The sequence below is a fragment of the Camellia sinensis genome, chromosome 12 (genome assembly GCF_055761805.1).
Source record: "Camellia sinensis isolate YWXY chromosome 12, ASM5576180v1, whole genome shotgun sequence".
Classification (NCBI taxonomy): domain Eukaryota; kingdom Viridiplantae; phylum Streptophyta; class Magnoliopsida; order Ericales; family Theaceae; genus Camellia; species Camellia sinensis.
Genome location: NC_138972.1, coordinates 82,536,728 through 82,588,933, shown reverse-complemented (window position 1 = coordinate 82,588,933; position 52,206 = coordinate 82,536,728). Strand labels below are relative to the sequence as shown.

Genomic DNA, 52,206 nt, shown 5'->3' with positions numbered 1-52,206 from the left:
TTTTTTAGATTTTTTGACTATTTTATTAGGTTATTTTAATTTTTGTGTTTAAAAATATGAGATGAATTTTTATTTAAGTTGTTATATTGAAAAATGTATTTAAAATTATAGTATTATGTAAAATGACTATAGTGCCCATACCAAAAACTATAAAAAAGCCAATGATGTGGCAAATGAGGACACTGCCGCCTCCAACCCTTGTTGACTAGTGATACATATATATTACACAATTTTTTGTATGTAATAAATGGAAAAAGTACATGCTAGTTAAGTGGGTGAGACAGATGAGGGCCTCTACATCAAGGATTACTCTGGTTTTTTATATAAGCTAAACAAAGGGTAAAATAGTATTTTCAAAAGTGAAATCCAATTCTTTCCTACCTCAGCTACAATGAGGCTATTTAGCTTTTTTTTTTTTTTTTTTTTGGTGAAATAAACTAGCCTCGGTTTGGGAAGTGGGTTGGCTTTTTGGCTTTTTGGTTTTTTGGCTATTTTAGCCTGGGCTATTTTAGCCTAGTTTGGGAAGGGCTTTTTGACTTTTTGACTTTTTTGACTTTTTTTGTGAGAGAGGATTGTAATGATTATGGGTTGGATTTGATGTTTTGTTTTTTGTAGCTAAAATAGCCTATTTTGTTTTTTGTGGCTATTTTAGCCAAAAAAGCCTGGGCTTTTTCTTCCCAAACAGAGGCTAAAATAGCCTCACACACAGGTTGCCAAAGATAACAATAAATTCTTATAATATTCTCTCACTAATGATTCGTGAAATAAGCTAAAATAACCCCACTCACATGTTGCCAAAGATAACAATAAATTCACATAATATAAATAATTACTCTCACTAATGATTTGTTAGTTCAGTGGTAAGGTCCACCTTGTTCAACGTCTAAGTTCAAATCTCCTCCTTAGTAGATTATTGGGGTTACATCTACTTCTTAATGCCTAAAGTACTCTGAAACCTTAGTTTCAGTCCTGACGTAGGTGTGGTGTTGGTTTCGGCAAATGTATATGGGTATTAAGGGACAATATCCCCTAGCAGATGTATGGAGCAACTAATCTGCACATACATTTTGGAATACCAAAAAAATAATAGTTAGCTTATCTGCACATCCATTTTGGAATACTAATAAAATAATAATTACTCTCACCAATTATCTATTTTAATGACCCATAAGGACGACAACGAAGCGAATTTACAATGTTACACTCTCATCCCATATCATATTAAGGGTGAGATTGATTGGAAAAGTAGTAGAACCAGACAATGACAAGTTGTTCATGTGAAAATATAAGGTATTATGTTAAAGCATCCCCATTGGATCCCCTAAATCGACCCCTTATCTATTTTAGGAAATCTTTCTTTATAAAATCAACCACATCAACTCCCTTAAAACAACTCTCTATTATAAGAAATGTTACAGTTGCTCCCCAAATGTAGAGAGCAACTGTTTATTTCACGACTCAAACCCGTCCCTATAGATTTAGCGTCATAATCGGCCAGCAATTATGGGATTACCAAAGGCCTCTAAACAAAATAATATATAATTAGGGGTTGTGGAAGCAATCATATAAAACACATTGTCCATAGAACTATGCTGACGTATATGGGACAAATTTAAAACTTTAATAACACACATGTGACATCATATATATTAGTCGTGCCTCAATCTCATATACAGATAAAACAAAAGTCGAACTTAGCCCAGTGTACAGATGAACAGAATTTGTTCTATACCAAACAGAAGACAAAGTTTTAAACATAAGCCATTTAGACTTGACCCGCTCGCAAAAAGGAACCTCCTCAGAAGCACAACGGCTGGCTGACAAAACCGAGATGTCAGTTCATCAACCCCGAGCCTAATCATCTACATACATAATATAAATAGTGAGCAGAAGCCCAGTAAATAGTAACAGAGTAAAGAGGTTCAATGAATGATGTCCGTCATAAATATAACTTTAAAATCTCTTATTGAACAGAAACATAAACATAAACATATTCATATCAGAAACAGAGTCATAAACATATCTCTTTGGTCAAGCATAGTAAGCTCCACATTGGAACCACCGGTACTTGGTAATCTATCTCATACGTGGGCCACGGTATTGTTTCCCTCGGGCGAGGGCCTGTGATACGGTATTATTTTTCCGAGAGAGGGCTTGGGCCACGGGATTATCTCCCTTGGGCGAGGGCCTCATGACCATAAGTCACAGTATTATTTCCCCTGGACGAGGGCCTCCGCTAAGGATACCACAACGACATTTCAAAGAATTGGATCATCATTCATATAATCACAAAATAGCCGTTTGTATCATTCAAAAACAGTTCATATCATATCATAATATTTAGAAAGTATTTCATATCAAACGTAGTTTTACTAAATTATTACTCACAGATAGCTTCACAGATAGCTTGATAGTAAACTAATAGACCAACAACTCACGGCTTGTGACCTACACAAACATAACAGATACATATACTGAAACACATGCTTGGATTGTAAATAACTCATTTCATTTTGTTCTTAGTGTGTTTCTAGCCTTTATCCTCATTATTATGTCTTAATCTTAGCTTAGGAATGCCTAGGATGCAATGAGGATGCTAAAATGCACTTGGAAACACTTAATGAAATTTGTTAAAAATAGGGGTCTCGCTTGAGCGTAACTTCTTTTGCTCGAGCGGACATGCAAAATATGAGTAGTCGCTCGAGCTCAACTTCTGTCGCTCGAGCAGCCTGTAAACTTTGCAAAAGTACTGGTTGTGTGGATTCTCCACTCGCCGATCACTCGAGCGTGAAACTGAGGTCCTCGCTCAAGCGCAACTCTTGTCGCTCAAGCCGTCTGCAAAAACATAAAACTTCTGGGAGCTTGTATTTCACGTTTGAGCAAAATTCTGGTCGCTCGAATGGAAGTGCAAGATCAAAGAGTGGTCGCTCAAGCACAGGATCTGCCGCTCAAGCGGATGGGTCAAATTCTGGAATTTCCATATTCATTTCAAGCTGCAAAACTCAAATTCAATGCATCAAAACTCATCTTTTTGGGCTAAAAACTTAAAGATACATGTGTAAACTTGGAAAACATCTTGAATTCAAAACCATTTCGTAAAATCAAGCCGAATAACATGCCCATTGTTCAAAAGTCAACTTAAAACTTATAAATATGCCATGAACGTGACTTGCATGAATTACTATGAACTTAGACTTTCCAAAACATGATCTATTAAGGTCAAATGGTAAGAAATGTGATGAATTCTCAAAACCCAGTCATGATAGACACATACATGTGAAATATGTTTGAAATTCAAACTAAAAAATGTGATGGAAGTGCGTGCATGCATGCATGGTATGGCTCAATTTTTACACTTCTAGTTCAATTCTTAATTGACGTAACTTAATTCTCTTTGATTCTTCAAGAAAATGAATTTAAGGTTACATACCTGAGTTGAATTCTTACCTAAGACTCAAATTATTCAAGAAAATGAGTTCAATCTCTTTTATTTCTCTTCAATCTTCTCTCAACTCAAGCTTGAGCACAACCTCTTCTCACTAGGGCTGAGCAAAGAAGCCGTGAAATCCGTAATCCGATCCAGTCCAGTCTAATCCGATAGGTTTGCATTGGTTTTTTCAATCCGTGGTTTGGTTCCGGATTGAAGAATTAAAAATCCGTAGTCCACGGATTGGTTCCGGATTGAACTCTACGGTTCCGAATTGGAACCGATCCGGACCGTATACAAATAATCTATATTTTTATTATACATCATCCCCCATAATATCTCCTTTTATTCTATATAAACCTAAACTCAAACTTAAACCCGCATCATATATTCTTTTATTACTTTTGTTTGTTAGTTTTTAGTTTTAATTTGTAATGGTCTAAATACTTATGGTGAAACCAATTTTCTTATGGTTGTTTAAATTCTAGAACAGTATGTCGCTGTTATAGAAAGACATGTTGCTATTGTGAAACTAATATAGCACTATGTTTATGCTTTTATGAAATTAAAGTGTTATATATATATATATATATATATATTTTGTTCTTTAATTATGTGAATCCGTGGTCCTAAACCGATCCAATCCATATTTAAATGGATTGGTTCGGATTGGTTCCATGATTTAAACGGATTGGATTGGTTTCAATTTTTCAGGAACCGTAAATAACGGATTGGTTCTGGTTTTACTCCAATCTGGTCCAATTCGGACCATGCTTACCCCTACTTCTCACTCTCCCTCTCTCACACGTTTGGTGTGTATATAAGTTCAAAGATATGTTAAAATGAGGGAAATAAATGAGTGGGGGCACATAAGGAGCCTTATATAGGCTTCATTAGTGGTGGCTAATTATAGCTAAGCAAGAGAACATTAATTAATCCAATTTAATCGCTCCGAATCAAATTTTAATTAAACCTACCATAAAAATCTAAAAATTCCAAATAACATATAACCGAAGTCAATTTTATAATCGGATGTCGATAAGGCCTTCAATTCGCAGAACAAAACATAAATATGAATAGATCTTTCTACGATAAACATATATGAATACAAATAATGCAATATACAGGCAATTCATGCAAAATTTCACGTTAATTATTTATTAAGCCTTCTTAATCATGGATTATATGTTAATCATGGGTCGGGATTGTTACAGTTCATCCCCCATAAATATAAAGGGGGAAGTAGATAAAAAAGTGATTTCTAAAATAGGAAATGAATTTTTTAATAATATTTTATGATAAAATATAAGTAGGGTGGTAAGGATGCTCTTAAATTAATTCTGGTTGGTTACAAAGGTAAAGGACATATGGATAAAAATGTAATAGTTTATTACAAGGATAAATTTATAAAGAGTTGTGCTATTAGCATCCCATGAATTATTTTGGATCTCCTATTTTTTTGAGCCCCCACTTATAAATTTTGATACCCTCAAAATTTCTTTTCCCTCCCAAATAATACCAAAATTATAATTGTGAAAACATTCCATCTTTTGGAATAGTTTGAAGAATCTCACATTCTTTTCCCTCCTAAACGTAACACTCACAGTTTGAAATTATACATTTGTCCGAAGTTTACTAAGAAATTTTTGTACTTCTTTTGGAATAGTTTGAAGAATCTCACATCCTTTTGGAATGGTTTGAAGAATACATTAGAGTGTTACGTTTGAAAAAAATACATTAATGAGTTTTTTATGTTACATTGGAGTATTACGTTTGGAAAAAGTACACTATGAAGTTTTTTTGGAGTATTACATTAGAGTGTGTTACGTTTGAGTATTACATTGAAGTGTTACAGTTTGAAATTATACATTTATTCAAAGTTTACTAAGAAATTTTTTTAAAATGTTTGAAGAATCTCACATTTCAAGTCATTCAAAATAAAAAATATTCTCATATAAAAATTCATCCTAAATTTGATTCCCATAGCTTGTGTATCTTACCTTTCTAGCACAAAAGAAAAGAAGAAGAAGAAGAAAAAAAAAAGAAACATAATAGAAATAAGGGTATATAACCGTAAACTCAATTTTTAAATAATATATTAAATTTACCTTTCCAAAATAAAAGGGACCATTGGTCTATAAAAAAAATTTGAGACTAAACGGATCATCATTTCTCAAAATGAGATTTATACATAAAAATTCCTAAAAAAATTGTATTTAAAATGTATATAATCAAAATAAAAAAATAATTTTTAAATTAAAATATAATGAAAATCTAACTAATTTGATTAGAATAGTCGTAATGCCATAGAAGGGAATTTGATCAATTAATTAAATCCTGCATTATATTTTTATTTAATTAATAAGAGACGTCACTTAATATGAGGTTAGGGGTATTAAAAAGTTTCATCCTATAACCAGCTTTCAAATAAAATAATTGTTTTGATTTTGAGAAAAAATTAATGCTGAACCTGTTTTGTGTCAGCGACTCTCATTTTTGTCTATGCTAATCACGAATTGATTATGATATCTTATATATTTTTAGAATATGGGAAACTACAGATCAGTGTAATTGTAAAAATTTAATTATAAATTAATGATAAATTGTATCAATTTTAATAATTAAAAACATAATTTTTTCATATGTTTGTAAATACTTTTTAATATTACACTGAATAATAATTTTTCCTTTAGAATGCTTGATGGCAAGTGAAAAATAACTCCAAGCAAATAATTTATTTTCCTTTCTTTACTCCCTTGTTCCCCCAATTCTCTCCTCTTTTTCTTCTTCTTTTTCTCTTTATTTGAAAAAAAAAAAATTTGTGCCTGTTTGTGAGGCTTTTCCCAAACTAAGCCTCTTTTGCCTCCTATTTCCCAAACTAGGCCTAGTTTTGACGGATTTCCCAAACTAAGCTAAAACGCTATTACAAATCGCGTTTTAACTGTTTGGAGGCCAAAATTTGATGAATAGTGAAGGTGCTATTGTGAATCGCGATTTTAATTAAAAAAACGCCGTTCCGAATAGCGATTTTAACCTCAATTTTTTCCCCCGTATAAAACGCTATACCAAATAGCGCTTTATTTGCGGATTGGTTTTGTAAATAAAACGCTATTACAAATAGCGAGTTTACGAAGAAAACGCTATTGCAAATAGCGAGTTTACTTGAATAAAACGCTATTTAGAATAGCGTTTACACTGTTAAACTGCAATTGAGAACGCTTTCAGTGTTCATTTCTTTCTTGGTAAGCAGATTATTGTTTAATATTTTGTTTTTTTTCCTGTTGTCATTGTTTTGGTGATAATGTGATTTATAAAATTTTATTGGCTTTAAAGCCATTCATGTTAAAATTTGTTTTTTTTTTTTTTTTTTGTTTTGGTTTAGAAGGTGTAATTCAGAAATTTTACATAATATGAGAAAAACCTATTTTCATATATTTATTTTACATAATATTTTTCATATATATAATTTTAAAATCATATTCATTTAGATATTATTAAGCCAATCATGTTCATTGACAAAAGTCATGGTTTCACTGTTCACTATTGTAAGCATGGATTGAAACCACACATTCACTGTTCATTTAAATTAGATTTAATTTTTTTTGTAAATATTTTTTTTCTGTTGTCATTGTTTCGGTGATAATGTAATTCATAAATTTTGTTTGGCTTTACTGAAGCCGTTCTCATGTTAAATTTTTTATTTTTTCTTTTGTCTTTGTTTTGGTTTAGAAAATGTAATTCAAAATTTTTTTTGATCTTTACTAAAGCCGTTTTCATGTAAATTTTTTTTGTTTATTGTTTTGTGTTTGTTTTGGGTTAGAAGGTGATAATGTAATTAATAAATTTTTTTTTTGCTTTACTAAAGTCGTTTTTCATGTAAATTTTTTTTTTTCTTTTGTCTTTGTTTTGAGTTAGAAGGTGTTATTCAGAAAATTATTTTGGCTTTACGAAAGCCGTTTTCATTTAAATATACATATATATTTATCATTTTGTCTTTGTTTTGGGTTAGAAGGTGAGAACGTAATTCAGAAAACTAGTTTAGTAAAACCGCTTTGTACCCGTTTTCATTAAAAAAATTTATTTTTTTGTTTCGTCTTTGTTATGGGTTAGAAGGTGATACGCATGCTCTACAGTCCGAAGCACACCTACACACTGTGCAGCTCGACGAGCAACGACGAAGGGTGAGACGCGAAGACCACCGCGGAGTAGGCCAAGAAGACGAAGGCCACAGCGAGAGCTCCTAAAATAAATTTTGTCAACATTTTTGTAATAAATCTTAATACATATTATACGAAGTCACTAATTTACTAAATACTCATACAAGCATGAAAACAACATAACTGAAGTTGCAAATGTAATAGTTTTCAGTTACATAGGTAGTACAGACATAATTCTCCCACAAAAATATATTCTGGACACCATGAACTGAACACACATTACATACATCCTGGACATCCTGAACTGAACACACAATACATAAACATAACAGTTAGACAGACAAACACCTAATTCATGACCTAATATTGCATATTAATAGCCGCAACATTTGACAGATACAATACATAAACATAAACATAAACATAACATAATAGTTATACTTACTCTAACACAGACATTACATATTAATGCATGACCTAATATTGCCGAAGTGTAGACATTAACACCTAATTCGCGCTTAAATCGGCAGGTGGCTCAGAGTCTAAATAATCCGAAAGCTCAGCGTCAGAGACAAGCTCAGGATCCTTCATGATACCGTTGATAGCCGCAACATTTGGTTCTGTTCTGTTCTTCTAGGCATCCTTCTTAACTATGTATAGCTGCATATCGCGGGCTAACCTACGGCGCATTTGAGAAATCTCACGTTGTAGTCTTTCACATAGTCGATCAACATTATCAGGATCTTCCTTTTGGATCTCAACAGAATGTGCTTTTGGCACCTTCAGTCAATTTTCCCGACATAATCTTTCCATTTACACTCGCTCTATAAATAGTGCGGGCCACTTCAGAAGTCTAGCGTTTGCTAAACCATATCCTGTTTGATTATCTGATGGATCCTCCACCAAACCACATGGATCTCGATAGTATTTGGGCAAGACAAAATGTCGCTTCCCAAACCTATCATGATAAGCACAAGAGGCATTTAACAAAGGAAATGGTGTTTCATCTTCAGCATTGCCACTTCCCCTTCCCCCTCCTCGTCGTGAACTGTCACCCCTTTGCAAGTTCCTACCACCTCTGCGATTCCCACTCCCTCCCATGAACCATGTAGCCATGCTAATTTTTTAAAACAAATAAATGATAATTTTGTAGAGTGAAATGAGTTGTAGGTTGTGTCTTCACCTTTATTCGTTCATATAGTTGGTTATGAACGGCTTTAGAAAGATGCCTCTGCATCACAATCCCACATATATGAACAAGGTATGAGTGTCACTAGACTGAAAAAACAGAGAAAAGCAAATACTGTGTACGAAGTCACGTGACTTGACAATCTATCTGCATATACGGACAAAATAAAGGCATGCTGACTTTAAGGTAAATCAGTGAATTCACTGTTGCCATGTGACTTTCTGAATTGAGAATCCCACATATATCAATAACAGATGAGTTGTCACTGTAATAAAAAATTCGAGCAGAAAATCAAGAAAACCAAAGCATGTGCACCAAGGCACATGACTTCACAATCCATCTACATATACGGACAAAATAAGGGCATGCTGACTATAAGGTAAATCAGTGAATTCACTGTTGCCATGTGAGTTTCTGAATTGAGAATCCCACATATATCAATAAGAGATGAGTTGTTACTGTAATTAAAAAATCGAGCAAAAAATCAACTTGACCAAAGCCTGTGCACCAAGTCACATGACTTGACAATCCATCTGCATATACGGACAAAATAAGGGCATGCTCACTGTAAGATAAAGCAGTGAATTCACTGTTGCCATGTGACTTTCTGAATTGAGAATCCCACATATATCAATAAGAGATGAGTTGTCACTGTAATTAAAAAATCGAGCAAAAAATCAACTTGACCAAAGCCTGTGCACCAAGTCACATGACTTGAAAATCCATCTGCATATACGGACAAAATAAGGACATGCTCACTGTAAGGTAAATCAGTGAATTCACTGTTGCCATGTGACTTTCTAAATTGAGAATCCCACATATATCAATAAGAGATGAGTTGTCACTGTAATTAAAAAATCGAGCAAAAAATCAACTTGACCAAAGCCTGTGCACCAAGTCACATGACTTGACAATCCATCTGCATATACGGACAAAATAAAGGCATGCTCACTGTAAGGTAAAGCAGTGAATTCACTGTTGCCATGTGACTTTCTGAATTGAGAATCCCATATATATCAATAAGAGATGCGTTGTCACTGTAATTAAAAAATCGAGCAAAAAATCAACTTTACCAAAGCTTGTGCACTAAGTCACATGACTTGACAATCCATCTGCATATACAGACAAAATAAGGGCATGCTCACTGTAAGGTAAATCAGTGAATTCACTGTTGCCATGTGACTTTCTGAATTGAGAATCCCACATATATCAATAAGAGATGAGTTGTCACTGTGTATCAAATAATCGAGCAAAATATCGAGAAAACCAAAGCCTGTGCACTAGGTCACATGACTTCGCAATGACAAGTCTCTCCACGATTTGACTACTCAATGTTTGAAAAAATGAAGCTTATGTAGGCAATGTTGTGTTTCACTTAGCTATGCATCATTCGTTGTTACGACCTACTATTTCTATCAACGGGAAAAGTATGACTATTTGAATTTCTGTTGTCATTTGGAATTATTTTAAAATCAACTTTTGAATATTCGATTTGTAATATTTTGGGAAACATTTACAATCTCAACTTTTGAAATCAACTTTAAAATAATGGTGGATTTTGTGAGTGAAACGTGGGTTACGTAGGAGTACTTGGCCACCAATGTTTATGAATATCATGGTGCATTCAAATCTGTCCAGAAAACTGGTGCATTCAAATCTGTCTGGAAAATTGGTGTTACACAGTAATTTCGGAAGTGTTGTTCTCTTTGGGTATAAATACGAAAATTAACAAATCAGCGTCATTAGAACTGATAACAATTCTAGTTTCTATACTAAGAGAATCGTCAATTTCTTCAAAAATGTGCAGAAAATAATCTGTTTGGGTATAATTAATTCTAAATAGTGATTCATCCCAACCAAATCAAATAAAACCAATTGGGTTTTAACTGGACCAACCACTTGGGTTTGAGCTTGTTTGTCCAGCCCCCGAAGTTTAGTTTTCTGTCAACCCCCCATTCCTTACCAGAGTCATTATTTGTACTGGACTTACAAGAATTGGAAGGTGACTCTTTCTTCTTCCCTGATGGAGATTGGAATTCTTTACGTAGAGGATCCCTATTTAACGAGGCGCAGTTAAGGTAAGCATTTCACCGAGCTACCTGTTCTGTTTTATGTGTTATTGAAGGCGGTAGTTCGTTTGTCTGAACTTTATTAGTCCCCCAACTGAACCAACCACTTGGTTTTGAGCCTGTTTGTCCAGCCCCCGAAGTTTAGTTTTATGTCAACCCCCCATTCCTTACCAGAGTCATCATTTTTACTGGACTTCAGGAATTAGAATGTGACTCTTTCTTCTTTCCTAATGGATATTGAAATTCTTTACGTAGAGGATCCGTATTTGACGAGGCCCAGTTACGGGAAGCTTTTCACCGACCTACCTCTTATGTTTTATGTGTTATTGAAGGCGATAGTTCGTTTCACCGAGTTTAGTTTTCTGTCAACCCCCCATTCCTTACCAGAGTCATCATTTGTACTGGACTTACAAGAATTGGAAGGTGACTCTTTCTTCTTTCCTGATGGAGATTGAAATTCTTTACGTAGAGGATCCCTATTTAACGAGGCGCAGTTAAGGGAAGCTTTTCACTGAGCTACCTGTTCTGTTTTATGTGTTTTAATTATTCACATAATTGAACATACATTAATCCATTCATTAATCCAGAACATTCATTAACTCATTACAATTCAATAAAGAAAGTCATGAACTAATAACTGTAAATTACTATAAATATAGTTATTTCATAAACTTCAGGTTCATAAAACAAATACTTGAAATACATCTGTACGTTAGATGAACAACAACATTGTCTTACACTCCAGTAACGAACATACGACATAACGTACATACAAACATATATAAAAGATAACGGTGTTTGATTTCTTATTCCTCATCTGACATGTAGTAGTCAGAGAGATATTTTTCATTGTTTAAGACATTATTTCGCTCAATCACTATCAAATCTCTGTTGCTTGCTTCTGCCATTTCGGTGGCTAGCTGAAGCATGAAATGTCGACATCTCCGCATCAACATTCTGTTGTTCTCTTTCTTAATTCTGCTAACTGCTTTTTCATAGTCACTCACATTTCGTCTAGCCATGGTCAATGAACGACGATGAGGTACCGGTGCCCCAAAGTTACGTAGATCATTATACAATTCTTCTTGCTCCGTTACCCTGAACGCCCATTTTGCTCGGATACCAACATAATAATCCTTCAGACTCGAGTACTTTTCGCTCTTGTAGTCATAGGTAAATGGAGGTAGCAGCCACACTTTCGGATTTCTTTGCCGGCGTGAACTTCCTGCATCTCTTGAAGACATTGTTGATAAAATAAAAAATTTAATAATAATACTAATTGTAGATATATTACTATTGTTATGACTTCAACAAACATCATATTGGGATATTTATAGACATCATAGTGGGGGTTAACTAGAAATGATCTGGTGACGATAATGCGTGCTAGGGCACTATAGATATCATAGTGGGGGTTAATTTTCGTGTTTTTCTTTTATTGAATTTTTTTAATATATTAAGCAATTTTTTTACTTTTTAGACACACCTAACATAAGTACACTTAAAAAGTAAAAAAATTCTAAACAAAATCTTTTAAAAATTCACTAAATACCAAAAATATTAAAAAAAAATACAAGCATTCAGTACATTTTTTGTATTTTCATGTATTTATTAATTTCTTGAAATATTTTTTCTCAAATTTGTTACTTTTTGTTTTCAAATAACAATAAATTATGCAATTCATAAAAGTCGAAGTGACAACTCCTATCAAGTTGATGCATAGTTGTTCAGGTCGTCAAAGTTGACGTGACAACTCTGATGCATAGTTGTCATAGTTGTTTGCAATAATTTCATACATACAGCTACCATGTGTATATATGGTATAAATATCGCATCATACCACAACAAAAGTTTTACAGCTACTTCGAGCGATATCATCATGAGATATACGGTGGTTGATCTATATTCAGCAATGGGTCGCTATTGGGTTGCGGATGGAGATGAATTTCAATACCCATTAAATCCAAATTTGCGTTACTCACGTGGCACCGTCAATACCATGAGAGTTGAGTGGGAATTTCGCATAACTCGAGCAAACATTCTCGTTGAGTTATGTCATGAAGTTAATATTAAATTTCCTCGTCGGTTAGCCATGCGTATGCCAACTGACACTCCACAGTTGTTGCAAAGGGCATTGCATCGTATCCGCGATGAAGTTAATTGCATGACCCAACGTTTGCAAAGGTCCTCACTAATGAAGACCACAAATGAGCGTGCCGAAGATGGGTTAATGGATGATGCACACCAGTACTACGCGTGGAGCATGGATGTTATGTATGAATCTGATATTGAGATGTCAGATGATGATGATAATGAATAAAATTGTTTGGATAAATGACCAAACCATTTATGTTGTAATGAATTTGTAATGCTTATCCACGACTTATCAATGAAGGGAGATATTTCAATTATTTTTAGGCTTGAACAAACACATTTTTTAGGCATGAACAAACATATTTTTTATTTTATGTTTTTATGGGTTGTTTAAACATTTTGTTCAAACCAAACGCATTTGTAATTTATGTTTTTCTAAAAATAAACAAAAATCAGTTTTTAATTTTTTTGTAAACATAAACCAAAAACATAAACGTTACCAAGCGCTACCTTATTTATTTTTATTTTAGGGTTTAGGATTTATAATTTAATTCTTCAAATTTATTTAAACTTCAATTTTATAAATGATTGTCTCAATTTGTAAAATTGAGGAAAAATCATAAATTACTATAAATAATGCACAGACTACGGATAATGAGAGAGAGGTAGAGATGTGAAAGAGATTTGTGTGATTCATCAATATAAGTAAGAATAAAAAATTGTGAAATTATAATTGCGAATAAATAAGTATGACACATTTACATCAGCTGTATAAGTTTGATTTACAAAAACTATAACAATTACAAAAAAAAAAAGCTCTGTACAGTCCATATCACAACCGCTAATGCCCTAACCTGCCCCCAGTCCCACAACCCCGACCGTGGACCTCCCTCCTCGGTCTCCTGCGGTAGACTCTCTGAATATCTGGCACTCCCTCCCCTGCATGTGGCCCTCCACTGACTGCCTGTGGCGCCTGTGAGTGTGACCCCCTCTCTCCTGCATCTGCTGCCCCTGATCTTGTCTGTGCCTGCAGATCGGATACTGCTGTGAGCTGTGAAACTCCCTCATCTGGTGCAACTATGTCACGATCTGCAGCTGGACCTCGACCTCTGTCTCTGCCCGCACCCCGACCTCGGCCGCGACGTCCTCCACGACCATAACCTCGGCCTCTCCCTCGCGCTCTAGGGGGGGCTCAATATCGGCCTCATCGTCAACGTGGGAGATGTCAGTGAGAACTGCATCATGTGTACTCATGGGCGCGGTCGAAGTAGTCCCCAGAAAAGCAGGTGGTAACTGGGTGGGAGGGGTAACAACATCATGCATGAACCGGGGCGCGATCGAAGTACTCCCTAGAAAAGCAGGTGGTAACTAGGTGGGTGGGGTAACAACATCATGCATGAACCGGGGCGGTGTCCAATCAGGGTCAGGGTCAGCATACTGGGTAAGATGTACATGTGGGGAATCTGAAGAAATGTATGGGGTATCATGCGGTGGGGTGACTGAAGTCCAATGACCTGCTGTGGCTGGCGCTGTAGTGGGAGGCACTGACGTGGACGGGACTGATGTGTCTGGAGCAGCTGCTGCACTGTGTACATCGTAGTCCCCAAAATGCAGACGATCTACCCGATGGGCATGCTGGATCCCCTCGTACAATAACTCTCGGATCTCTGTAAGGGCCTGCAGACCAAGCTGTCCATTACGTCTGAAAATGGCGTCCTCAGCCAAGTGATATGACCTCCCAACTCGAACCACCTGAACAAAAAATCAGATATATTAGGCTATAGTTGACTGAAAATAATCAATTATGATTTTAACAATTACCTGACACATACTATGATACTCACCAATGCCTCGAGAGAAGGCCCAACTCCCTGATATCTGGCCTCAGACAGGTGGCTCGGATTACCGACAAGTAGGTGTGTATGTCGCCGATACCACAACATATAAGGGTTGGGAGAGGGGAGGACCCCATCGCTCCACTCAGCCTGTACAATAGTGTCGCGACGGGCATCCCACAACTGTATGTATCGCATATGATACACACTCCAGTCAGTGCTGGCTCGGCCACGTCTATCAGTCGCATGCAACCGCCACTCGGTGTCACACCTTAATTAAACAAAATTACTTTTAAAACCCTAATTTCAAACCCTAATTTCCTTTTAATTCCTCTTAACAAGAAAAAAAAAAAAAAAAACTCACAAGCATAATTTCAAAATTCCAATTTCTGATTTCAAATTTCAAAAGATAGACATTTCATAATTTCAATTCAACAATTCTCAATTACATGAATATCATAATATGACATTAACAATTATCAATTATATGAATTTCGGATTTTTTAATCACGATTCTTAATTAAAAAAAATTCCTTTTAAAACCCTAATGTCAAACCCTAATTTCCTTTTAATTCCTCTTAACAAGCGAAAAAAAACAATTTCTAATTCAACAAATATAAGTTGGTTTATTCAAAATTCAAAATATAGACATTTTGATTCACAAGCATAATTTAAAAATTCCAATTTCTGATTTCAAATTTCAAAATATAAACATTTCATAATTTCAATTCTCAATTCTCAATTATATGAATTTCATAATATGACATTAACATATTTATGATTTATGAATTTATGAATTTCATAATTCCAATTTTCAATTCTCAATTCTCATATTTATGATTTATTTAAAAAATTCAAAAAATTTCAAACCTGATTTATGATTCAAAAGCATAAAAATTCACAAGCATTAGAACCCTTAATAATGTGAACCCTAAAATGTCATCCTAAAAGGATGTGTGAACAATCTGATATCGAGCAACAATTATCATTAGAACCCTAATTTCATAACCACACTGATAAAGCGTAAAAAATCCAAACCCAAATATTCAATTCACAAGCAACATCCAAAAATTCAAAAGCATAAAAAATTCCACAAATTCAAAAGCATTCACATTTCTGATTTCTGATTTCCAAACCCTAATTTTTGATTTCAAAAAATTCTAAATCCTAATTTCATAACCACATTGATAAAACCCTAACACGTTTAATAATTCACATATAAAACCCTAACATTCACAGCAAATTAAAACACATTCACATTTTCACAAACACAAAAAATAAATACATAAAATTATGGTTAACTGTCATACCACGGAGAGAGAGAGAGCAGAGACAGAGAGTGAGAGCAGAGAGCAGAGGGAGAGCGAGAGCGACAGTGAGCCGAAGCAGAGCGAGATCGAGTGAGTCTGAGAGCAGAGGGAGATGGAGAGTGAGAGATGGAGAGTCTGTTTGAGACAGATAGATCGAGCAAGAGACGAAAAACCTAAGTGTCAAAAACGTGAATGCAAATGAGGGGGGCTTCGTCTTTTATAGGAGTGTTAAAAACGCTTTTTCAATTAGCGTTTTCATTTAGCTACAGTGAAGTCGCCATTTGAAATAGCGTTTTATTCACAAGGTGATGCACAGTGAAGTCGCTATTCGGAATAGCGTTTTCTTCAGGAATGAAGCGCTATTTGGAATAGCGTTTTATACGGGGAAAAAAATTGAGGTTAAAATCGCTATTCGGAACAATGTTTTCTTAATTAAAATCGCGATTCACAATAGCACCTTCACTATTCATCAAATTTTGGTCTCCAAACAGTTAAAGCGCGATTTGTAATAGCGCTTTAGCTTAGTTTGGGAAATCCGTCAAAACTAGGCCTAGTTTGGGAAATAGGAGGCAAAAGAGGCTTAGTTTGGGAAAAGCCTCCCTATTTGTTGGTAATTTTGTTAGAAAGCAAATGAACAAGGGGGAATGGAGTCGAAATTTTAAATGGATGTTGAGTTGAAGAAACGACAATGATATGTGATATAACATTTGTAATATATAATTGAATCCAATTCATACGTATAATTTAATCATGACTTGTCATATAAGTTATATATTCGGCTTAAAATTCAGACCAAGAATCAATAATCTACCTAAAACAATATATCGGTTTTTGATTGTTTTTGTCTATTTGTTTATGTTTTCATATTTGTTTTTTATTTTTGTGTGTGTGTGTGTGTGGAGAAAGAGCATGCTTATTTGTTGTATAGTTCAGGAAAGGAATTTTTTTTGGCAAGTAGTAGAAGGTTTTGTTGAGAAATTGAAGGCCAACCGATCACAATCATGCTGCACCAGCTCTACAAACGCCATGGACCAAAATTGCCATAAGGAAATAGAGGATGATAACCGTATACAATCACTGGCAACAACTGCAAAATCAATTGGAAAACCGCCTGTTCCTCTCTGTTTAATGCCTGAATTATCACTTTCTTTTTTTCTTTTTTTTGAACGAACTGAATCATCACTTGATGCATGGCATTATTGGCACTACCAATGACAGTAGGGTGGCCGTGCAGGGCAATGGTGGTGATGGTAGTAGTATAGCTCTAGCAGTGGTGGTAGTGATGGTAGTAATAGTATAGCAATAATGGGGTAGCGACAATAGGAGCAATAGTAATGATTATATAACAGCATTGGTACACTAGTTCGAAAAATATTTTTTGCCCAAATCAACTCATTTAACATTAACCACAACAGGAACATTTTTCGTTCATTTTCATTTCCCATTATACCAAATACCAAAATATGGAATAACACTTTTTTCCCCTAAACAAACGAAGTTTTAGTAGAAACAAGCTTTTCCTTTATTAAAATATAAATTTCAGTTGAACCAGTGCTCAACATATCCTAGAAAATTCCCGGACAAAATTCTCTTTTAACCTCGAATTACAATAATAATAGTAGTACAAAATAAGTTCTAAGTTTTGTATATATATCTAAACAACCGAAGTGCTCCTATTTCTAAGTGTTCAGTTCTAAGAAAGGTAGAGAATCTCAATACTGTACACTCTGACTATGCAGTAACTCAACCACAGCAGCAACCACTCCCTTTCCCTCGACAGAGACATCCAGCCCGGGTTCCTCAATCTTCCTATTCAGAAGCTTGTCAAGCTCCCCTCGCAATTTCTGCAAAAAAACCATCCCCCCATTTAACAACTCAAATTTTCACCATTTTCAAAATTCAAACAGGGAAAAGAGAAGAAAAGAAAAGAAACAAAGGAATGGTAAGAGTAGGACCGCAAATGAACCACGCTGCTTGCGAGCTTGGCTCAGTAAGGGTTCGGCTAAGCTTGGTTCGTTACGTATATAAAAAAGCTCAAGCAGGTTTTTAAGCTCGTTTAATAAACGAATGCTCGAGCTAGAATAAGTTCATATTGTTTATTATTTACTTAAATAATAAGATGTTAAATAATATTAATGTGTTATATATGTATATTTAATATATAATAATATTTAACAAGCCAACCAAACTTGATTATCAAGCTGACTTCTTTTTTTTTTTCCCCCCCATTATTGAGGTTTGACCTGAGCTCGAGCATGACTAGTATAAATGAGTCAAGCCGAGCTTGAGCTTGATAAACAAACGGGCCAAAGCTCCAGCCCTGCAAAGTTTAGCTCAACTCAGCTCGTTTGCAGCCCTTGGTAGGAAAAGGGCAGAAGAGAGAAGAGGGGCAAATAGAGAGAGACTCCCAAAAGGAGACATTACCCGTATCAACTCCAACACGCTCTTTGAAGCGGAGAAATGAAGGTACCCTCCAAGCATTTCAATACCTTCACCAGTTTTGCTAGGAATGAGATTACCACCGAACATAAGTAGAGCATAGTCTGATATATTTGTGGAATCTCTTATATATATGCTGGTTGTCTTCACCTTTTCGCTATAAACCATGTAAGGAAGAGGGAAAAGATGAACACCAGCATTTACAGATGCAGGATGGATGTCAACTTTCCCGACTTCTTTAGTGTAGAACGCGGTCCGCTTTCCTCTTCTTTTACACTGCACAACATTCGGGTAGAGCCCAGCACAAAGGATTGCAGATACCATCTCCAAATCATTACTATATTGGTTATAAGCCTGCAAAAAATGGATACGAGTCTATTAACCATGTGTCTCAACTGGTTTAGGTAGTTTTGAACAATCATTCCATATCCATGTTTATCCTAAATGTTTCAGAATCAATAACATTATTTGGTTGAGTTTTCAAAACTAGTTTTCTGAATTTTTTTTGAAAAATTATAAACTAGCTGGACAAAAATAACCACAAAAAATGATTTTTTAAATTTTTTAAAAATTATTTCCTCCTCAAAAAAGAGAATCATATGAAAATAATGTGTTTTTTATTTTTCATTTTTTTCATGAATTTATTATTTATTTATTTTTCAGAAAATGGATTCTGAAAACTCAACCAAACAAATTCATCTCCTAAGCAATCAGAAGGGCAACTATTAGTTAACCATGAGTAGGCATAGGCAAACGATTAATGGCAGACATTTATGGAATTTTACTTTAGAGCTTACATTAGGACCTCTGGATTTATCTACAAAGCCAATTCCTGACAATAGATCCAGAAACTGGCTTCTCATATCCTCCATCATCTGTAATGTTACAGGAGATAGAAAATTTTCCCAACAGAAGGCTTTTTCCTTTCCATAATGTTTTGCATCCTTCCATTCGTCAAATGCTTTGAGAAGCGCAATGTGATCGCTGCATTAGAAAGGGGTGAAATATTTTATAAAAAAAATAAAAAGAAAACAGTATGGCTTTAGTAAATAACCAAACCTGCAAGAATCACCAGCAAAGGATCTCTTTGCATCATCAGCTTCCTCTTTCCTATTTATTGGGAGGACAAATGGATCACGGTGTGCCAGAGCAGAAGCAATTGTTAATGCAGGATTAAGGCATTGAAAGATTGAACCCATGAGAAGCATCTTTCCAATATTTGGGTCCAAAGGCAGAGTGCACAGGTGGCGCCCTGTCAAGTAAAATTAATCAGAGGATTTTCTAAATCTATAAATTGATAGGGACTCCACAGGCATATGAGATTACATACCAAGTGGAGTGAGCTCTTCATTATCATCTAGAGCCCCAATTGTCTTAAGAAGTTCAATCGCATTTTGAACAGAGAGGGCATCTGGAGGCTGAAGTGCCTTCGCTAAAAATGATCCAATGACTCCAAGCTGCAAACTTTTAATATGCAGGCATAGCTCTTGCAAAGGTGTTCGAAGAATTTCAGGCAGTTGATACTGGGGCATCGCATCGTGGATCAATTTTGGATACAATCTATAACAAACTCCAGGTTGCACACGACCCGCACGACCACGTCTCTGCAATTGTCTCAAACATAAAACATGAAGTAAAAATGCGAGTAAGCACTCAAGAAATTTAGTTGCAATAATTTTAAGAGTAGGCTGGATAATTTTTTTTTCGATATCCGAGTGACCGGGCCAACTTTCGAGCACCTCGACTAATCTCAGGGCCCTGAAGTTAACGACCAGGCAATCCTCCAGTGGCCCTAAGGTGTGACTTTGGATAATTTATACAGACTTACATTTAGAATAGAGATACAATTTGTAGGTAGTAGTGAACCTGATGTGCTGAGGCCTTTGAGATCCATGATGGCAACAGACAAGCCAGCTTGTTTAGAGCATCATAACTAGTCTCCTTTGCCTTTCCACAATCTATGACATATATAACATCATCTATGGTTATACTACTCTCAGCAATGTTTGTCGCTAGCACAATTTTTCTGCAAAGCACATAAAATACACCTAAGATTTTGGAAATAAACAAGAATTTTGAAAGATTACAGATTAGCAAAACTATCTATTGCAACACTACCATAAAAATATAAACATACAAATCAATATATTCAGAAAATTCATATCATCATATATTGAATGCTAGGGTGATGTGAACCATTCAATCAGTACAAACCTTGAAGACCGGCTCCACCAAACAGTTTCCCAAGGGAGTCTAGATTTTCTCAAATAGAGAACAAAGTGAGAGTACAGCAACACAAAATATTGTTATATCAGTGAATAAGATTCAAGTTAGCTGAGACGGGCAAGCAAATTGATACCATCAGCCATTCAATCTACACAGTAAAAGGGAACAAGGGATGAAGGAGCACAACACCTTTAAAAACCAAGATGCTCACTAGGACAAATATAATTCATTACTACAGTCTACAGACCATGGAACAGCTCAATACAATTAGATTTCTGTCACCAGACAGTATCCAAGTTTATGCCCACTAGAACAGATTCAAAATGAATGACACAGATGGTTCAAATAGCGAACTAAGAGAATATGTAATGCTGTCACTCGACAAAGTTTAAGTAATTCTGAATAGTAACCATGACCATGATTTAACTTATGTTGTCTTCTGTATATTTGCACATCAATACCAATCAGTGAAAAGAAGAAGAAAACGAAAAAGAATAAACAAAAAACTATCCTTGATGACTAATGAAATGGCCTTTGATAGGGGGCCTTTGATGGGGGCCTTTGATAGGGCCGTGTGAAGAAGAAGGATTCATCTAACCGACCCCATTTGATGGGACTTAAGGCTTGGTTTGGTAAAAAACCATCCTTGATGATGAATCACCTTAAGTTTGAGTACACAACTAAGCAATTGAAGAGACAAGAAAAAATACATGACTTTGGAAAAAATCCAAATGCTCAAAATAAATTTAATTCATTCGCTAAGGATAAAAAAAAAAAAAAGTATCATAAATCTTTACCAAAAGATAGAACCTCAACAAGAAAGATGGATACCTCACATTGGCAGGTGGGCGATCAAATATTTCACGTTGATTGATGGTAGGCATTGAACCATGAAGAGGAAGAACAAGAAACTTGCTGGGATCTCTAAGTAAACTGTTTGCTTTAATTTTTTCAAGCAGCTTAGAAATGTCATCCCAACCAGTGAGGAATACAAGAATGGCTCCATCACCTTCACGACGACAGATGTGTTCTATTGTTGATTCCACCTAAAAGAGATTAATGTATCTTTTAGGCAAAGAAGCAATTTCGAGGTAAGAATTAACACCAATATGACTTGTGAGAACCTTCTAATATGTTCCAAGAGCTTTACAAGTATGTTCAACAAATAAATGAAAATGCTACTAGCATAAAATTGTTCAATGATGCAGTTCAAACCTTATACCTTCTTTTTTTCAAACAAATAAATTTGTACTTAAAACTCATCTGAAGAATTTTAAACGCAACATATAGAATTTGTAAAAATATATGTATTATTGATTGATGAATGATTGTTATATTGTATTACAAATCAGAGTGGCATTATATAGGAGAGGGTTTGGGTAGTAGGTGAGGAGTAGGTGAGGGTGAATTGGTGGTAGGTGGAGTGTAGTAGGTGAGTGTGAATGGTAAATTCTAACAGCCCCCCGCAAACTCAAGGAGGATAGAAACTAACCAACTTGAGTTTGAAGAGAGGAACAAAACAAGAAAATACAATAAAATAAAAAAAAAAAGATAGGAGACACTGTATGGTCGTGTCAGACCGTTGGTGAAGACACTGTATGGGGTGTCATAACGTTGTAGAGGACACTGTATGGTGGTGTCAGACCGATGTAGAAGACAGTTTATGGGGTCATGTCGGACCGTTGTAGAAGACAGTTTATGGGGTCATGTCGGACCGTTGTAGAAACTAACCGGAATCTATGTCGGGACAGTTTACAGAGTCTTGTCGGACCCATAAAGGAGCTAACCGGAATCAATGTCGGGACAGTTTACAGAGTCTTGTCGGACCCTTGAAAAAGCTAACCGGTATCAAATGTCGGGACAGTTTATAGAGTCTTGTCGGACCCTGGGTGAAGTTGCACCCTCAAAAGGCGTGCCCAATTTTATCAAAAGGCGTGCCATCAAAAGGCGTGCCCAATTCATTAAAAGGTGTGCCGGATTCATCATGGCGAAGCACGTGAGTGCCTTGGTTGGTGCGCCCGTTTGTCGGCTTGTGGCAAGAGGCGCGCGATGCGCGTGGCTGACTCGGTTATTTAACCAAGTAGGAGCCTGAGGCCGAGGCAGAGGCAAAAAAAAAAAAAAAAAACCTGCGAAAACCTCTGAAAAATTCTGCCGTGTCTGAGAGAGATTTCTGAGAGAGATTCTGTAACACTCTGTTGTCTGAGAGAATGGCTTCATCGTCTTCCCGCGGGCTGCTCACCCTCTTTCCCGACCTCAACGAGTCAACGAGAGAGAGAACTGGTGCGGTAGCCAGTGAACCTCAACCAAACACCGCTGGGTATACTCCGTTGAACTTTCCGATGCGGTCTGTGGAGCAAAGAATGGCAGGGCTGTCGGATGTGGAGGCCAATCAGTATACTTTGAAGGCATGTGTGGAAAGCATGACGGCGGTCACAAACCTGTCGAACCGGCTGCAGAGTAGGACAAATGAGGTGCAGCATTTAAACTCCCAGCTGGCTCTGCTCCAACGCATGTATAAGGATGCGCGAGCAGAGATAAGCGTACTAAGGGCAGAAAACAAGGAGCTGAAGCGGAAGGCCACCGTGATGTTCCGATTTGGAGGTCCTCCATATGCTGCAGTGGAGGAGTATGGGGGAGTGAACGTGCTCAGTGGACAAGGAAACACGGAGACCGGACTGGCACGGGACACCCAAGATAAAAGTAAGAAGAAGAGACCTGCAGTAGAATAGAGAAGGGAAAAGAAAAATCCCACTGTGGTTGTTTTGTGTGTATTTTTTTTTTTTTTTTTTTTTTTTTTTTTTTTTTTGTGTAAAATGATGATCGGGGTGAGGCCCGATATGAATAAAATTTTGCAGTTCGTCTTCTTCCTCCGTGTTTGTTTGTTTTTTTTTTTTTTTTTTTTTTTTTAAAAATAAAATAAATAAATAAAAAAATAAAAAAAATAAAAGAAAAGAGAAAAAGTGGAGCAACGGGGATGATAATGTTTGGTGAGTGGAGAATAAAGAAAAGAAAAGAAAAGAAAGTGGTTCTGTTGTGGGGTGGTGTATGTGCTGGTGTATGTGTGTGATGATTAAAAAAAAATGTGGGCAGTAGAAATCCCGTGGGTGTGTGTGAGTGTGGGCCTGCTGTGAGTGCCGTGGGTGAGTATTGGGTGAGAGAGAGAAGAAGTATTATTGGAGAGGATGGTGGAAAGATAGGATAATAAAAAAAATATATATATATATATATATAGATATTAAAATAAACGTAAAGTGGAAAAGAACGTGGGTGTGGTGTGTGCGTTGGTAATATATTAAAAGAAAATAAAGGAAATCTAGTGGGTTGAATAAAGTAAAGTGTGAGAGAGAAATGTCGTGCATGTGTATGCCTTTGTGTGATTCTATATATTCTTCTTTCTGATTGTTTTATTTTTATTTTATTTTATTTTATTTTATTTTTTATTTTATTTTATTTTATTTTTTTTTTATTTGGTGATTTCAAGATGAGAACCTCATGAACATGTATAGAAAGGTTTTCAAAGCAGAGTTGGAATTTCCGCCATGGATTTCCTCTGAAGCTCGGAGGTTAACTTTTCGTCCGCGCAGCTTTCTCGCTCGTCCCTTTGTTGAGTTCTTCTTGTTCCGTTTTATAAGACACTGAAGAGGAGAGTCACGAGGACCCCGCTGTTTGAGGCAAGAAGGGAAGGTGATCTGGCCACTGCGAAACGGAGACCTAACGATCTCTCTGGTGACTCCTCTCCACCTCTTGCACACACAAGCGCAAGCGACGACGTTTTGTCGGATCGGCCACCGATCTTCGCTCGCTTCGACTCTCCGTATGATCTCTCCGAGTAGCTCCGGCAGCATATTCGACCAAGAGCCCTCCAATTCGGCCTCAACATCGTCGTCTCTACCATTACTCCTCAAATTCGCTTCGGCCTGTGCAGTGTCTAGGGTTTTGAATTCTTTGAACGATTTGGATAGCGCAAAGGAGCGACTGTTGATCCTTCGCGAGAGAAATGATCTTCTGAGTGACATGTTATCTGTAGCGTCTCATCTAGAGAGAGAGAGAGAGAGAGTTTTAGAGAGAGATGAGGAAGTTCGATCCGTGGCCTGTTTTCTTCCGGCGAGAATGGAGTCAGAACTGGCCGTTCTTGGTCGGTTTCTTCGTATCCGGTACTGTGACGAAGAAAGAAAGAAGAGGGCTAATAGCAGAGTTCTTCAATAGTGAGGAGAGGAAGATGAAGTTACAGCGGAGTCAGGATATGTGTAGAGGTCCGGCGGGCGGCCAAGGCGAGGCTGCCGCCCGCCGGTGAAGCAGAATGATCAGGTTTTTTTTTTTTTTAACCTTGCTCTGATACCATGTAAAAATATATGTATTATTGATTGATGAATGATTGTTATATTGTATTACAAATCAGAGTGGCATTATATAGGAGAGGGTTTGGGTAGTAGGTGAGGAGTAGGTGAGGGTGAATTGGTGGTAGGTGGAGTGTAGTAGGTGAGTGTGAATGGTAAATTCTAACAGAATTAATAATAATAACAGCACCATGATGCCCAAAGTTCCAACATCATATTTCTCTTAGTTTCCCACAAATAAAAAAGGGCTGCACTCAATACATAAGGCTCCCCGCTCACAACAAGGTCTAGGATAGGAATAAGCGGGCAACCTTCCCCAAACTGTTTGTAGAGAGGTCGATTCCAGGATTCAAACCCACTCCACAACGCTGGGAGCAGATAGCATTTGTCATTGCTCCAGATCATGACCTCTAGACTTCTTTCCTCACCACCCATCAAGAAGAAAGAGCTTACCCTGTGTCACCTTCAGCAAACAAGATCAGGTTCGAGAAGGAAATCCTAGACACCCCTCAAACTTGTTTAAATTAAAGGAGTAGCCTTATTATAAATATTTGTCCAGCTCCAAAGTGTCACTCCAATATCTTCCTCAAGTAACAATCTATTTGACAATTCAAATGTAAATGCTCAAATGTCCAGTATCTAGGTAGTTGGCTGGTGTGCCACACCACAAACTTCCCTCCTACATGGGAGCTTCTAATTCCACACACAACTCTCTCAGTTCACACACCATTTTAGGTTCGAAAGTTGTTTTCCAAACAAAATTACATGGTTTGGAAATCAACTTCGGAACCAAAGGTATAGCCTAATCATAAGGTTTCGTTTGAAAGTTGATTTTCAAACCATGCAATTTTGTTCGGAAGTTGATATCCAAACCAAAAAAGTGTGTGAATTGAGACAATGTGGTGTGTGGAAATAAAAGCTCCCCTCTTACATCTAGTGGAGTAACCCTATACCACCAAGTTTCATGGACGACCTTTGTACCATTTTATAGTCAAGCTTTTTCTATGAAACTGTATAACCAAAAGCTAAATTCTTTTTTTTTTTGTTTGATCAGCAACAAAAGAATAATTTTATTAAAATGGAGAGAAAAGAGATACAATGGAGGACAAGAAATCCTCAAAAGTGAAAACCAAAAGCTAAATTCATTTTCACGTTAGTATGCATTTGGAAATTGAATAATCCTTCTAACCTCGAGCAAGCACAATCTAGAAAAATATCGCAGACAAAATAACATTAATCTCATTTTTTCCAGGTCCGGAAGGATTCTAACTAAGGGTTTAACTACAAGAGAAAACAATATTCGTGTGTTTGTGTGTGTAACTGGCAACAATTGACATTGGTAATGCCATAGCAGTACGGTTGCTTCCTAAGACTATACAAGAGAACTTCATGTCAACGGTAAAACAGGTGCTTCAAAAGGGTTGAAACTTGAAAGAATCATGAAGATACATACAAGACCCAAATCAAGTTGTGAGCCCGACCAAGCTTCAAGAGATTGTCTAGTAGTCGTGTTGTAGCTATTGTAGTGAGAATCAATGTCAACATCCTAGAGAGAGAGAGAGAGAGAGATTCAAATAAGTATTTCATATAAGAATAGAAGAATATTCTGAAAGACAAAACAATCATAGCATGATATATTCTCTTGGAAAATAAAATGTTCAATTAAATGCAAGTAAAGCTGCAAAACTGACTGTTAATTACTTGAAAAGTTAAAATCAGTCAATATTGAATGTTGACCAAACTAAGTATTAGAACGAATCCTTCTATAGTATCAACTACACAATTTATGTAGAGCAGGACATGCTTCTTAACTCCAATGGTTGCATCTATGCATACAATTGGGCTGTTTGACTGCCGGAAGATTAACTACTTGGCTGAAAATGCACGCGGCATATCATATAAAAATATATGAAGATGAAATTAAAAAGTTAAAACAGTCCAATTATAACACACACACACACACAACAAAAAAAGAAAGAAAGAAACAGCAGGGAAAGGTTAAGCAACTTATAATGGTGAAAGACAAAATTGGAAAATTACTCACAAAATTTTACTGGACACATGAATTATGACAGGAGTCCAAGTTAAACCAACAATCAAGGCTTGGTTAGTATTGTCTTGCTTTTATAATGCAACGCAAAAATTATAATGTTCGTTACTGCAGCACTCATTCACCCCTTCGAGGTTTGTTTCAAATACATTCTACTATGCTAATACAAAATTACTTCTTAAAAACATGAAATCAAAATCTTCATAATTATCATAATAATTAATTCATTCAAGTACAGGTGAACATAAGTTACGTGACACTTGGGCTAATTGGATCTTAGAAGAGTTCAATGTTATTATACGCTGAATGAAGGCCATGATTCACTAATGATTTTTGGCTCTCAAGATTTTTCTTAATGATTGTATTCTCATTGAGGAGGAGGAGGAGGAGGAGAAGAAAATTCTAAGAATCTCTGCCGAAGATCCCTTTAAAACATCCATATACGTTAAAGGGTTGCACCAAACAACCACTCAAAAATCTTAGATGTTGCCAAGTTCTCTGAAGTGAACATTCATTGATGTTGGGGCACATAAATTTCTATAGGCTACCGATGCTCCTACCACTTTGACCAAGACTCCCAAATCTTTTTAAAACTCGTACTTAATCTACTCAAGGCGATGGCAATGTTTTCAAAAAATGTTATTACCCAAGCGATTTACGTTTTGCAACACACCATTCTTAAACATGGTATACTTCTAATCCAAAATGTAGAATTCAGTGGTCCAAGGTGATCCCAAAATTTTTGCCTATTTTTTATCTTAAAGGTTTCTGTAGGAATAATTTTTTATTTTTTTTTGTAAGTAGGAGAAAAAAGAATCATATACAATGAACTAAAAGCTAGGAGAGTAGAGCTTTGGCGGGATAAGATATAAAAATAGGCCATAATCCTCTAGAAATGTATGATTACATAATTAATTTAAAGTACCTTAAATTCCAAAAGTGTAATCTACACAAGCTTACCCCTATCACATCATATTTTAGATCATGTGTCATTTCACATTCCCATTCTATGTACAGGAACTATCTGCATTCCAGGTAACATTGGGCCACGTACAAGGACCCATAAAAGCGCCCTATTCATCTCATTATATAATTTTGTGTTGTAAATAACTACTATAGGGGTATTTTAGATAGATATGTTAAAAACAATAATCATGCCTCAAACAATTCAGTCATAGGATCTTTCTTAGACTCTTGTTGTCTCCTCCTCCTTGAACTCCCTCGAAAGTTGTCAAATTCTGATTTGATACTGTAATGAGTTTTCTCCAACACGTCTTCAAGAAACAACTCTGCCACAGGGAACGTGAGGCCCTGCCAAAAAATCATAGGAATATCATACCATGCGTAAAATAAAAATGCATTTTACAAATTCCAGAATACATGTTCTACAACCATGATGCAACCAAAAACAATACCGGGATATGAATAGTTGGGGCATTCCCAAAGTATTTGGAGAATAATTCAGCATTAATGGTCGCACTCATTAGAATAAGACGGAGATCTGGACGACGAGGAAGAAGGTCACGCAAAATTATTAAGAGAAAGTCCTCATTCATGCCTCTTTCATGGATTTCATCCACTAGCAAATGGCTAACTCCAGTTAAAACAGGGTCCTGAACCTGTAGTTTAACATGACAAAACAGAATAAAATGTCAATATGCATTTCATAAGAAGCACAACCACAATAAGAACTTATGAACTCCCCCATAAGCTAATTGCAATAATTCATTATTGAAACCATGTACACTACATAGAAGCATAAATGCACTTCACGCTTTAAATTGTACATTTCCAAAATTATCCCTATAAGTCTAATCAATTTATAATTTAATCAAATTTCAATTCCCTAACAGCCTCAGCTTCCCCCCTCCACTCACCCATTTGATGAAGAAGCTGCAACCTACCCTATTAAGAAAACTTTTACCTGTTGAAAACTGCTATTTTGGCAGACTCGATCTTTATGAGCCCTACATTTCTCACTGCCTTTACTAAACTCCACTCCTCTTAGTCTTTAACAACTCATTACTCCTGAAACTTTATTTTTAAGATTTCCAGAGTGGATTTTATATGTGTGAACATTTGTATTCATGCTCTTAGTATTTGCAGGACTTAACACACACACACACACACACACATAAATAGCATAGTTTAAAGAATTGAGATGATAAAAAAAAAAAGATTTTAAAGGATTGATTTTTGCCAAAGGAATCGAAGTTGCTGAGGTGGAAGTGGTGAGCTTAGCTTACTCAAGGCTTCTTATCTTCAACAGAATTCAGTCTGTTTTGAATGTGATGCTTATCTCATGCTTAGCACAGTTTTTAGAAGTACTCCTATCTTCCTTGGCTTCTAACTGCCCCTCTTAGTGATACAATAATGTCGCTCAGAAAATTCAAGACATTGACTTTTCTAATATTCCTAAAGATTTCATGATCCAGACCATGGCTTGGCAGAAGGGAAGGGTACTTTAGAAATCCAGTCATGGTCCTTCAAACTAAAAAACTGTGTGCTTTGGCACAATGGCCTTTTTTTTTTTTGGAGATTGGTAAATAAACTCACTAAAAGTGCCAAAAGAGGAGTGCAACTTTTGCGCAAAGGGGTATACAGAAGCCAACTATACAGCATCTACAAAAGATAACTCCCTATAAAATCAACAAAAGATAAAGAAGATTCATGAAATTCCCTCTCTAGCCAAAATTTGAAAGTGTAAAAGATGTATCTTAAGTGCATGTATAACCATTTTTACTTCCTTAAAGGTACACTATTTTAGCTCTCTCCAAATACACTGCATCAAAACCAATGTTGCCACTTTCCATGCTTTCTTCACCTCTTTACCAGCTCTCATAGAAGAGATTATCGAAGCCAGCATAACCCAAACAGTCCATACATAGAAAATAGCATGCTCCACCACTCTCTCACCACATCACAACATAATAGAAGGTAATTAACTGACCCTCAGCCTTCCTACACATGCAACACCACTTGGGGAGCGTTTTACCAACTTTCTTCTAGTATCTAAAGTCGGAATAGAATCTAATCTGCAGTCCACAGCGAAAAAACAGAACATACTGGGAACCCCAACCTTTCAAATACATGTCCAAGAAAATAACCCCTTACATTCCCACTCATCAAAAGATTAAACGATTTAACAGCAAATTTCCCAAATGCCTACCGTTGGCTTCTGAAGACATTTACTCTATGTAAGGATGGAAGAATTCTGATCTTACTGTGAAAGGAACGCAAGAGTTAGGGTTTTCTCTTACTAAAAGGGATCAAGGTTGTGCAGACCAGTGAATTTAGACCTCAAATGGGTTTGTGTGGCTGCAGCTTCGAAGAGTAGACTTAGTGAGAAATTTCTGATAAAATTGAGTGGAAATGTTATAGGGTGAAGTTTCTAAGTCCATCTAATAGGGGGGAGGTATGTTAAGGTGGAAGTGTAGGATGGAGGTAATAGGGGCGGTGTTCATACCAGCCATGGAGGGGAGTGAAGGAAGGCTTGACGTGGTTGGAGGAGTTTTGAATGTCATTTTGTTCAATCAGGGGGCAGAAGCCAAGGAGGCGCATGAAGGATGGTTTGATGTGGCTAGAGACTTTTAAGAAGTTTTGGATGTCATTTGGTTCAATCAGATCAGGGGGCAGAAATCCATTTGAGCCATCAGCTAGCCCCAAGGTTATTTTGGACTGAAAGATAGCTCATGTAAAAATCATTTATAGCTTCAAATAGGTATAGGTTGCCAAAATGTAAATAACCTCGTGTTATTTTTAACATGTTGAAGCACTAGTTTTGCAATGGACCTGCTCCGTGCCACGCACAAAAAATTGGGTGCTTCTGAGGCATTGCATAATTCAAACCCACCCATCATTATAGTAGCATTTCTGACTGGGGTTTTTGGCGACAAGTCCCATGGATAGGATTTGTAGTAGATTACATCCCATGACTTTTTAGTTAACACAAAAGTTCCCATTGATTTTAGTCTTCAACAAGTTAAGCCTCGTTTTTAAATTTTAAGCAAAGATTTGGATATTATTTCCCTTACTGGAGCACATCTTACAACGCCACTTGTGTTGCTTACCTGTCAAGTTAGTCTTTTCTATTTTTTTCCTCTTCTTTTCAAACTTAAAATGTCATAACTTTAATTGTACACATCCATTTTTAATAAAATTTGTATTCTTGAAATCCGCTCGTCGAGATCTATCAAAACAAGATTGATATTGGATTTAAAATTATGTAGGAAAAAAAAGAACTGAAATTTTTTGCCCTTTTCATGTTTGAGTAGCTGAGAAATTTTGCAGTAAAATAGTAGGGAAAATTCTCAGTAAACAGTAAAATTTTATGTAACAGTGAAATTTCTCAGTTATCAATGAAATTTCTCAGTTTTTTTTTTTCTTCAAAGTTTTTTAATATACAATATAAATCTTGTTTAATAGATCTCCTCAAATAGGTTCCAAAAATATAACTCTGTGAAAAAACAGATCTGTAGAACTAAAGTTACGAAATTTTAACGTTTTAGATAAAAAAAAAAAAGTATACCTGCCTCCAAGTTGTTTATGTGCACCTCACATTTTAATAACATAAGAGTATTTCGGTCAAGCGATGATGCGTGGAACTTAGTGGGTTAACAAAAAAATCGTGTGACTTAATTAATCTATTAAAACTGTAGATTATTATGGGACCTATACAAAATTTACCCTATCTTAGTTTAGGCAATTTAACCAATGGAGACTTAGAAACTTTGCAGGATCCTTATGCATAAGTTCCAAAACTTGATATGAGGGCAACATGAAAATCAAGCACCTCAGTAAACAAATTCCAACACAATAAGAAATTTAAAAAAAAAGAAAAGAAAAAGGATGCACAATATATATTTGAAAATGCATAATATAATCCAAATAACTTTAGGAGCCTCTAACAGAAAAAATAACATGTGTGAGAGGAATCACATTACCAGCTTTCGAAGCAACACTCCAGTGGTGCAAAATAGCAACCGTGTTTGAGCTGAGCATTTTGATTCCAGGCGGATCTGGTAACCAACACTTTCACCAAGACTCTCTCCCCTTTCAGAGGATATTCGAGCTGCAACAGAAATTGCTGATATACGACGAGGTTGAGTGCATATTATGTTGCAATTGGCACCACGAAGAGATGAAATCTCATCCTCAAGAATGAATTGAGGGAGTTGTGTAGTTTTGCCACAGCCTGTCTCTCCAGAAACTACCAATACCTACATTGCCAATCAAAACTTGTAAGAATGAATGGCAACCAAGTAAAGAGTTTTAACTGTAGTACCTTGCATTAGTACAGAAAAATCATGTACAATGCAATGAACATAGTAATTAGTTGATAATCCAAGAAATTCATTGCTATGAAGCTGATGCCAAACAATTCGTAAAATACATGTTTCGGGGACACAAACTGCAATATATGACTAATTAAAAAAAAAGAAGAAAAGATATCAACCACCCACATGTACAGACCTAATGCCAATTGAATGCATTTTTCCATATAGCCCAATACCATACACCTTTTCAAACATATTTCTAACTATAAAATAAAAATAAAAATAAAAATAAAAATAATAATAATAATAATAATAATAATAGAAAGAGATACATTTTATACGTGAAATCCACAAAAAAGAAGAAAAAGAAGAAAGAGATTAATAGAGCTTTGTTGGTTGAGTCTAACATACATGGTGCCTTACTCTCAACCCAATGCATGTACAAGCAATCTCCAAGGAACATCTTAAGCACTCTGTCCTAGCTCCCTTGCTTGACAACCCCTTCATCCTAGCTCATCCATCTCCACTCATGGCAATACATTTGAACTTCTCTCAATCAACCTAGCCAAGAAGATTCTCCACTCAAACCTAATTTCCCTATAATCTATACTTCATACTTCATTCTTCAAAGGCACCACAATATACCTATTCTAGCCTAGGTTTAGAGTAGATCCTAGAAACCCCCTTAGCATTGTTGTGAGATTATGGGGTGCTCAAGTAACCACATGACCTCCCACGAAACCACCAAGATCTTGTGACTTAGTGACCAAAGTTGAGCACTAATCAAGGTACCAATCTCCCTCAAGGGACTTACACTTGACCGGTCTTATAGCGAGAGAAAGAGAATACAGGAATCTCTATTAGAAGATAATCCCAAACCATTAACAAGAAACATAGTTACAATTGCCAAAGCGTATGAAGATTTCGGTGCTAATACCCAATAGTGGCTATTGACTACAATTTATCGAGCCAAGAAAGGGAGGCCATTTGTCCTCTTGCCCTCGCTCGGGCACTTGACCAAGTGTACTAGATTTCATGGCCTGATTCTCCTATATCTAGAGCCTCCATCCCCATCCACAAAGACATCCACTCATCTCCATCCCCAACCATGGAGGCTCCAATTCTTTATCTCCTAACCTCCATTGTTCTCTCTCTCTCTCTTTCCAGCTCTGAAGATCGACTCTGCTCTCACCCCATCCACCCTCCGATGACTCAGCACCATCTCAACACCTGCCATAATTCCCAAAAGGCTCCATCCACAAATCTTGTGTAGCATCCATCACCCATACATTCAAAAGAGAATATGAATGCTATCAAAATATTAGACAAAGCGGGCTATGGAACAAAAAGGAATTGGGTGACGAACAATTGAAGATTAGAAATACTAGTTTATTTAGGAACCTTAATTTCATTAGGATCATAGTTTTATTTTTGTTTCCTGATTGGATAATGCTTATGGGCCATATATATGAGGATGAGTTGTATTGAACAGCTACATTATTTTGGTGTAAGATTGAGAATTATTCGAATTTCCTCTGTTTCTCTCCCTCTTTGTATAATTCTATCTTTGTTATTTCTTGTTCTTTTGATTGTTCTCATTATTTCTCCTACAGGTGTTAGATGAAAGACATTTATTTATGAATTATGGGGGGATTGCTCAGACGGCTAGTTTTCTCACTAATGTTTGATGACTACCCAGATAATGTTGTAGAATGCAATGCAAGTTCCTATTACTTAGGTGCCGTTTGGTAACACTTACGTTTTCATTTTTCTGTTTATATTTACAAAAATTTAAAAAACTCAAATAAAAACTTGTTTGGTAAAATTTTTTATTTATAAATCAGTGATCTCAGTTTATAAATTTGGCCAAAAAATGAAAACACAAAAAATGTGTTTCCATTTTGAGTTTCGAGTTTTTTTTTTTTACCACTCAATACTAGCCACCACCCGCCACCATTTTCTACCACCGTCTTCCGCCACTACCACCCACCCCCACCTGCCACCACCACACACCACCACCCACCTGCCACCCACTCGCCACCACCACCCATCCCTCGCCACCACCACCACCACCACCACCACCACCCACCTACCATCCACCCGTCACTACCATCCACCGCCCTTCACCACCACCCGCCACCTACTTGCCACCAACATTCACCACCCACCTGCCACCACCATCCACCACCAGCCACCCACCACCACCAGCCATCTACCACTCACCCACCACCACCACACATCGCCACCACCACCATCACCCACCACCCACCCGCCACCCACTTGCCACCACCATCCACCACCCACCACCATCACCACCACCACCACTACCCACTCGCTACCACCTACTGCCACCGTCACCCACCCATCCACCACCCGCCACCACCCGCCATCCCCCACCCACCTGCCCCCACCACCCCCCCCACCACCACCCACTCGCTACTACCCATTACCCGCCACCGTCACCTACCCACCCACCATCACCACCTACCACCCACCCACCCGCCACCACCCGCCATCCGCCACCCACCTACCACCACCACCCACCACCTGTGGCACCGCAACCACCACCCACTCGTTACCACCCACCACCCGCCACCGTCACCCATCCAGCCACCCACCATCACCATCCACTACCCACCCGCCACCACCCGCTATCCGCCACCCACCTGCCACCACCACCCACCACCTGCCATTACCACCCACCACCCGCCACTATCACCCACTCACCCACCGCCACTACCCGCCATCCACCACCCACCTGCCACCACCACCACCCACTCGCTACCATTTGCCACCGTCACCCACCCATCCACCACCACCACCCACCGTCACCACTTTCCACCACCGTCTTTCGCCGCCACTTGCCACCACTTGCCATTTCTCACTCTTTTTTATATTTTTAAATTTTTTTAAACATTTTGTCAATTACCAAACGCGTTTGTAATTTATGTTTTTCTAAAAATAAACAAAAACCAGTTTATAAAATTTTTGTAAATATAAACTGAAAACATAAACGTTACCAAACAGACCCTTAGGTGCCGTTTGGTAACACTTACGTTTTTTGTTTTCTGTTTATATTTACAAAAATTTTAAAAACTCAAATAAAAACTTGTTTGGTAAAATTTTTGATTTATAAATCAGTGGTCTCAGTTTATAAATTTGGCCAAAAAATGAAAACACAAAAAATGTGTTTCCATTTTGAGTTTTCAGTTTTTTTTTTTTTTACCACCCAACACTAGCGCCACCACCCGTCACCATTTTCCACCACCGTCTTCCGCCACCACCACCCACCCCCCCACCACCACCACTCACCACCCACCACCACCACCCACCAGCCACCTGCCACCCACTCGCCACCACCATTCACCCCTCGCCACCACCACCACCACCCACCACCCACCACCAGCCACTACCATCCACCGCTCGCCACCATCGCCCGCCGCCACCACTCACCACTCACCTGCCACCACCAGCCACCCACCCGCCACCAGCACCCACCCGCCACCCACCTGCCACCATCCGCCACCCACCACCACTACCACCACCATCCACTCGCTACCATCTACCACCCACCACCGTCACCCACCACCTGCCACCACCACCCATCACCCGCCGCCACCACCACCACCACCCACCACTCGCCACCGTCACCCACCCACCATCACCACCCACCACCACCTACCACCTGCCACCACCATCCATTCGCTACCACCCACCACCCGCCACCGTCACCCACCACCACCCACCATCCACCACCACCCGCCATCCACCACCACCACCTACCACCCGCCACCACCACTACCACCACCACCACCACCACCCATTCGCTACCACCCAACACCGTCACCCACCCACCCACCCACCCACTACTACCACCACCCACCACCACCAGCTATCCACCACCCACCGTCACCACTTTCCACTACCGTCTTCCGCCGCCACTTGCCACTACTTGTCATTTCTCATTCTTTTTATATTTAAAATTTTTTTTAAACATTTTGTCAATTACTAAACGCGTTTGTAGTTTACGTTTTTCTAAAAATAAACAAAAATCAGTTTATAAATTTTTTATAAATATAAACTGAAAACGTAAACGTTATCAAACCCACCCTTAGTCTTTAGTTTTTTTTTTTCTTAATGCAAAATGATTCATTCATAGCAGTGAAATCGAATTTGAGCTTATATGACAAAACAAAAAAATAAAACACATAGCACACAAAGTATTTTCACACCCCAAAAAAAAAATGAGGGTACGATTGTCTACCATGTCCCCCTCGTGAGAGCAGGGAGCCTTCTGCATTGGATACGACCTTTTTTACTACACAAAGTACTAAAATTGAAAGTTGACTAGATACAAAATTTGACAAACTTGATTACTTGAGTGAGTCTCAACGATCGAGTATGCACTAATATGTCAAAAAATGCAGGCATCTATTAAAAATTCAACCTGATTTGCGGCAACAGCTTTTAAAAACTCAGATTTCACTTTGAATGCAGGCAGCCTTTCTCTGAACGAGCGCATTGCCTTTCCGCTGTCACGGGCCTGCAAGCAATAACTAACTTAGAGATACCAAGAGGACTCTTGCATTAATGTCGAATGCTCCAGGTTTTACAGCATAAATAACAGCTAGAAATATCATGTTATGTACCTTCATTTTCTCTTGTCTTTCTTTGAGTTCAACACTAAGTCTCTCGTTGCCAGTATCAATCTCCAACACAGAGACTGGTTGTAAAATATCTACATCAGGCACTGACTGTTTGGCAATCTGAGAGGATGCACCAGGGACATTATCTACAGAAACTGTCCCTTTTGAGCTATCCAATAGATTCCCAACTTTTCTCTCAATTTCTGTAGACATTCGTATCTGCAAAATGGTAGAAAATGAAGACTAAATACAAATCTTAAGCAACAATACAACATTTTGTGGCATGCATCATTCGCACCTCTTTCTGTGTGGATCCATGACGTTCATCAAGATCTGCACGGTAATTCGGCAATGGAACTTTGCTCACAACAAGTGTCTGCCCTTTGTTATACGCATGGCTTTCTTTCCACAAATACAAAACCATGAAAAAGGAATCATAAAGAAAGCTTTTTTCCCATTTTTTGATAAGTAGGATCATAAAGTAAGCTTACTTGCAGTTGCTAAATTAAAAGACTATTTCTTCAAATCAGAGCACGTGATTAATCAGCACTCCCCTTGAAAATAGAAGTTCATGCATGGCATTTTACATATTGACACGTGGACAGCAGAACTGTCTTAGTAGAGTTAAGCATAGGGGCGGCACAATAATCTTGGGAGCCTTAGGAAAAATCTCAAATGAGGCTTTTTTATATTTAAATAATATTTTTTAAATTTTATATTGAAAAAAAAAATATTCTAGCATTTATTTCTTCAAATCAGAGCACATGATTAATCAGCACTCCCATTGAAAATAGAAGTTCATGCACAGCATTTTACGTATCGACACAAGAGGACAGCAAAACTGTCTTAGTAGAGTTAAACATGGGGCGGCACAATAATCTTGGGAGCCTTAAGAAAAATCTCAAATGAGGCTTTTTTATATTTAAATAATATTTTTAAAATTTTATATTGAAAAAAAAAAATATTCTCGCATTTATTTTCTTCGCATATGTATTGTAACAATTAGGATGGGTTTTTTTGGGTCTATAGTAAGATGGGATGTACTTCCTTTGGTACTGGGGACCTTTGTATAAGAAGGTTTTTATTTTGTTGAACCTTTAGGGCATATTTGATTACAAGAATTATAGCATACGATTGGGTTTACTAGTCCATCGACTTACAATCACATGTTTGATTGTAAATTTTATTAACCAGATTATATGTACGGTGAATATTCAATCCAACAAAATTGACAAATTTTTAATATTGAGAGGGGCTAAGAATCATAGTTTCAAGAATGAATGAAAAAAAAAACAAAATGAACACATAATAAATGGTTATCTCACTAATTTAATTGGATAACTAATCCTACACTAATTCATGAGATTATTAATCATTTCACTATTAATCATGTTAATCAAACAAGCCCTTAGTTAATAAGTTTTACCCTTTTTGTAAGGCCATTTGAACAATAAGTGTTATATTCAACTTTTATGATTGGCAGCCATGAACAAAAAGATTTTTGATTTTGTTGGCCTTTAGATGAAGACATTTTTTACAGATCATTGGATAAAGAGCTGTTTAGACAGGGCTTTTATTGTGAAGGACCTTCAGGCAATAAGTTTTTTTTCCTAGAACCTTCTGAGACAAAAATCAAAGAGTAAAATTTTGGGGCCTATGAACTTGCCTAAGGGATAGGCCAGAGGCAGCTACCTATCATGCGACTCCCAGCCACTAAATTTTTTACACAAATTTGAAAGGGGAAATTACAATTCAGCGTATGCTTTCAGGAAAAAAAAAAAAAAAAAATCAAATTAGTGAACTTTAATAATTAATTATAAACTTTTCCATGAATTTGGAAATATTTTATGAAGATACCACTTACTTGCAATTTTCCCAATTTATAATTCCTAATACCAAATACCAACTTTTGAATACGATTTTGCCAATATTTCATTTTACTCATTCTTTCTGTATACTTGTTTCATATAATCACAAATGTACATCATAAAAGAACCAAAAAAATAAAAATAAAAAATAAAAAAGAACAAGAAGAATAAGATCACTAATCTATAAACTGGATGGCAATTTAGAACAGTAATGGTCAAAAAGATTATATTATTGAAAAGATCTGAATTTTGATACAAACTTACAAGTAAAGCCCTAATTCGTAAGCCATATCAGACAAAATTTGCTGGTCCCCTCGACTGTAATGACGCTTGATTATCATCTCCTGTTCTCCGCCTCTCTTCATCTGCTCCATTTTACCCCACCACTCATTCTTATCCATAACCTCCATCTGACAAAACCAGCACCGCCATTAAAACCAAATTCACACACACACACACACACACACAAATATACACAAATCATGCAATTGAGATTTGTACCTCAGCTGCTTTTTGGCCCAGACGCTCGGCTCGCCAGACAGGGTCCCACCACCGCTGCTCGCCGCGTCCTCGTCCTCGTCCGCCTCCGCCACCGCCACCGCCACCGCGGCCTCCACCTCCGCGACCGGCGGGGCCTCCGCCGCGACGGCCGCCTTGGAAGTTGGGCCTGTAAGACATGGAGGTTGTGGAGATCAGAATACGAAACCTACTAGTGGAGAGAGTCTTGTAGAGGAAGGCGCAGTGTGTGGGAGTGCTGAGAAAATGAAGAGACATTAAACACACGTGTGGAGGGCATTTGGGGCAGTGCCTCGTAACATGACCATAAGATGTTGGTGCCAACACTTCGCTTTACTGTGATTAGAGCAACAAACGAACTTAGCTGGAAATTTGATTGTTTTAATTAATTTTTTGGTTTTTTAAATTATTTTAATTTGATTAAAAAAGTTATATTTGAAAATATAATTGGTTTCAGCTTTCGGAATTCATTTTTCAAGAAATTCTCTATTTTTTTATTTTTACTGAATTTTTTAATATTTCAAGTAATTTTTAAAATTTTTAAAGGAAAATTTACCCATAAGTCCTACTTTTTGAAAAGTTGAACCATTTAGTCCTAAAAGTTTTCTTATGATCCATTTAGTCCCATTTGCACATCAATCTAATGTTTGAAACATTAATCTGATGTTCGAAATCTAATGTTCGAAACATTAATATGATGTTCGAAATCTAATGTTCGAAACATTAATCTGATGTTCAAAACATTGTAATGGGACCTTTCAGTCTATAAAAAAACTTTTAGGACTAAACAGTGCATAAGTTATTAATTTGGGATTTATTGGTGCATCCCCCATTTTTAAATACACCTAACATAAATACACTTAAAAAGTATAATACTTATGAATTTTTTTAAAAAAATTCACTAAATATCAAAAATGCAAAAAAATATAAAAATACAATAATTCAGTACATTTTTCATATTTTTTTGAGTTTATTAACTTTTAAAAATATTTTTTCACAAATATTTTACTATTTAGATACGTCTAAATAAGGTGCATCTAAAAAAGTAAAAAAAAATGCTTAAAATTTTAAACTATTCACTAAAAATAAAAAAACACAAAAAATAAAAAACTCAATTTCTAAAAAACTGAATTCTGAGACCAAATATACTGATTAGTTTTTTTTTAAAGTTAATTTAATGATTGTGAGATAAAAAATCAAAAGTTTGGATGTGTGATATTTTTTATCTTATTAGTTATTTTAACTTATTTTATTTTTATTAACTATTTTAACCTAGGACTTCCTAGACATAGCCTAATTCTTTTCTAGTCTCTCTGATCCGACAACACTAAACTTATATCAATTTTTTTTGTAATGTGTACACTGATTTATCAGCAACGGCAAAAACATAAAAGTTACCCTTGTCTGTGGGATGCAAGTGTTGAAGGACCCAATGATGTTGCCAATTTCCACATTTTGAGTATGCATACACCATGACAATTTAAATAAAGGAACAAATACAAGGTCATCCTAGTGAAATGAAAACATAACTCCTTGGTGGTTTGGATAGGCAAGTGCACAAGTAGGAATGAATGGGTAAAGTGTAAGTCAAATATTGACATTATAATAGCCGACCTAAATTTTTTGAGAAAATAAAATGATTGTTTGAATGAAATGATTGAATGGAAAGTGAGAATGGAAAAGATTAAAGGGGTGCAAGTGAAGTCGGAGTGTGATTTGGATAGGAAAGTTTGTGTGGGGGTGCAAATGTAATGTGTGTGGGATACAAGTGTTGCAGAACCTAAGCATTTGAAAAAGTTTGTATCCATTGTCACTTTTCAAAGATGTTCCTTTTTCAAATTGTTGTTAGGTAGAATCGCCTACACCTTTTTAAATGTTGTAGACATTGGTAGATATTATCAATGTTTTTACCTGTTTCGACTCAAATGTATCACCTACCACTCATATTTGATATGTTAAAAGGGTAATAGATGGGGAAATTGTGGCAAATTTTTTTTTTGAAGCATCAGGAGTGTGTAAGCTAAAGATGACGGAGTGGCACGGAGTCACACATGAGAGGTGAGGGAGATGATGTATTCTCTATAAGAACAAAGTGCCCATTCCTTGCAATCATTGTGGTCATGCAGTCAACCGACACACACTGTTCACCGAGTGTAAAAAATGAAGTCTTTATTTATTCTATAGACGTGTTGCTTTGGCCATTGAGTGTACCAAAAAACAAAAACTCCTTATTTATTCTATCAACGTTTTGCTTCGACCACCGAGTGTAAAACAATAACTCCTTATTTATTCTATCAACGTTTTGTTTCGACCACCGAGTGTAAAAAACAACACATCAGTAGGGGAAGACAGCACGACCACAGTGGGGCAAGAACTAGGAACTCTCGTTGTTCTAGAGATTACTTCTCCTTCTCTCTCATGCTTGGCTTTGTTTCTCCCATGTCCTTTCCCTTTCACAGTTCCGATATTTCAATTTTTTTTTTAATCTCCGAAATATCCAAACAATCCCTTCATCCATGAATTGTATGACATCCTAATGATTCCATTGATTAGGGACGGCATTTGTATTTCCATTGTACAAGGGACGGGATTCCAACGATCTTAGGGGTCATTATATGAGGCAGACGTAATGAAAATTTAAATGTACCAAGGGGCTCTTTGTTTGTAGGTATACACAAACACCATGTAAAGCAGTGACATAAAGTAATGAAAGAAGATAATGTAATATCTTTAAAGGGGAAGTTACGTCACAGTGGAAAGATAATGCAATATATTTTTTTAAGGAGGGAGTTACATCATAGTGGGACGATAATGTAATTTTTTTTTTAAAAGCACAGAATGTAATTGCACTATGTAGATATTAGGGGATCCATTTTCGAAGGTTGTTCTTCCTCTTCCATTTTTCCCCATCTTATTATGTGGGTTGCAACTGAGACATCAGCTGATGCACACTTCTTGTCCATATTCAAGAAGGCTAGGTGAGAAGAACATATTGAAGAAAACCTTTTTCTCTCAATTATAACTTGTAATTTCATTCAATAAAATTGCAAAAAGAAAATCTTGTTGTCCATATTGAAAAAAATATTAGCTCATGTACACTTTGTCTCTCAATTATAGCTTGTGATTTCATTCAATGAAATTGCAAAAACAAAATCTTGTTGTCCATATTGAAAAAAATATTAGCTCATGTACACTTTTTCTCTCAATTATAGCTTGTGATTTCATTCAATGAAATTGCAAAAGAAAACCTTGTTGTCCATATTGGAAAAGGATATGTGAGAAGAATATCAACTCATGCACTCTTTTTTCTCTCAATTATAACTTGTGAAATTGTAAAAGAAAGCCTTGTTGTCCATATTGAAGAAGGGTAGGTGAGAAGAACATCAGCTCATGCACACTTCGAAATATGAGCAAACTTCGACATAATGTTTATTTTAAACTTTGTTATGTAACAATATGCCATCATGGAGAATCTTACATAATTTATCACACGTTAAGGACTCTTAATTCTCGCTCAAATCAACAGCCTCAAAGTCTGAGTAATCTGAAAGCTCAGGGTCAGAGACAAGTGCAAGATCCTCCATAATAGCCTTGATAACATATGCAGGGTTTGATCCATTTATCTTTGATTCTGCCTTTGCCTCCTCCATGCGTGAGTGCCTATTGAGTCGATGAGTCATTGATCAATTTCACTTTGCAAACATTAACTGACTTGGGACTTGTTGACCTTAGGGTACTGTCGTTGTATTTCAACCGATTGTGCATTAGTCACCTTAAAAAAAAATGTCAATAGTGGTGTTCACATTGAACTCATTTGACAAACAATGAAATTGGAATTCCAAAATATTTTCCTAGGCTTGGATATTTGCAAGGGGTGCAATTGTAACCCCGTAGAGGTTCTAAACTCCACAATGGGAACCCATTAATGTTGAAATGTCAATCACCAAAGGAATTGATATATCCATCTATAATCAATTTATGGTGACCTTGGTCGAGAGATCTCACCCGTTCCAAATGGTTTGCTATGACCTCGATTAGTGTGCTTTGTTGCCATACGTGCAGCAATCCCGATTTTGACCCAGTCAACTTCGGGGGTCGAGCTGCCCGGTCAGCTCGCCGAAAGCAAAAATGCAAAATGCATTCGAAATTGCTTACAGAAAAGTGTATTTCACGCTCGAGTGACCTTGTTATATCAGTCCGTAAATTAGGGTTTTAGATCACTTTTTGCAGCCTCCCTCTCTCTAAAACTCTCCAAATTTCCAAGTCTAGAGCCTCTCTCTTTAGAAATAATCTTCTCTCTTTGATTTCTCTAAATCCATTGGGATTTAGACCTAAGTTCTTCACCAAAATTGGTTATCACCTCGAGGGCTTCATTGTGTGCGGTGGAGATCAAGTTTTGACACCATAGATTTTGGGGTTTCATCTCAGATTCTCTTCAAAACTTGAGGTAGGAATTTTCTACACTCTAATATGGTTTTTAGCTTAATTATTTGATATTGTGTATAGATGATGAGATTTGGTTGTGGTTTAGACAAATCTAGGATTTGGGTGTGAAATGAAAAGAGGGGTTTTGATGAATATGAGGTAAATGAGTATGAAGCTTGAATATAAGATCATGCTGTGCCAAAATAGTTGATTTTGGTGTTTGGGTTGATATTTAGTGAAAGGGGGATTCTGCCCTAATTTTGATTTAATTATTGTTTTGCATAAATAATTGGGATTAACATTGAAAACGTGAAATTGGAAGGTTGTGATTATAAATAGTGATATTGGATACGTATTATCTCACATATAGAAGTTTTGAATAAACTATTTATTTTGATATTGAACATCTCTTTGGAAATAATTGCATTGGGCTATCGGTGGAGGATAGCTATGATTGTTGTAGAAATTACATGAAGATTAGGCGATTTAATGCTAATCCATTGTTGGTGTCATTGAATATGACCATGTTATAGATACATTATATGTATGTTTATTGGGAGGAGAAATGGGATGTACTCCATATGTGATTATGTTTATAAATACACTGCATATGTATATTTGTTTGGCAAGAGAAAGGAAATGAACTCCATTTAAAGTAAGTTGGCCGGAGTGTCCTAGGTGAAAGACTCGAAATTTTATATATAAATGGGTGCCGATTCCTTCGGACGAAATATTTGTAAAATGGCAGGTTTGAAGTGTTTATGTGAGTTTTGCATAATTGGGAAAATCATTGACTTGTAGTCTCATTTTGGTTGTTGAAAGATAACGAATTTAACTCATGAATTGAGTAGCATATATGAATTGGAAATAAAATTAAAGGAAAATGGAATAAGGTTGGTCTTAGTGGCATATGGATATGCAGGTCTTGTGGATGTTCCATGATCGGTATTGTTTATGTACGTGGTATTTATACCTTTGCTAAACCTTATAAATTGTGTTAGATTATTTCCACTGAACTGTTGGCTCACCCTATATGGGAATACCATTTTTAGGTACAGGTGAGATGCTTTCTCCAAGGCAGTAGCGCGGATGGAGTTTTGGGAAGCAAGAGCTTCTTAATTATGCCTTATGTGTGTATGTTTGTTATTTGTAAAGCCAAGGGCTTAAGATATAATGAGCGAGACTCAATTTGTGTAACTAAGCAATGACTTGGAAACATGTAAGCCTACATGACATTTAACTGGTTATTAAACAGTGAACTCTGATATATGAAAGTATGTTGTTTCTCATATTTATTCCGCATATGAGTTATCTTTATTGTATTATTTTGGGGGCGTGACAATAAGTATGTCACTTAGATTGAGTATAACTCTATTTTGTGTGTCAACCATTCATATATAATAAAAATAGTGTTCATGCATGAAATATGAGGAAGAATTAATAGGGGGTCGATAACCTTTCTTGTCCACATTAAAGAATGATAGGTGAGAAGAAATTTCATAGTTTGCAAAGTAAACAAATTTTGGCTGCAAAATTGGTATATTAGTTGGTTGTAAATGTGAAGCAACCACCCCTTTTCATTCATACTTTGGTGTTAGGTGTAAACACCTACCCATTGTTGTATTACAAACATGTTCACTTTTGAAATTGTTGTTTGATGGAAACACCTACCCATAGTCAATAAAAAATTTATGATACTGATGGTTGTGTTCATAAAGATGTCAAGAAAATCACACGTGTTAGAAATTGCGCATAAAACTAGCTATTATAATAGTAGCCCAATCAAAATTCTTTAATGCCAATTACATTTGACGAGTATTATGATGCTCCTCAAAATTCAATGTCCTTTTAGCAATTAGAAGAACATGACTTCCAAAATGTTGTGCCTCACCCTTCAAACTTCATTTTGTAAATGAATGAATGAATGAAGAACTTTTTGGTGTATATGTTTTGGAAATAAGTGCACAAATAGAAATGAATAATGAGTGAATGAATGTGTGTATGGAAATAAATGATTGTGGAAAAAGTAGAGATATAAGATACAACGCATGATAACTTTTAAAATTCAATATCTGTTTAGCAAACAGAAGAACACAACTTCGACTTCCAAAATGTTGTGTCGTCCCCCCTTACCATTTTTTATGAATGAATGAATGAATAACTTATTGGTGTATATGTTTTGGAAATGTGTGTGTTTTGAAAATGAAAAATAATAAATGAATGAATGCATGTGTGGAATTCAATAATTGTGGAATAATTAGAGAAATGTAAGTTACAATGCATGACAACTTTTAAAATTCAATGTGTTATGTGTTGATCTTATAAATAGGGGGGAAGAAGAATTCGAAATTATTACTTTGTACAATTCCACAAAAGAAAATAAGAAAATAAAACGAACACAATGTGTGATTCGCAGAAGATTGATTCTATTATTCAAAGTCAGGTGGCTCTTGTCTAACAAAAGTTGGAAGTTATTTATGAAAGGTTGAATGAACTGGAGAGACATTTATCAAGTTTGGAGAGCCAAGTCTGTGTTCTGAAGTACAATGTTGACTGGCTTACTGATGAGAAATTGGTAGAGGAGGAAGACAAGTTTGATAGGGTAATGGATGATGATAGTCAAGTGTCTTCAAGTGGTGAGAGTAAGGATTACTTTTCAGAAGACAGTGCTGATAATGTTTATGATATGTAGATTTTTGTTTGAGTATAAATGCAATTTTTTTTGTGTGAGCCCTTTGTAAGGAAGTTACTTAGGGTTTCAAAATTCTTTTCAAATGTAAAAAGTATTTTATTAAATTATGCACTTTATGTAGTACATATTGACAAATTCCAATTATAATGTATTTTTCATTGAACATAATGTATATTATGTTTTTTGTTGAACGTAATGTATTTTTTTTGTTTATTATTTGAGTTAATCTAGTGAAAAAATATAAGAGATTGGTTTCATTAAATTTAAGATGTGAAAAAATTTGCAAAAGTTTTTCATACATTTTATATTAATTCTTAATATGTTTGATATGTGTAGTTGGAGTTGATGTATTATTATTTATGACTTGTAAGGTGTAGTTGGTATATTAATGTATCAAAAAAAAAAAATCATTATTGGTAAGGGGTATAAATAATGGACCATCAATAAGGTCCCGTATGTAACTTTACTTTTGGGGGTACGTGTGAAGCAATTGCACATAATTTGGTGTATATGGGGTAGGTATGTCTACGTAGGTGTTGGTGTTGCACAAACACCTTGCAAATTAAACGAGTAGTCATGTCACATTAGTACCAGTAGTAAAAAATTAATCTAGAAAAAAAAATGTAATAATAAAATGTAATTTTTATTAATTTAGAAAATAAACTTAAGTTGAAATAAATAAAAAAAATCATAAATAATGTCATTTAATAGAGATTGATTTCTTTAAATTTAAGTTGTGAAGAAATTTATAAAAAAAAAATTCATATATTTGATTTTAATTTTTATTACACTTGATATATGTAATTGGAGTTGATATATTATTGTTTCGTGTATTAATGTATCTAAAAAATCATTGTTGATAAGGGGTATGGATGAGGGACTATTAATAAGGAGCTCGTATGGATGAGAGACCATTAATATCTCGCACCACTAGCTAATTGGGTAGGTGTAGAACAAAAGTTAGCAGGTGTATGAACATATGTATCAAAAGGGGTATGACTGGGGAACAGTATGGCAAAAAAAAGTGTGTAAAATACGATTTTCAGTTTAATATAGGTTTCGTTTTTGCTTTTAATTAGACGAAATGTATTTTTTGTCTATTATTTGAGCTAATCTAGAAAATAAAATATACTATTAAAATATAATTTTTTTTTTAAGTTCAAAAAATACACTTCAGTTCAAACCAAAAAAATTTATCGATAATTTCATTGATTCTATAGATTAGTTTCATTAAATTTAACTTGTGAAGAAATTTGTAAAAATTTGTCATACATTTGATATTTTAGCTACTACATTTGATATGTGTCGTTGGAGTTACTTGTTTATGACTTGTAATTGGTATATGAATCTATCATTAAAATTATTGTTCATAAATGAAATATGATGAACCATTAATAGGGGGCCCGCATGCAAGTTTGTATAATTTTGGGGGTAGGTGCGAAGCAATTGCACATAAAGCAAGTCAAAGATGGGGTATGTGTGTCTACATGTATATAGGTGTCGGTGTTGCACAAAACCCTACAAATTAAATGAGTAGTTGTGTCACATTAGTACCACTACCTAATTGAGTTGGTGTAGAACAATAATTGGCAAGTGTATGAACACATGTATAAAAGGGGTATGGATGGGGAACAGTAGGGCAACAAAAAAAGGGAGACCTACATCCATTTACACGACTAAATTTTATTTACAAAAACACAGAGCTTGCACCCCCATAACCGTTCACTTGCACCCCACATGTTTTTCTAATTTCTATTCTATGTCTCACTGTGTTAAATTCTTCAAAAAGAAATATATAAGCAAAATAAGCGTGCAACGTGAAGTGTCGACACGCTCATCTTGCGATGTCAAGTAACATATTTGAAAAATATCGGATTGAAGGTACAAAAATTATAAGATTAATTATAAATCAAATTACATAATTTGTAACATATTCTTTATTTTTAATTATTTTTATAGGATAATGGAATCAACATGATGAAATGTTATATTGCTTCATACAAGGACTGTATATATACATTTATAGTTTATGTACCTTCATGTGACCAAAAGCGTACTCCAGTTGTGACATTTGTGGTGAATGTTGACTGGTCTGAAGAATGTCTATATCTTTGAAAAGTAAAAAAATACTATTAATAAAATATTTAAATATATATTTATTATTATTTAATTTTTTTAATATAATGTCCTAAAATTTGTTATTAGTGATTGTTGTATTAGCAAGGACGCTGACAGAAGATAAATGATCGTTTTAAAGAGATGATGAATATTTTATTTGTTCTAAATTTTAAGAAATTTTATTAATTTTTTTTTTTGTTCTTATATATTGTTTGTAGATTTTACAATTCACAATCTCGAGTTTTCTCTACAAATTCATAATGTACAATTTTTTTTAAGATTAGTAAATATTGTATTATATTTTTTCTTTAAAGATTAATAAATATTGTGCGTGAATCTCATATCATAATTTCAAGCATAAATTTCTGCCATTTGCTAGTGATTATGCTTTCAATCTGTTAACTAAAGTACGTTCGTTTATTAAAATAACGTAAAATTTTACTTTAATATTTGTACAACAAAGAAAAATAATACACATTTTTTTTTTATGTATCTTATATATTGTTTGCAATATTTGTAATTCCCAATCTTATGTCACCGTCAAATTGAGATGTTTTATGAATTCATAATATATAGTTTTTTTTTTTGATTTTTTGTGCAAATTAGTAAATATTGTATTTTTATTAAGATATGTATATATTATGTTGTACATATTTTATTTATGAAATATGTATTAAAATCTAATGTTACATTGCACACAGTTATAAATGTTTAACCTACATAATATTACGCTAATGATATACATGTATATTTTAAAGAAAATATGAATCAAATAATATAACCTTTTTCTCAATTTGCACACGCGTTATGTATGCCTCGGCCGTTGGTAACACTTGGTAATTATGGGATTCTAGACTAATAATAGCTGGGTAATTATTTGTTTTTGTAAATTGCTCTAACAACTCTCTCTCATCTTTTACGTTTCTAGTTTTACTTTTCTTCTCTTTTTTTTTTTTTCTCAATTTCTTCATAATAATTTTTTCTTCGTTTTCAAATGGAATTCAAAACTCTTATCTTCACATTTGGATACAAGGAGTTGATATTCTGGAGAGAGCCTTACTGATGTGGCTTTCTACATTTTCCGGTGTTATATATTTATTATTTGTTATTTTTTCTTCTCCTTGTATTGGTATTTTCCATATTTTTTCTCTTTGCTTTCAAATCGAACTTGCAACTTTATTTTCAAAATCGATTCCACCTAATGGAACTTGCATAGAATTTTTTTTAAAAACCCCTGAAGAAAATTAGGGTTTTACTCTTCTCTTCAGGTTCTATGCATTATTTTGTTTTTTACTATAAAAAAACAAGGTTTGATTTTTTCTTTTGTTGTTTCACTTTTGAAGGATTGTGTTTGATTTGTCTTCTCTGTTTTATCACAAAGCCCTATCGTTTTGCTTCTATTCAAGTAATTTTTTTTTTCCACTTCTATTTACATATGTTATTTGGTGTAAACTTTTTTGTTACTTTCCAAGGTTTTTGCTTTTGATTTTTTTTTATAAAAAAAAAACAATTGAATTCATCATGTTTGGTTTTAGTTTCTTGAGTTATTTTTCAAAAAATGATTTGAAAACTATATTTTGAAAATGGATATGTGTTTGGTTTCCAAAAATTTCATTATTGCAAATTCAAATTTGTCATAACTCCAAATTTTAATTACTCGGAAATATTACCAAAAGCCTGAAAATTAGGTTTATTTTTATTTTATTTTTACAAATATTTATTACCCTTGAGTAATAGAAACATAATAATACATGTTCTCTCTCAATGAATACAACAATAACAATAATAAATGTCAAGCTTCCACTGCGGAGCTACAAATCAATAATTACAAATATCAATGTACAATATTCATTTCTTTTATATCTACGATGAAATTATACATAAAAAATACATGGACTCCATAACTCTTTGACTAATCAATCCGAATTTCTCTTCCTGAAAAAGAATGAAATAACGAGTGGTCAGTACTAATGCCCAGTAGAAATCTCATACCTCTACAACAATAGCTAACACATAGATGTAAATGATCATGCATGCAGAGTGATACCATATAGGTGGTGTTTGGGAAGAATTTTAGTTGGGTTTTTTCTCATTTTTTCCACTAAAAGACAAAAATTTTGCAAAACCAAAAAAAACACATCCAACCCTATAATCATTTCACTTGTTCTCTCACAAACATCACATCCAATCACAAAAAAACCCAACTATCTTTCCAAACACAAAATTTTTTTTCTTCAATAATATCCTACATCTAAAAAAACCTATATAAAAACCCACTTCCCAAACACCATTATAGTAAGGTGACATTTTATAAGTTCAAAATATTATACGAAGAGTATCATTTTCTTAAAATTTCACTTGAACCTTTAAGAAAACTCCCTACCATAAATGTTATCTCTCATCGTTAGGAAGTCATAAATTTTCTTTGAAAACAAGTACACTTAGAAAGGACATCATCTTAAATTTATTAACTCGATTCCAAATGATTACTCATTTCATTTCCATTTTAATATTCCTCATTTCATTTCCGTTTTTCCCTTATACTACTTCCAATTACCATACTCCATAACATCAAAATCCAAAGGATTGGAGTTCAAACATAACACAAGAATAACAAACCCTTTTTAATTCAATTTCTCAATTATTTGCAAAACAAAACTCATAATCTTCCCTTATAGTTACAAGCAATTCATTGAGTTCATCATCACCAACCCCTAATCCAATTACCATTTCATTTTCCATTCTTTCAATTAATTCATATTAAATACCGGATCCATCATCTCCATGAGTCACACGCTTTACCAGTTATAAGCCGGAAGGAACGCGGAATCTCATGCTTTACCGGTCTCAAGCCGAAACCTCAACAGACGACACTCTTTACCGAGCGCTACTCCGGAAGGAAGGTGGAACCTATTTCAAGCGCCACGCTTTGCCGGCTCAAAATACAACGAGAAACAGACCCCAAGGTAACATCATAATCCATCATTATAATTAATGGGCAATGCCAACACATCTTCCATTATTTATGTAACATATTGGTGAAAATTGGGCCGAGCTATGAGATGGACTTCATGCCCCAAAGTGCGACGGACTGGGTAAAAGGCCGCAAAGTTACTCCGGCCCAAGAGAGATAAAGTTACTCCGGTCCAAGAGAGATTAAGCTACTTCGGCCCAAGAATTGTAAAGTTACTTCGGTCCGGACAACTTGGAGTTAGGCCGGTCTTTGAGTTAGTCCGGTCTTGACGTATTCTGGATAGATCGGTCAGTATCTTGCTACTCGGAAGCTCGGTCCACGTGCCATGGTTTGTCCATAAAAGAACCGAGATAGGGAGTAGGAAGGAAAGAACCGAGCTAAGGATAGTTCGGCCTACTCTGTGGCTTAGCATAGCCAGTTTTATTTCGGTCATATGGTAGTTCGGCCGTGGTAAAAACCATTCCACTTGGTTTAAGCAGTGGGGGGGGGGGTGTAAAAGGATAAGCATTATCCTTTTGGAGTATGAATCCTAGGAGGACTCTGCATGAAGGAATAAAA

At 35.8% G+C, this 52,206-nt stretch overlaps 1 protein-coding gene across 2 annotated transcripts; it reads right to left on the bottom strand.

The window, feature by feature from the left end:
* Positions 1 to 17,579: 17,579 nt before the first annotated feature.
* Positions 17,580 to 39,736, bottom strand: LOC114288563 (RNA helicase family protein). Of its 2 annotated transcripts, none has more exons than XM_028232092.2 (16): positions 39,425 to 39,736; positions 39,188 to 39,333; positions 37,354 to 37,453; positions 37,059 to 37,274; positions 36,857 to 36,952; positions 32,077 to 32,352; positions 28,549 to 28,752; positions 28,292 to 28,444; positions 26,537 to 26,629; positions 21,578 to 21,792; positions 20,387 to 20,546; positions 19,851 to 20,124; positions 19,580 to 19,772; positions 19,318 to 19,504; positions 18,506 to 18,874; positions 17,580 to 17,925 (listed from the first exon to the last, which is right to left on the bottom strand). In XM_028232092.2, the coding sequence occupies exons 1-16, from the start codon at positions 39,695 to 39,697 to the stop codon at positions 17,794 to 17,796; spliced, it is 3,087 nt and encodes a 1,028-aa protein (XP_028087893.2). In that variant the 5' UTR covers positions 39,698 to 39,736; the 3' UTR covers positions 17,580 to 17,793. The 2 variants fall into 2 exon arrangements, with proteins under 2 accessions (XP_028087893.2, XP_028087894.2); XM_028232093.2 differs by having other exon boundaries at positions 37,354 to 37,457; positions 39,425 to 39,670.
* Between the last annotated feature and the right edge of the window lie 12,470 nt (positions 39,737 to 52,206).

Coding starts and splice junctions, on each gene's coding strand:
- LOC114288563 (XM_028232092.2), bottom strand. CDS start 39,697: ATGTCTCTTCATTTTCTCAGCACTCCCACACACTGCGCCTTCCTCTAC. Junction 20,547..21,577: donor CGCCCACCTGCCAATGTGAG/GTATCCATCTTT, acceptor TGTGCTTTGCAG/AAAAATTGTGCTAGCGACAA. Junction 17,926..18,505: donor GCGTGTTGGAGTTGATACGG/GTAATGTCTCCT, acceptor GTTTTTTTGCAG/AAATTGCGAGGGGAGCTTGA.